The sequence below is a fragment of the Cricetulus griseus genome (assembly GCF_003668045.3).
Source record: "Cricetulus griseus strain 17A/GY chromosome 1 unlocalized genomic scaffold, alternate assembly CriGri-PICRH-1.0 chr1_1, whole genome shotgun sequence".
Lineage (NCBI taxonomy): Eukaryota > Metazoa > Chordata > Mammalia > Rodentia > Cricetidae > Cricetulus > Cricetulus griseus.
In genome coordinates, this window is record NW_023276807.1 from 215,187,606 (window position 1) to 215,248,774 (window position 61,169).

Here is a 61,169-nt window from a genome sequence, read left to right on the forward strand (position 1 = left end):
AGTGCTGATTGACAGCTCCCCTGGGCACCCAAGACTCAAGTGGTGACAGATAATGAGTCAGTATAGTTTTCATGCATGCAGTATAGTTTTCACAACATCCATTCTGTGGGTCACAGCTTAAGGAGTTATTTTGATTTCAAGTCTTTTAAAGAAATTTCTTTCCCAAGATTGAAGCTGCCATAAGCAATGATTCTTCGGATGAACCTGGACAAAGTCAATAGAAAGCCTGGGAAGGATTTACAATCTGGAAGCCACTGGAGTTCAAGACATTCTGTCTTTAATTTAGTTCACGAATTGTCAGTGTACCTAAACAGCAATGTATGTTCCTTCCCCAAGGAATCTTTGCTTGATGTGCATACTTTGCCATTCCAACACTTAAACAATGCCTGGCACAAAATAGGTGCTCAACAAATATCTGTTAACCAGTAGAAGGAACATGGGAAGGGTGTATTCATAAGAATGTATTGCTTTATGAGTGGCTGTCCATAAACATGGAAAGATGGTCAAAGTGACTAACCACCAGAGGAATACAAATTAAAGCCACAGCGAGGGTTAGAGAGATGGCTCAGTGGTAGAACACATACTTCTCTTCCAGAGAACATGGGTTCCTTCATTCCCAACATTCTTGTTGGGCAACTCACACAACCATCTGTAACTCCAACTCACAGCCACCTGCTAAGTCCAGCTCTTGGAGCTCTAGACGCCCTCTTCTGGCCTCCATGAGCACCTGCACTCACATGTGCATACACATGTACACACACAGTGAGATTCTCCTTCAAACCCTGACAGGAACAACATAGAGAGTGGAGTACTCATCCAATGCTAGTAAGAATGGAGAACGTGCTGCCTCTCCAGAAAGTCTGACAGTTCCTTAAGATATTAGAGTTAGTTACCACAAGATCCAGAATTCCTACTTCTTAGTACAAACTCTAAGACAACCAAAATCATTTGTTCACACAGACACTCCTGTCCTTGATTGTGCACAGTGACATTACCTATTATCACTGAAAAGAGGAAACTAGGTTTGCAGACTGATAGATGTGTCAGAGTCACACAACAAAATATTATTTAGCAAGGAAAGGAATGAAGTGCTGATACAGAATATCCTTGACATCGGTGTGCTAGTTGAAAGGATCCAGTCACATCTACATGGAATATTCAGAACAGGAAAATATAGAGAAGTGGAGAACAGGGAGGTGAAGGAGGTAGAACGATGGTGGTAGGATGGGGGGGGGAGACTAATGACGATGGAGTTTGAGTGGTCAGTAAACACAATAAAAAATTACCTGAACTGTAAACTTCAATCAGACTAATGTGAATTGTATCTCAAGATATTAAGAGTGGCACGATTAAAATTATAAATATTCAGTTCACTCTACTTGGTCCATTTTATTTTGTATCAATGTTGCCTACTTCATCTGTGTATTTCCCACAAACCACTAAAACTGAATTGGTGAGCCAACTTCCCAACCCCAGGATCTAGTACATAATCTATTATTAGTTTATCCTAAAACATGGAGGCCATGTTTTCCTTCCTGAATTCTAAACATCTCAAGCAAACTCACTCTATGCCTTGTATTACTCCTTTTAAATACCAAGAGTCACAAAATGAGTGTCAGACGCTCCTTGCAAAGCAGATACTTGTTGATTTCAGTGACTGCTCAGAACTGGATTTTTCTTCCCAGTTCATTAGTTTCTGTAACACTGGGTTTTCGAAATCCAGTTAAAACGTGTGATTTTTGGCCTGAGAGAAAGAGAGAAATAGTTTAGACTGCTATGACAATAACAGCTGTTATTTATTGCATTCTGGCCTTACCCAAGGCATATATTTACATACCTTACCTGTGTTAACTTAACCAAGTGTTCATTCTATAAGGTTATTACCTCTTTTTTTACTAAGGAGGCACAGGATGTTAAATAATTGGCCTAATGGCAACACTGCTCAGTGGTGGTGATGAGTTCCAATCCTAGCCACACATCTGAATGCCTGTGTGGAGGAAGGTGATTAATTACCAATTAAGAAATACTCATAAAATGAATCCCACGCTAAGTATTGGTGATACAAACCCAAACAAATAAAAATAAAATAGGACCTCTGGGACTACAGTCTAACAAGAGAAGTCAGTGTATCACCAAACAATAGAAACTACAAAATGGTGGCTGTGGTTTGAATGAGATATCACCATGGTCTCATCATGTGCTTGAATACTTGGCTCCCAATAGGTTGCAATGTCTGGGGAGGCTTAGGAAGTGTGGCCTTGTTGGAGAAAGTACATTACTAGAGGTAGGCTTTAAGCATGCACACCACTCCCAGCTCACTTTTGGCTGGATGCTTATGGTTCAAGGTCTGAGCTCTCAGCTTGCTGCTCCAGATACCATGTCCGCCTGCTGCCATGCCTTCCCGCCTTGGATAAGGATGGACTCATCCCTCTGGATCTGATAAGACCAAGTAAACCCCTCTCTGTAGCTTGCCTTGGCTACAGCAAGAAAAAAAAAAAAAAGTAACGAATGTGTTTATCACAGGTCTACCATCCGCCAGAAGAAGGTGGTTACATACTGTCTGCTGTAGGACCTGAGGAAGGATAAAGAAAGGAAGGCACCCAAAAGCTAATGTATATCTCAGATGAGATAAACCACCCCTGCTGTGAACTGTAACTGTCAAAGGACACAAGTTTTGAAAGGGTCTCTGAGTGAGAGGTCCAGAAGGAAGGTTTGGTAAAGGCAATAAAAGCCAGACTCTGAGAGTGCTTGGGTGTGACAAGCTATAGCATGGCATAGTGAGTAGCCATGAGTATGGGCTTCACATGATCATCCTTGAATTCTGAAGAGATAAACTGTACAGAACTCTGGGGGAACAGAGTTTTGGGCGATGATAGCAGGATTCCAGACTGGATGCTGTGTGAAAAGTTAATTTAAGAGTTTAGAAGACAAGGAGCGAATCAAACACCTGGAATCTCTTCCTCTTTGGAGGTGTAGAGTTACAATCATGACTAGCAGCATGGTTTGTAGAGATATAAGGCAAACTGCTTACCTAATTTTAGAAGTTCTACTAATTACTTTAAGGGTATGGCGATGTGGCTTGGCACTTGTCTAACATATATAAGGCCCTAGGTTGAGCAAAATACATTATACATGACATTAATATGAAAACTACATATTTGTAACAACAAATCTTTAAAATCCAATGTGAATTTTACATCTAAATGATCTCAGGTTTTCCTGGAAACTACTCGGTTTGCATTTTGATTTAAAATAAACTGATTCAGATGCAGATTCTAAGCCAGGCAATGGTGACACACACCTTTGATCCCAGCACTCTGGAGGCAGAGGTAGGCGGGTCTCTCTGTGAATTTGAGACCAGCCTGGACTACAGAGCAAGTTCCAAGACAATCAAGGCTACACAGAGAAACACTGTCTCAAAAAGTGCAGTAGGAGCAGAAGAAGAGAAAGAGAATGCAGATTCCCAAACCCAAGTTGTTCTAAAAACATTTGAATGTCTAATATTATAGATAAGTGTCGTTCTAAATGCATTTTAAAAACTTTTAAAAATGTCATTTTAAAGCTCCATTCCTAGTTGAAGTTCCCATGTTTCAAAGGTTCCCTAGCCTTATGTGGCCAGGAGCTACAATTTTAGACAGCACAAATTCCATACCTTTTCAACCTCAGAATCACTTACCAAGCTCTTGGTTAGCTTGCAACGGGTCCACTAATTATACTCATTGTTTTCTGAGAGGAGATTTATAAGTAGAGAATCACTAATTCTAGACCAGTACCAAAAACCAAAACCAAACACATGGGAACAGCTCGGCAGTTAAGAGCACTTAGGATTCTTGCAGAGGACCCAGGTGTCGTCTTAACTCCCATTCCAGGGATCTAGTGACCTCTTTTGGCATCCACCAGGGCCAGGCACATATATGATGCACCAAGACTGGTGACTATCAAAGCTTCTAGTGGCTCTCAGGGGACAAGCGAGCCCAGCCACTGTGGCAGTGTGCTGCACCCACAGCCCCTTAGTAAGTCCCCTTCTGTTTTCCTGGCAGGATTCTGGCTGAGTCCGTGACACCTATGGAAGGACATACCACAGCCCCACTTACAGCTGTGTGACTAGGTTCTGGTCAATGTGGTGTGCAACAGTGATGTAAGCCACTTTTACAAAGAAAGGAGGTGTGCTCTCCACTGTGCCTTTCTTCTGTGTGCTGGAGAGCATACTGACTCACTACTCAGAAGAAAGTACTCAGGGACTGGCAGGTCCTCCCTGAGTGTCCGGCTCCACCAAGCAGCCACACTCTGACTGCCTGAATGATCCCACCTTCCTTGGCCCACTACATTTGAGTCACTTTAACAAAGCAGCTTTCTGCTCCATTTGAGCCATGTGAGGAAAGAGCAGTAAACCCCCATAAACCAGGATGTTCAGCAAGCAATTTCTGTAATAGGTTAGAAGACACATTTGCCTTCCCAACTGAACTCTACCACATACTGCAGCAGTGCCATAGGCAACTTACAAATAAACAGACATGGCTGTACTCCAATAAAGCTTTATTTACAAAAACAGGCAGATGGATTTGATTCACATGCCATAGTTTTTCAACCTTTTAATACCATTGCCCCCTCTTTCCCACAAAGGTGTCTCATAAATAAATAAATAAATAAATAAATAAATAAATAAATAAATGGATAGGTAGGGAGGTAGGTAGATAGCTTGGCTCTTATAGCCTTGGCTTCTTAAAGGGAAAAATTAATCTATGTTCTGAGAATTCATTATTATGGCATGATTCTCAGAAGGAAGTGTGGGCCAAGGGGTGGCCCACACTCGTAGCACTCTGGATGCTAGAAGGACTACACCAAGTTTAAAGCCAGCCCGAGCTACATAGTGAGTTCTAGGTAAGCCAGGGTTATACACTGATTCAAAACTAAAAATCAATCAAACAAACATGCAAAAAAGAAGAGAAGGAAAAGGAGAGAAACCTCGGTATGAACTACTTATTTCTCAAGAAAACTCTCTAGGTGGGATTTATTTTATCAAGGTCCTGTTAGGATGTGCATTCAGGAGCTTCACAGAAACAAATGCAAATTGCCTCAAGGAATTTCCAAATGATAAATTCCTGTCAAAGACAAGCTTACAAATAATACAAAAGGGGGCAGATTAGTCACCACAAACCAATGTCAGCAAGATTCAAACACAATATGACCCTCAATTGTTTACTTTGACTTTTTTTGGGGGGGGGGTGGCTTCAAGATAGAGTTTCTCTGTGTAACCCCTGATGTCCTGGAACTTGCTGTGTAGACCAGGCTGGCCTTGAACTCGGAGATCTGACTGCCTCTGCCTCCCTAGTACTTTGATTTTTGAGATGGGGTATGGCTGTGTAGTCCTGGCTGGTCTAGAACTTGTGATACAGCCTCAAACTTCGGGAGATTCTCCTGCCTCTGCCTCCCAAATGCTGTGACTACAAGCATGCCCAGCCCCTCAATCACTTTAAATATTAAAATTATCAATGACAAATATAAATGTTTTGAGTACTCCTATCGAATGTGTTGAGTACTACTATCGAAAAGTGGCCAGACATGATTTTTTGAAGGACCAATTAGGACTTCTAGAAGTGGAAAAGGAAAATAAATTTAAATTACATGAATTTTGAATAATTGGTATAATGAAATTACAACTTCAAAGGGTACCCACAAACTGCAAAGACAATGAGAACAGGAAGCAAGCAAAGGAAGACATGACTAACTCAGGAGGTCATGAAAGCTAAATTTTAACCTTAAGCCATTTATATTTCTACCAGTGTAAAGATGGGTCTAAAAATGGTCATTTTTGAGTATTTTCTTTGTAGAAAACAGAGACCAAAACTTCAGCATGGAAGGGTAGGGACTCATGAAGTCACAGGTCTAGATGAGGAATTATTTGCAGCTAATGGCTGCTTGGAGCAGAGATTCATTTCTTCAAGGACAGTCTCTGAGAAGCCACCCATGCTACAATAGTACATGGTTCTACAACCATGAACCTTCTGGCAGCAATAACTACACTCCGAAGATAAAAAAAAAAAAGAAAGGGGGGAGGGAGAGAGAAAAGGAGAGGGAGAGAGGAGGGGATAAGGGGCTGGAGAGGTGGCTCAGTGGTTAAGAGCACTACCTGCTCTTCCAAAGGTCCTGAGTTCAATTCCCAGCAACCACCTTAATGAGATCTGGTGCTCTCTTCTGGCTGTAGGCAAAGATGCAGGCAAACACTGTATACATAATAAATAAATCTTTAAAAAAAGAGATAAAAGAGAATGGGGCCTTCTAGTCATGACAGGTCCACTGTACTCATTAACTCATAGCAGCTGTGGTGGCCTGAACAAAGTCAAGCCAGTCAACATTCTCTCATGGAGTGGGAAGGAGTACATGGTTCCCTGCCCCTAACTAAGGAGCAATGGGCAGGTTTCTGGGATTAGGAGAGTCAGTTTTCCTCAAGGGTTCAAACTTGATAGGTTTATGCAAACTCCTGGTAGGCTGACCATGTCCTACTGGATGGCCCCACACCTGTAGTAAGTATATGGGCAGTTACAAACTAGAGTCAGCCGATTATTATTTTTTTTTTGGAGGGGGGCATATTAAATTAAGGTAAGGTGGATCTGGGAGGAGTTAGGTGGAAAGGTGGAAAAGTAGAGGCCAAATGATCAAAATACCTTGATGAAACTCAATAAAGAAAATTTCAGAAGATGGCCATTTGTGTAGCATCTACAGAGATGGCAGGAAAATGAGTGACCTGGAAAGCATTAGATTAAACAAAGCAACCCAGACTCAAAGAGACAAAATTGCATGTTGTCTCATGTGTGGACCCTGACTTATTACATCTATATGTATATAGGTAAGTAGGAGAGGAGTGAGGACACAGCTATGAGACTACAAAGACCACAAACGTGGAGTTGAGCAGAGGAGGTCAGTCAGTAAGACAGATGTGACATGAAAGCATCAAGGAAGCTATGGGGTATGTGACAGTACATGAGGGGGTTGAAGGACCAGAGAAGCTGCAGAACCTGCGTGAGACCCAACTAGGCCCTCTGAATGTGGGTGACAGTTATGTGGCTTGATCTGTTGGGGGGGGGGCTAGCAGTGGGACCAGGACCTATCCTGTGTGCATGAACTGGCTTTTTGGAGCCCATTCCCTATGGTGGGAATATCTTGCTCAGACTTGGCGGGGGGGGGGGGGGGGGGGGCTTAGGCCTTTGTCCATTGGTATGCCAGACTTTATTGACTCCCACAAGGGACTCCTTACCCTCTCTGAGGAATGGATGGGGGAGGTGGGGGGGGAGGGGATAGAGGGGGAGCTGGGGTTGATATGTAAAATGGAAAAAAGTTAAATAATAAAAAAGACTTTATAAAGAAAAATCAAGCTTGGTAAAACCTTATCTTAAACAGCAAATGTCCTAGATGGTGAACATTAGTGATGTGTACCTATAATCTAGGCTTCAGGTGCAGAACCAGAAAGATGTAACTTTGAGCTACATAGCAAAATATAAACTTAAATTGAAAGGAAGGAAAAAAAAAAGAACATCTGGCAAGGCCCCACTCCTTCCAACGGACTACTACTACTGACAGCTCAACAGTTGTGAGGGAGGGGTGTCATTTTCTTCAGTGATGCAACCAGTACATTGCCCTTGTTCCAGTAAAGAACAGTCCACTCATGCTCAAGCAAAGAAAGTCTAAACTCAGTAAATCACACACAAAGGGAGAAATGACAGGAGTGGGGTTGGGGCTGGAGAAATGGCACTGGCTGCTCTTGCAGAGGGCCCAGGTCCAGTTGCCAGCACCACATGGCAGCTCATAACCACCTGTAACTCCAGTTCCAGGGGATCCAGTGCCCTTTTCTGGGCTTCAACAGCACCAGGTACACATGTGAAGTGTAGACACAGCATGAAGGCAAAACACCATAGACACAAAATAATAAAATAGGAGGGGGCTTGTTGGCTAAAAGGTTTTCCATAGGAAAGGAGGCAGATAACAAAGGAGAGTAGGATGAAAACAACTACAATTCACAAACAATGAAGCAGTGAAAATTAACATACAAATTGAAATGTCCTAGTACAGATGCCCCACACAAAAACAAAAGACAGGACTCTTTGTAAACTGTTTCTAGTAGATTGTTGTCTTAATACGACCACCAGTGCATATCAGTTTCATTTTCAGCTGAAAAGCTGAGGTCTAGGTTAGAAAAGATCATGCAGTATAAAGTCATAGTTCTGAAACCAGGTGACTCCAGACAGCTCACAGCAAAAAGCAAAAACAAAAGTTTTAGTACCCACTAACAGAGGTCCTATAGGGGCTACCAAGGAAAAACTGTCAAATGACCTGGTGCTTTAAAAAAAAAAAAAAAAAAAAAAAAAAAAAAAGACAAAGGTAAAACAAAACTAACAAAAAGGCAAAGTCTGTTGCATGCAATTACATGAATGCAAACGGCTAATATGTGTGGGCACACACATATTTAAAAGCTCAACTGATTTACACTGAGAATTAGGATTATAAATCTAAGGAAATGGATACTGCAACACACTGGTAGTAATGTAAAAAGCAATTGGGGGGCAATCAAATTTTAAAACACACTTTATATGCCATTTAGCAAATCCTTTTAAGAATCAATCACAAAGAAGCATTTAACATACGCACAACAGACAGGAAATCAAGGGAAGGAAACCTCAAGCTGAGAGCCAGAAGCAGTTTTACTGTATGCAGACAAGAGCCCAGCAGACATTTGGCTGAAAAGAGCTTTTCACCCCCCCCCCACATCCCCATCCTGTTCCCTTGGCCCCATCCACAGCAATCCAGAATGATATATATTTTGATTGGTTATAAGCAAGCTTGCTCAATTCCCCCACAGGCAGAATTTTTCACCCAAGCAGCAGCATCTACAAGCCATTTATAGTGCAGGAAGGAAGAGATACAGTGAGCTATCACAAGAATGTTAGCTTGTTGCTTCTCAAGGCCTTCTGCTACATTCCCCTGCTTTGATGATAGGATCCCTTTTTGGGTCACAGAACATCATCTTGGCTTATAGGCATTTATTTCCATAACATCATAAATGTCAGTTTTTTATCTCAACTGTGCTTTTTATGGGCATAGGGATGTTTTCCGCCAAGGGAATTAGAGAACAGAATCAAACAACCAAACAGCACCTGTGAGGCTTTTGAATTCCCCCAAGAGCCAAAACCATCTTCCAAATAAATCCCAGAGGTCCCAAAACCTTCAAAATTTGGACTGGGACACAAGAAAGCTGTGTCATTCCATCTGTGATGTTGTCTGCAGTCTTTGCTGTTCTGCTTAGGTTGAACTTTCCATTGAGGCAAGCAGAAAGTCTAAAATCAAGTGGTTTTGATAAATTGCACTACATATTTTGTCTCAAGAGCAGAGTTAAGTTGTATTACGGGACCTATCTCCTGTCATAGTGGCTGGACTGAGGTAGATGTTCCAAGGGCCAGTCACTGTCTTCCTGATCACCAATTTTTACAGCTGTGGGTATTGTTTTGTTTTGTCTTGTTTTTTTTTTTTTTTTTTTTTTTCTGAATATCCAGCCCTTGCATACCTATCCTCTGGCTGTGCCCTTTTCTAGAGGGGACAGGAAGGAAAAAGGCCATGTGAAAGCACCAGTACACAGGAGTCTGGCAAGTTGGTGGAGTTCCTGCTATTCTCCCAAAGAGCCAATGCACTCCACATCATTCCGTCCCTGTCAGAGGGAAGAATAGTTTGACAGTGGTTGGGAGTTTGGTTCATAGCAGCCCTTCAAGTGGTACCATTCTAAAACCTCTGGCCCAAACATGCTACGATTTCCACAGGTGAAGTGATACGCCTCTCCACTGGGCAATAGTTTTCCCAGTGAGTTAAGTTTTGAGGAGCCAGACCCCTGTCGTTAGGTAGGGTATATGATCTCATTGTAGGTCTCTAGAAGACTAAACAATCTAGCATCCCAGGGCCATTCATCTCCTTTGTCAACTCCCCCATATATGTAACAAGAACGGATGTTTAGAGACGATGACAGTCTCTGTCATAATTAAGAGTAGATGTGAGTGCAGCCTCATAGTAGAAAGAAGGCTGCAGGAGTGGAGGCTTACAGCAAGACACTAAAACCCTTCAACCTGCAGGAGAGTCCCAGGGTTCAAGTTGGCCATGAGTATGTCAAGACAGAGGACCTTTCTCAATTCTGGGCATGCTGGTTTGAAGTCAAAGAAGTCAGCAAAATATAAGCCCCTGGCTCAGAGCAGGATGTGGTTACACCCATCTGGAGGCAACCCAACTACCCAACTGAAGACATGCCATTACTATGTTGTCCTCAGTTTCTTTGGGGACCATGTGCCCCCAAGAATTGTATAGCTAGCTTGTCCTAGACCAGGAGAGATGAGGGCTGTTTACATGGGAATTATTTTGATTGTACTTCTGTCCTTGTTGGAGCCTGCCACATAACCTGTTATAATGGATCGAACATCCACATACATCAAAAAAGATTGTCTTTGGTGCTGAGGGATCAGAGGCTGTGTTTTTGTAATAAGGTTCTGTCCCATCTTTGAATTTCTAACGATTCACAAAAGGGGGCAGGTTCTGGGGGTTAAAACAGGTGCATTGGTCTTTATAGTCACAAGTTCTTAAGGTCTTTTCCTGGGATCCAAAATGAGTGTGACAGAACAGGGTCCAGGTTACCCCATGCAAGAATCACAATATGGTTTAGAGACCATGACAGAGCCAAGTTAACAGAAACAGATAATAGCCATGCATTCTGTGCAAAAAAGGTAAGAGATGGCTAACAGGAACCTCTGGCCACTAGTCTGCTGGGGCAGCCATCTGAATCCTGTAGCAAAGGTCCAAAGCAGGAGAATTAGAAGAGGGAAGAACAAGGCGTTGGCAATGAATTCACGAGCCAGTAAGAAGAGCAGCAGTTTGCTTGTCCCACCAATGGCTGACTCCTCAAGGTTCCGTCATGAGTAGGTTAGTCAGCTTTTTGGAGTGACTGAAGCAGTGCTGTTCTCCCATCTACTAGTGCTTCTTGATCTCTTCAATTCCCTTGGTGATGTGGCTGGATTCCTTCGGATGGTCAGCTTGCATGGTGTCGCTGGATCAAGAACACATTCCCAGTTATTGGAAGCTGAATTCTCTTTGCTGGGAGTTATCTTGGCCACCTTTACTGCAGTGGGAGTGGATAAAGTAACAATGAGTCGACCTTTCCATAAAGGCTTCAGGGCCTGGACATTCCATTCTTTTATGAAGACGGCATCTCCTGGTTTAGAGGAGTGTGTATTTGTAGTTAGGCATACAGGCAACTGCTCCCTGGCTTTCTGATGAATGGGGGCAAAGCTGAGCAGAGCCCCTGCAGCTGCTGTCTTAAAGTGATATTACCCAATCCTTTTAATTTCCCCTGTATGAATACTCTGACAAAGAGAGGATGCACACAAAGGATTTCATGAACAGAAAACTGTGTTTGGGAGTAGGTCTGATTCTTAACAAAGCAATTAGCAGCAACTGGTCCCAATGTTTTGTGAACATTTTGCTATAGTTTAACTTCACTGTTCACATATTCCACCTTCCAAGAGTTCTATGGATAATATGGTTTGTGTAGCTTCCAGGTGATTTTTTACCCTCTAGCTACCAATTGTACTATCCCTGCTGCAAATGCTGACCCATGTCTGACCCTACAGTAATAGGAATCACGAACCAGACATTATTCTTTTTGAAGCCATATTACTTCAAATACCCTTTCTGTAAGCACAGAAAAGGCTTCTCTCCAATCTGAGGAGGCACATACAAAGACAAACAAGTATTTGCGGCCCCTTGCTTGGGGGAGTCCTGTAAAGTCAACAACCTGTCTCAAATGGGGCTCCTCCAGCATTCTCCTTCCCTCAGCCCCTCACAGGTTATTCCAGGCACAAATGTTACACCGTTCACAAGTTAGTCAAGCTACATGGGGAAGCAGGAATGTAAGCATCAACTTAACATACTTTCCAGAGATGTCCAGATGACATGAAGTACCTGATGGTGCTGTTTAACAGGGTTAATGGCTTCAGTGATGGTTATCTTCACCACCCACTCCCCACCCACTGCTGGGGAGACGGTTCCCATTTCCAGTCTAAAGCCAAGCCATTTACCTAGCTGGTTTGGAGATAACAAGGCTGTAGCAACTGTCAGGCTTGCCCTTCCTTTGCAAGCTGGTAATTTTTTCACCTCTTGGCCCACTCTGCAGTTTCTCCTGGAAGTTGTGACATTTCCATTCTGGTGTCCCCAACGCTGCACAGCAGTCACTTGCTTAGGGGCTACAAATCCTCTAAGAGTTCTATGATCTCTTTGCCATACTTCATGTCTTTTCTCCCTGAGTTGATCGACCCTTTCTTTATACAGGGCTCTAAGCACATGCAACATGGTGCAAGCACACGAATCTGTAAACATGTTCACATTCATTCCACTGCCAGCTCCAGCTCTCTTGTGGAAGCTGAGTTCTACTTTTTGCGCTGGCCCCTTGGGCAGAGGCTTTGATGACCATCAGAGTACCGCTCTCCTTCTTTTATAAAACTACTGCCATCCATAGGACATGTTACATCAGGGACTTTAGTTATGTCTGTTAGATTGACCTGCCACAAAATACCTCATCATGACTTGAATGCAGTCATGACTTGGCTAGCCTGGCCCAACAGGCAATAATGTTGCAGGGTTTATACTTTGAACCACTTGTAGTTGTATACATAGGTTTTCATATAGCATTCCCTGTTATCTGGCCATCCTAGCATGTGTGAGCCAGTACTGGCTTTTCTATCCCACTGAAGTTATCACTTGTGTATGGAGCCAAGAGTTAAATCCTCACAATTTGTCAGTCTTACCAAGTGTTGTAGCATCAAGTATACAGAGGCAGGGTGGCCAGCACAAAGCCATAGAGCCCAGCTGTTTATGAAGATAAGTTTCATATCATATTCAGATGTTGGGGTAATGCCAAGACCTCAACATCTGACAGCATGTTCACACACATGTAAGGAAGGTTTATTAGGTCTGGGAGTCCAAAGCCTGTAAGTACCTGCCTCATTTCTTCAAGCACTTTTCTGTTGGCCTTTGTCTCCCTAGTGAGGCTTTCTCCCTGCTCTGCAGCTTTATAAGGCTAGTTTTTCCAGAACAAAGAAATCTGGTACCTAGATAGGCAACAGTCTCTCCAAGAAGCCCTCCGATTTGAGGGCTGCAGAACTGAACAAACAGCCTGCTTTCTCTAAGGACCAAGAGTTGCCCCTGTGACAAATGAAACTCAAGATACTTGATGGTGTAGGGGTTGTTGTTTTGAGACAGGGTTTCTCTATGTAGCTGTGGCTAGCCTGGAACAGTCGTCAGACTCAATTTGATCTGCCTGCCTCTCAAGTGCTGGGATTAAAGGTTAGAACACCTGGCCAGACGGGCTAGAGTTTATATTTAGTTTCCCATGGCAGGGTAGAGTGCTATGTCCCCTCCAGTCTTTTTTGGTGGCTCCAGCCATCAATAAATCATCTATACATTGGAGCAGTGTAGTTACACTGGTCAACTAGCACAGTGCCCAAAACGGGGAATTTTTAAATCTGGAACAATCTGGTCCAAGTTAATTGTCTTTTGTCAGTTTCAGGACTTTCCCATTGAAAGGAAAAAAACAGGAAGCCAGGATGGAGAGGGTGTGGATCTAGAAAGGACCAGACTCTGAAGGGTGTAAGGACTGGAGACAGCCGGATGCAATTACTGTCATTTACTGCCCCTAAGTCCTGTAGCAGACAGTAATCATCATTCACGCGTTTCTGGCCTGGCAGGAGAGGTGTATCCCAAGCTGTTTGTCAATTCTGTATTTTAAGAGTTTTTCTAGACATTTTAAAGCCCCAACTTGTGCTTCTTTGAGAGGGACATTGTCTCTAGAGAGTGGGCTATCCCCGGCCTTAACTGGAGGAATGTTTCAGGGGAGCCCTGTTGAGCTGACCTCAGGCCATAACCCAAGAACTGTGAGAGGGAGCTCAGGTCCCTGTTGTGGCTTCTCAGCCAGGCCAAATAATCATTCCTTTTCTCAGTGGACTGTAGGAGTCAGAATTTTTGTTTCAGGTCTTCCTGGTCCTGGAAATTAAAGGTAATTTGAACTTGCAGCATTCCCAGGTCCACCCAGCAGAGGCACTGTATAACCAGGATCATATACAAAGTCATGGGTAACTTCATGACTCCCAGACTCCAACAGCCAGAGATGAGAAGCTGCCTGTGGCTCCCAAAAATGGTAGTTTGGGGGGGGGGGTTAAGTCACAATCAAATAGGTGGTCCCAGTGTCCATATGAGATCAACTGGCCAGCTTCAGCAGTTATTTTGACTATGCTCTTGCAGGTCCAATGGAATGGTTCCTATTCTACTCTTCCTCGGTTTTCTATAGTAGCTAAGCCTACATTCTCATTTTCCTGGGGCCTCTAACTTCCACTGTCTAGGCTGCTATCATCCAGTCTCTCTCCTCACACGGGACCTGAGCAGGCGTTCTCTGCCGTCAGTGGGTATTCATTTTTCAAATGGGTCTTTCTATGGCAATATGCACACTGTGTTGAGCCAATTTCACCTCTAAGCAAGGTGGTCCACCGTATCAGCCTCCCCATTGGCCTCAGTGCCAATTTGGTAAGATACTGCCCCATGGGTGCCCTGAGCATTCTTTCATGGCAACAGCCAGCACATTTACTTTTCTTTTTAGCCTCACATTTGGCCTCCTAGTCTCAGGAACTAAGACACCTCTAGCAACTGGCTGGCATTCATTCAAAACCTCCACATGGTTTTTGCAGCTTGCTTCTGATGTTTCTGAGCCTTGTCAACAAAAGCTGAATTAACTATTTGTTGGTCCTTGGCTGCTTTGAAGTCAAATGGAATGTAGACTGCTTTAGAACCTCTCATAGAACAGATTGAGGCTCTCCACAGGTCCCCGAAGCACTTCTGAGATCCCCCCACCCCTGGGTTGCCTTTCTACCTCTTTTGTTTCCAATTAAAAGAATCTCTATAGTTTATCACCTGAGCCTCTTCAATCCTACACCCCACCATTACTGGGATCCCAATGGGACCTTGTCAGGAAGGAGGTCTTGGATGTCATCTGGCTCTGTGTGTGTGTGTGTGTGTGTTATTTTTTCCAATTTAAGAAGTCAGTGGCAGGAAAGGCTGGTAAATTGCCTCTAGGACCTGTCTTTATTGGTCAAAATACAGTGGCTTTCAAGCCACAGAACAGTAACTGCTGAGCATCTAGGACATCTATCATGTCCAATGAGCTGAGATTGGGCTTTCTTTGCTCTTTCCCACTGGGGTGTAGGGAGCTACATCCAGTGGTTCCAGGGGTCTTGGAAGGAATGGTTGTCCCCAAAGAGGGGACAGTTCCAAGCGATGGCTCTGCTGCTATGGGGGTTGGTGATGATGCTAGCACTTGCAAGGCTAGGAGTATCAGGGCTCTGTTCCTACCAGGTGCTAGTGGCGTAGGTGGTGGCAGTGAAGGGGCAGTGAACTATACATATGAAGACACTTCTGCTGACTCCTAAGCTAAAACAGGTTTCTTCAAAGACTTAGGCTCTGATCCATATTAAGACACCATTACCCTACCATCATGATTTTCTAAGCAGGTTTTCAGGAATCACATACTGAGAGGACAGTGTCCTGCCACCAATCAATGTAAGGAAACTGGTTGGGGTGCTCTTGATCTCCTCTAACTGTTTTAAACACCTCACTATCTATATATCCAGTGACCCTTCATGGGGCCATCCCAACCCCAAATACAGCCAACCTATTTCACAAAAAGCCCAGTGTTCTGGGAGAGTTTGATATTCACTGTCTACCCCAAATATCCCTTTTGGAAACTGTAATACAGTCTAAAGGTGTAGGCTTACTCTGTTGTCCATCCAGTAGAGGGCACTCAGTTACTTTTTCAGTTCTTCAAATATACAGGATTCCCCACCCCTACCCATGGTTACTCACTCCACTCTCATCCCTCACCCAATGCTCAGAAGTAACTGGAGAGCTGTTGTCCTTTGCTGTTTTAACCAGGTTATTCAGACAGCTCTAGGACTCTTGGACAACTGTTCTCTTCCATTCAATGGAGTGAGCTAGCTGGATTACCAAAACAATATGAACCCGGTTCTTACCAGTCTGATGAGTGAGGTCCCCTGACCTGGTTCATGGGCCTGGATTCAGCTGCACATTAGGGAGCTTTGTCCCAGTTCCCTGGAAGAGCCAATCTCCTACAGATTAAATGGCTCATTGGTGCCAGGCAAGTAGTCACTCTTGATGCTCTGGAAACACTACCAACACCACCAACACCCGGGAGGGGGAAGAATTGGGGAGGCAAAAAAGGTGAAACCACTTCCTGGTCAATGCTTCAGAACTGCAGGAAACCAAGGGAAGAAAACCCCAAGCTGAGAGCCACAAGCAGTTTTACTGTATGCAGACAACAGTCTAAAAGCTGAAGGCCATTCATCTGAATAGAGCCTTTTATACCCTGTTCCCTTGGCGCTATCTAGAGTGATATATATTCTGATTGGTTATACTGAGTTTGCTTAGTAGGGATTAGTCATCTGCCCCTTAAGCAAGCAGCAGAATTAACCATAAGTCATTTGTAGTGCAGGGGCAAGGAATCTGGCTATAGAGGAGATAGTAAGATACCACAAAGTGCTGACCAGCCTGTTGTAGGCATTTCCTGTAAACTTGTTGGGGCCTTCTACCACACCATGTGCAAGGAGTCACCACAACTACAGATTTGAACCCAACTGACCATCAACAGGGAACAGTTGAAGAGATCCCTGGACAGCCGCTGGGGTATGGAAAGGGAAAGAGAGTGCAATGGCAATCTCTATGAGCTGACATGGGAAGAGGGGGATGTACCTCAAAGCAGGGAGATCAAAGTCAACCTGCTTGTTTAAAGAGGAGCTAAGAGAAAACAATAAAATGAGAATACAAAAAAAAAAAAAAAAGCAAGAAAGAAAATGAAAAAGAAAAAGCAGAATGACCGCTCATATACACTGAAAGGACATTTTTAGAACAGTCTGGCAAGAGAGGCCCAAACAATTAAAGGGCACACTTGGCAGATAGGACTGAGGCTAAGCTTTTTAACCCAATGTCCACCTGTCTAGTTATGATGCTTAATGGTATTATTTTTAGAAGACAAAACCAAGTGACAAAGAACCTACTATCCTTCTTCCCCCTTTCCATTTATATATGTGGGGGGGGGGGGAGTATACTAAGGTTGAAATTGGGACTCGTTCTTGAGAGCTTTTCTACCTTATTCACTGAGGCAGGGTCTCTTGGTCAAACCCAGAGCTTGCTTTTGTGGCTAGTCTCCCTAGCCAGCTGGCTCTGCATCCAGAGTCTGCAATCAGGAGGGCAGTCATACCCACCTAGCCTTCACTTGCATTTCTGATCTTCACACTGGCATAACAAGCACTCTAACAACTGGGCCATCTGCCAGTCAGAATGTACTCCATTTCTTTAGGCTTTTATTAAAAACAAAAGAGAGCAAGACTATAACTTACTAGTGTAGGAAACACTAAATAAAAGTCAAACAAAGAGAATAAAGTAGCAAGGCCAGCTTGGTCTACATGAGCAAGTTCCAGGACAGCCACATTGGTTACACAATAAAACCCTGTCTCAAGAAACTTAAAACAAACAAACAAACAAACAAACAAACCAAGAGAGAATAAAGAAGCAATAACAAAATTATGTATGCACAACTGCTGAGACCTACAAAAATTCAAAGCAACTAACACAATTTTATTGTTTCCATAATAGGCTCTGGACAAGATGAAGACAAAGGAGACAAGGACAACACTATGACTCCTACCACAAATGAATGTTACAAGTCTCCAGTGGCTTAACATATGAAAATGTATATAAAGGGGAAAAAAGGGACCCAGAGAAATATAAATATTCAGACATTTGCAGCACAATACAATATCCTTAAAAAATAATGCAGTATTTTTGTAATGGTATATGTAACTGTTAGTAACTTAAAATGCCAAAGTACACCTTTTTTCCTCCCCCATAATCTAGACTGAGGATTGCAGAGTTGCAAAAATACACAAACAAAAACAAGTTTAGTGCTCAGAGACAAATAACTCTCCTTATTTTAATGCATCAAGATGCAAATATTGAATTCAGGAATGCCAATCAGTTATATGCAGATAAATAAAACAGACCAACAGTACTTTTATAATCAAACCCAACTAACATTATACTAAAAATATATATGTGTATATGTACTTATATACACCACACCTATTTTAGAAAAAAAGGTGCATGGTGAAAATGATTCTGAAAATATTCACTGACAAACATTATGTATGAAACCTTCTATGTAAAAAATTAAACTATTTTTGTGCAATTCCATGTTTTCATCCCACCTGAAAACTATTTGAAAGACATTTCACGATGACATGGTCCTAAGGCAATTCCCTCTACAGTGGTTCTCCACCCACTCAACACCAAGATGGCAGCACAGAGAGGTCACATGGATACAACCTGACATACCCTTGTGGCACTCACTGCCTGAAACTCCACTCACTCTTGAAACCAGGAAGTTTACAGTTGCTCCAAAGACTTACCATAAAATTCAGTTTCTCTAGTCCAAATTAAGCACTCAAGATATTAGTAGGCTGAGAAGCCACTACATTTGGTTTCTCAATAGCCCTATAAGAAGGAATTCTACATGGGAACTGCTAAGCAAGTTCTCACTGAATTAACATTGCATCCTTCACCTGCATAGATTCAATTTGGCTTAATAGCTCTTTGCCCCAGTGCATCAGTCTGGAGTTCACACTCTTAAAAGTCCATTTCATTTATGAAAAAAGATTCTAGAGTAGTACCATGAGAATATACAGGATAATAAAGGCTTCTAAAATCTGTTTGATGAACCTTGGCGCATTCCTCAGTAGGAGTAACTACTAAAGGTATAAATAAAAACAGAAGTAGAATGGATTAAATATTTATGTCAATAACCATGTCTAGTAAACAAACAAAATGACAAGATACCCCAAGCTACTCTTTCTAAAAGCACTGAGGGTCTGAAGCATAAAGTGAGTAACTGTATACACTAGAAAACGAGAAGAGTCTGAGGCAAGAGTTGTAGGTGTGTAAATATATATTTATGTGCACACACATTGTGCACATTACTCTCTATATAATTACATACATATCCACAAGATGCCCTGATGCACAGTTCAGTTCTAAAGGCCTTGTCAAGGGACAAACTACTTTTAGCATAGGCCCTAGAGTTCATAATATCTGCATAAGAAACCAATGTGCATGTATTCACAGCATAAACCTTAGCAACAAAAACATTGCTATTAATACTAGGATAAATCATAGGCTTTAGGTTGATGGATTTTTTTTTTTACCACTATAAATCGGTAATTTAATCACAATATTTCTTACATGGAGAATCAAAAATAATAGCAACAAAACTGCAACTGGATTTTGAATTCACAAGAAAGATGCTTGGTAAGGTAAACAAACAAAGTTCAATTTCCAGAGTAAGAATATCAAAACTTTATAAATCTCCCAAGATGCAGTCCAATTACTACATCATTAGAAAAATAGAATCATAGAATGAGCGGCGCCAGCTAAGCATTCCCAACGCATTGACCCGTATGTTTATCTCTTTCCTCTTTTGTTTCCAGCTGGAGGTCTCTTCAACTGCAGGAGTTGTCCTCCTGTTCCAAACCCCGCAGAGGCAGGATTGGACACCCCAAATGTCAAACCAGCTGATGCCGTGATGCCAGGATTGCTGAAGTTAAACCCAGACGTACTTGAGCTGCCAAAGCCTTATGTTCAGGGAAAAAAATATTCAAATGAGAAGTTAAATCACAAAAACAAATATAAAAAACAGGGATGAGTGGAAATCTATATCTGAGAATATACAACACAATCTATAAGATTAGGAAATGTCTACAGCCCTTGAATTTCTAACTGGAACATCACAGAAAAATAATTTAGCTAACAGCTAAAGGACATCTTGAGAGACAGAAATCAGGTGGTACAGACTAAGAAAGCAAGCTAGCACAGATAAATGAAATCTCCAGGAAAATTCAAGCCACCAGAAACTTCCTTGTCTGTATGCTAAAATGTTTTATGTGCCATGTGCATAAAATCACATTATATCAATACATACACATTATGTTAATGTCTTCCCCCTCAGACTCACCATAAACATTTTAAGAAAAGGCCTTCAAGTCATCTGGACCTGCCCTTAAATCCCAAGCCCCCAGGAAAGCCTCAACCCACTTCAATGTACAAGACAATGCCAATAATGTGCATTATAAGAGACTTTATAGTGAAGACTTTATAGTGTTCTGATTGCCTGGCTACCAGACATAGTAGATTCTAGTCCTGATACCCTGATTACAAATCTCCCTCCACTGGCACTGCTGACTTTAAACACTTATTATAAGTGGAACTGCCTAAATTTGAACACATTTTTTAGCAGTGTTACATCATTATTTTAGACATACTATTTATCCCTACATATTACACATCAAGATAAGTATTATTTACAAATATAAAGTGAATGGAAAGGTAAGGATAATTTTGAGTTTTATACTAGGAGTATATTAAAATTATTTTAAAATGAACAAAGAATCACGTTAGTCATTATTTATAAACTACACTACCCCTTAAAATCAGAGGTAGTATCAACCAAAGATGACCTGTTTGGACTGAGATGTGTCTCCTAGTTGGGCTGCCTGGTGGTACAGGCCTACAGTGTCAGCTACTCAGGAGGCTGAGGCAGGAGCATGAGTGCAAGGCCAGCCTGGGCAACTCAGTGATTCAAGGTGAAACGGAAAAAGCAGGCTGGAAAAATAGCTCAGTTGTATAGTCCTTCCCTAGCATGGATAAAACCCCAATGTCCACCCCCATCACACACAAAAAAAAAATTCTGTAGGATGGAAAAGCAAACTACCAATATAACTACCAATAGTTATTGGGTTACTGAAGGAAAAAAAAGCCTTCAACCATAAAGTCACTTCTAGGATTCAAATGAATCTCTAGTTGACTGTAAGTCTTATTACATACAGCCTCAAAATGTAAGGCTACACAATTTAGTCAGTCATACATGCTTCCTCAGAGTAGAAAGTGAATTAGAGATCTTCAGGAGTTACTGGGAATAAGAATGTGTGTAATCTTTAGTTAAATGATTTGTACTTTTTAACCTGCCTGGAATTCAGGCAGAAGCACACAAACCTGCACTAAGACTTCCTGAGGGTTTATCTGTTGTTCCAAATCCAAATGTGGAGGCCCCTGTGGTGCCGCTTCCGAAACCAGAGCTAGCTCCAAATCCTAGTGAAAGGTAATAGAGAAATACACAGTGCACATAAAACACAGATTACAGGCTACTCACAAGAAAACCAACCACCACCACAGGTCAAATAAACGCAGTGTTCACAAACATGACTTATCTAGGCAGTCTTTACTTACTCCATTTACCTAAGACATCTTGAGCAGATTAATTCTAAATAAAACACTATTTTGTAACTATTCAGACTAGTTCATGACCTAGCAAATAATTTTTTAAAATGAGGGTACTAAAGTCAAGATCATATTGGTATTCTGACCACTGAAACGATTATAGAAGACTGTTAACTATGTGCCTAGCTGAAGCATTATTTCAAATTGGAAAAATAAAAAGGCTGACTAAAAGTCATAAGCAAGCATGCCTTACACAACAGTATAAACACTACAATATTCCAAGGTAAGTGCTCTCTGCTCCTTACTAGCTACAGAACAGTTAACTACCTCCATCTATCTGTTATAGTAAACCATGTTACTCTCCATGTTAACAGTGACAAACTATCTGCCCTCTTAAAACATATTTTTATCATATAAAGCCCATGGAGAAATTCTAAGTACTAAACGATAGTTTACCAAGAATTCTCTATACAAACTCCAAATTATTAGTATTGTTATTATTATTATTATGATTTTGGAGGCAGGGTCTTATATCCCATGCAGCTGAGGATAACCCAAAACTTCTCATCCTCCTGCCTCTGCCTCTGCCTCCTAACTGCTGTGATTCCATGTATGTACAACCACTCTCTATTTGCTGTTAGGGATGGAACCAGTGCTTCATGTGTGCTGGATACGCATTCTACCAGCTAAGATGTACTTCCAGCAAAGTTCAAATTCCCTTTGCTCTTCTGTAATGACTTACTGAAATAAGTTGAATGCGATCTATCACTGCTTATAAAGAACACTATGGAAAGTGGACTGTAGTCAAGAGACGGATTATGCTACTTGTCATGGTTCTAAAATTCTCAATTAAAACAGTTTCTATGAAATAATTGTGGTAGCTTGTAGCCTCTCTATATTTTAGTGGAACCTTCATACAGAAACCTTCATTACACTATCATACTTTTGTCTAAATATAATAAATTTCCTATTATCCATAAGGAATTGAGTGCATTTATAATTAGCATGTTTTATAGACTTACCTTACTAATTTATGAAGCAATTAGAATAATCTGAATTGCTTATGTATGCATAGTCAAATACGACAAAAGAGTACAAAGAAATGACAAAAGTTGAACTGTTTAATTTACAATAAAGTGACCTATGTTTAAAGAGGTCACTCTCAGGAATATGTATATGATCTAGATGTAGATTGAATTTCAAAGTTATATTAGAATTAATTTTTAAAACTTCAATTGAAACTAAGTTGATTTAAACTAATTCTCAAGTTCACATTGGAGCACTATGATTGGAACACACAAAACTCCCTGCCACTTAGTTTTAGTGCTTTTTTATATCTACTTTCCAGAGGACAGAATGACTTTTTAAGCTCTAAGGCTAATGCTAGATAGCAATGATTATGTTTGAGAATCCTTTTTGCCAGATGGAACCTTAACTTCCCAAATAGCAGCAGATCCTCTTAGAAATGGGTTATAGGCTACCGTCAGTTCAAATGTAATCGCTCAATGAAATATGAGAAAAGGTAAAGTGTACCTCCAAGGTTTGAAGAACCTAAGCCACTTGATTGCAAGCCAGTGCCAATACCTGAGCCGAATGGCGTTCCAAAACTAACTCCCAGAGATGGCTGTGGCCCTGGTATGAAAAAAAAAACGGGGGGAAAACAAATTTGCCTTACTCTTTCAAGATTAAAGTTCCTATATGAGATTATTTTTAAACTGAACATTGATTATTTTTTAACAAATTCCATGTTAAAACTTAGATTTCAAGATGCCTTTCTGACCTTATCTATCCCAAATGTTTTATCTGAAAAAGAATTTTTAATCTGCTTATAGCTACACAGTTAAGAGGCTTACCATAATGAAAAATGTTCAAAAGTTTAATGTACTAATAGTTTGAAATATCTGATGCATCACAAATTATAGTTTTGTTATTTCTAGAATTGTTTTAGTTCTCACTACTTCTTTTCTGATGCAACTATTTGGTGTAATAAGTAAGGTTTTACTTTCCTTTTTAAAAAAACAAGTCCCAATGATCAAAAGACTGACACTAACATAGCAAACTATCATGTTACTTCATAAAGTACCCAAAAAATTAGGCATGACTTCTTATAGTATAGAAATGGTATATATAATAGATAAAAAACAAGACAATGTTTTATTTTATTTAATTTATTGTTCATTTTAAAAGCAAACCAATTACACAGTAACATGACAATTCCAACTTGTTCACAAAGTTATTATTGAGTTCTACCCTTCAGCTCTGCTACATTTCCCCACTTATCACCTGATTAATGAGATCAAGAATGAATATTCACAAAGCCACATGTGTGCCTTGACAGACCAATACATTCAAAACTTCAGAAGCTCCAACATTCAGGAAAATGCACTCAAAATCAGAGCCATGTGTCATCCTTTCCACACTGCCACTTCAGGGATTTTGGCTGAGTTTGTTTGGCAAAAACAGCATCAAACTTACTAGCCCCTTGTGGTAACTACTTTTTTTTTTTTTTAACTAAGCAGAATACAAAAATCTAAGACAACTGTCATTTGATATTGATTTATGGAAACTTCTCAGTAAGTCTCATAGTACAGTCTTAGCCCTGGCCTCTCTGGCCTTTGTATGTAGTGGTTAGTACATCTCAGAGCCGAGGGAATGCCAAAGACATATGCATCTTCAAATTTAACTTCAAAAAAGATCAAAGCCTTCACACTGTCCAATGAAGAATGAGGTTTGTATATTCAAAAGGTAGTGTAAAGTTATAAAGCACAAAACAACAACAAAATAAGGAAGTACATTTTGCTACCCTGGGACAGAAACTGGACTTTTCAAATAGCTTCTATCCAGAAAACAGAATAACTAAATAGCAGCCAGAGTTCTTATACTACTATTAAAAAAATAAATTAAAAAATATTTTTAAATTTACAACCAGTTTGAGATTAATTTAAGAATAAAGACCTGACTAGCAGCTCTTTTGTAAAATGTTACAACAGGAAAAAAGAAGCTTGCTTATTACTTTTTTATGTCTAACAAAAATAATAGGAAAAGTACATGTCCAGTTTCTTTAACATTGGGAGACTGTCACATTTTAGCAAGAGGCACTGCTGGTGAAGACGCTAAAGACCAATGCACACCACAGTCCTCAGCCTTACAAGTTGGGAGAATCACCCAAATGTATGGTTTTGTCATATGTGGGTCCATTTTTAAGAGCAAGAGAACAGTTTCTGCAATCATCATATTTAGGACATCAGAATGCATCTAACAGTGACAAGACTCCCATTGCACAATAGATGCGAGATAGTTTGAGTTTTCTACCTTCACACAAATTCTGAAGGCAACATCATTTATAAAACTAGTAGGCAAATGTATAACATTTTAAGTAGTAAAAGCTTACGATAATTTATCTCCCACGCCAAAGTGTTAACATATATGATACTCTGGCCACCATATATATTAGTTTCACTATCAGAAAACAGATTCTAAATCTTTCAGGTAGAAGCTATGTAAACAATTCAAGTCACTTTGAAATCTGAATAGTCATTCAATGAGAGGCTCTTAGTTCCACAAGTGAAATCAAATCAATAAATATAAACCAATGATTGCCTAGAGTGAAATTTCCATGTAAAGAAACATTTTACAAAAGTTTCCATGACAAATTCACAAAACAAAATCAGGTTTAGCACTGTAATTCATATTTTCTAGAATAAATATTACCTTATTTAATGTAAAACTGCATTGATAAGAAAAGGACTAAAGTGCTAGAATTTCTTATAATTTTCCATGATCACCAAAAATGTCTAATGTAATTATCACTATTACTTGTAAGTTATCTTTTAAAAAAACAAAAATGCCTTCCCCTGGTAAGTAAAACTTACTCTTGTTACTTCTAGTGGGGAATGTTCCTTTGGTTATTAAAACAACAAAATCACAAATGCATAAGAAACTAAGATGAAACACTTAACATTTATGATTTAACTCTACACCTTAAATGTCCAAACCTTCACCCAAAACTAGAAAGCAGGAATTCCTCACAAATGCCTCAGCTCCCCTTAATTAAAAACAGCAGCTAAGTCACATGAGAAAAGTCTAATGTAAACATCAACAACTTTTAAGTGTGAAAACACAACAACAAAACTCAACCTTAGTATACTGATTGAAGAAAATCTATCCTAAATCAAGATCACATTGAAAATCCCAAGATAAAATCTACTAAGGTTTTTGAGAGGACTGAGGAACATTTGTGAACAAGTATACATGAACTTATCCGTGCATTGATGCTTATTTTACGCATGAATAGCCTACTGGATTTTCATGAGCTCAGCCTTCACAACGAAACAGCCACAAATTGAACATGTCTAAACCCAAACATATATTTGTTTTTACTAAAAAAGAATGGAGGGCTGGGGAGGCAGTTCAGTAGTAGAGTGTGTGCTCATCAGCAAATACAAGGTCCTGGGTTCAATCCCAGTACCAAACACTACCACCAAAACAAAACAAAACAAAAAAAAAAAGAGTAAGTCATTTAAAATTAAGTCCATTCTTCCACCTCCAAGAAAAAAAGAAAGCTACCTTCAAAAGAAAAGCAACAATCTAAGAAAAGCTATCGTCCTTGTGTCCCTGTTTACATCAATTAAATCAAGAATCCATATATAATAAACTAAATACTTTAATAACTCACATTTATACAGCAACTGTTGTGTATAAAAACATTATACAAGTTCTTTCCAGTTTCTCTAGATGGTTTTATATTGGGACTTAGAAGGATGAAAAGTACCGCACGGGAGTACCTCCCTGGGTACAAAACAAAATATAACAGGGCTTTCCTAAACGGGATGCAATTCATTAACATCATTATCCATGTACCTAACACAACTCCTAAACATCACAATCCAGTGTCCTAACTAAGAACTAAACTAGCATTTGTATAGAGTGACTACAGAGCCTGAGAGAAGCTTTCAGGGAAACAAAATGGGAAAGGAACAGAATGCAAACTGTAACCACCATTATTTATCAATAGTTCAACAACTTGATAATAACTCAAAAGGTAACACTACCAAGGTTGATAAACTCCAATTCCTGCTACCTAATTAGAAAGTCTTATGTATACCCTAAAAGTACAAGAACACACTAAAAGCAGTTATTGCCCCTGGTGGGGAAATGTAGGGTGTGGTGAGGGGGAAGCCTAGTAAAAGTACAGGCAAAATTAAAGCACATGAGCAGAAGCTCCCAAGAATTCCTGCAAGGTTAAACAAATATTCTCTACACAACACAAAGCAAAGGCCTTTGCTGCATTGTCTACCTTTGCATTCCACAAACCTACCTGAAAGGAGACATCCATTTATAAAATAAGCATTTGTCTTCATTTCTGTGCCCTATAACTTCTCAAGATTACATAGTCTACACAATTAAAAAAAAAAAAAAAAAAAGCCAGGCATAGTGGCACATGTACTTTGTACACAGAGGCAGATGGATCTCTGGGTTCCAGGACAGGCAGGGATGCACAAAAAAAGAAAAAAGAAAAGAAAAAAGAAAAAAAAAGAAAAACACAGCATTTTGACAAGTGATTTTGCTTCATACGTAGTTATTTACCACAAAGAGATTAACTTACAGCCGGACAGTTTGGACAGCTCACTTTTCTCAAGCTTTATTTATTCTCTTGAAAATAAAGTATACTTTATTAACACTTATCCAAAACACATTTCTCTGACCTATCCTAGGACAAATTGTGACTGATTTGCTGTTAAGTAATGAAAACTAAAAAGTCATACTATTGGGATTGACACTCCATTACTCCAGAGCAAAGACTCTCCCTATAATCCGTCTACAGAAGTCTATACTCCAGCCAGCTAGAGAGCTTATGGAATCACCATTCACACAGATCCAGCCATGGATGGTGGAGGATTTGGCCTAAGTCCATCAACAACTCTTTACCGATGGCAGGTCAAGGCTGTCACTCAAATATGAAGACAGTGACTAGAGCATGCTTCTCTAGTATAGGTGGCCTAAATGCAACCCAAACATGTATTTTGTTTGGTTTTCACTTTTTAATATTGCAATTTACTACTGAATTATATGGAATTTGTCAGGAAGACATATACTACAGAATAAATAAGCCTCACTCAAAAATTTGTAAATGACCAAGGGGAAAAAAGGTTAAGACTGCACTTTCTATGTCAACCTGATTTAAAAAGAACAAAAACTAGCAGGTATAAGACAACTAATCAACTTCCAAAATTCCAAATGAATCACTGAAGAACCACACCACAGAAACACTACAAATGATGTTCAACCAAGGACTAAGGTCCTACATAATGTACAATCCATCTCAAACCTTCTTCCTGATCTTGCTACTGTTCAATTCATGCTGGAGTTAAGAAAACCCTAGCATGCATCTTCACATCTGGTTTAAACTCTTAGAGGACCTGTTATTTTGTTTGCAGTCAAAGTACATCCTAATGAAACTACTGACCTTCAACACACCAACAGTCAACAGAAACATAATGCATCCAGAATGCAAGTAATCTGTAATCATTATATATGAGAGTAAGAATGCACCATCTATTATTATCAGACCTAAAAAATGTAACATATGGATGGGATTACCTCTGAGTTTAAAACAATAAAGAATACAATCACAACTTGAGAATCCAATGTTTTTCTTAAATGTAATTCAGTAGTGAAACACTATGTTCTAAAGGGCATGTTTAGCAATACAGCAAATAACAGTAAATTCACAATATTCAACATCTGATGTATAATTATTGCTAGACTACCCTGCCTTTTGTTTCAGGTATGTTTATAATTTGTGTCTATCACAATTTTCAGATTTGTATTGGAACAACTATTGATAGAAATTTTGTCAGTGCTCACACAAAAGGAAGACTTATAAAAATGCACATAATGTTCTCTGCATTTGAACAGTAAGAAGCTATAACTTGAATGCATTCAGACCTGTAGCAGGCTGTTGCTGCTGTGTAAGTGTTGCAGCCATGGCAACGGCTGCTGCATTTGGCATGGTGCTGAAAGGAGTAGGTCCAGTGGTAACTCTGGGTGCATTCTGCCACTTCTTGGCTTCTGCTCTCCTGGCTTCAAACACATCCACAGCATCACCCAAAAACATTTTCCTGTAGCTGAGATACTGTTCTTTAAGCACCTAAAAAAAAAAAAGGAGGGAGGGAAAAAGAAACGAAGAAATTAAGTTCCATGTTGAGAACATGTAATCATATGAAATATGTTGGCAGAAATCAAAGACAGTTGGCCATGTTATACATTCCAGTTCCAGGTGAACTACAGATGAGACTCCTAATAACTGACACTGACAGGACAAGGGCTGGGCTTGAAAGCTCTATTACTACTGTGAATGTTTGTTACCATTGTCAAAAATCTTTAAAATACCCCACCTAAAATATTCTGGTTTCATCAGCTAAGATTACAGGCAGGCAGAATAATATTTAAATAGATATTACAGTTTACCAACTAACTTTTCCTTTATGCATCTAGTTTTCTTATAACCTTTAAATGAAAGAACTAAATATATACCAGTTAAATAAATATTTTTAAATGAGTGGGTACCATATAATAAAGGAAGATTTCACACTTTTAGCACAGAAAGACTGAATATTAAGAAATGTGGCATTAGTAGCAGGTGAGGGAAACAAATCTCATTACTGTTCTCAAATCCATTCTACCTTTCCCTGTGTTCCATACACATCCCACACATAGTGCAACTCCCAATAATGACAAGTAATGGCCTAAGACTTCACAAAAACATTTGGAGGGTGGGAGTAGCAGCAACCACATGCCTAACATCAGTCATGGTTTATATGATAAATTCTAAAACTTCCCACTTTGTTAATGTCTCTGGGGTATGCTGGATAAAGTAGTTTAAGTCTCTTTCAATTGGTTAATGAAAGCAAAGGAACAAAGACAATTCCTCATGAGATTCAAAGATGCACAAATCTAGAGCCTATATATTTAGCTTGCATACTACTTCAGATGAAGATAAATGGTAACACACTTTCCTGGATAGTTGTTAACTTGACATATGCTAGAGTCATTTGAAAGACAAAGGACTCTCAACTGAGAGCATGCCTCCATAAAAGGGGCTTATTGTCAAGTCTATCAAGTATTCTTAACTAGTTATTGATGTGAGAGGACTTAGACCACTGTGAGTGATGCCAACCCTGGTTAGGTGGTGTTTCTTGAGTTGTATAAGGAAGCAGACTGAGCAAGCAATAAGAAGCAAGCCAGTAAGAAAGACTCCTCTCTGGCTTCTGCTTCAGTTCTTGCCCTGACTTTGCTCAGTAATGAGTGCAACATGAGATTTATAAGAGGAAATAAATCCTTTCTCCCCAAGTTGCTTTTGGTCATGGTGTTTATCACAGCAATAGAAACCCTAACTTAGACACACAACAAATATGATCAAAGTCAAGTCTTTTTTTTTGGTTCTTGGAAATATGTCTAAATAAAGCAAAAACAACTAGGGCAGCTGAAACAGGAGCTCCAGGCCTCTTTAGGCTATATACCAAAACGCTGTCTCAAAGAGAAAACAGATTAGAGACAATAGACTATTCAAATATCTATTTATGGCAATCTCAGTCAGATTTCTGGCCTCATTACCAAAAATGCTATTTTTCAAACCAGAGGGGAGAAGTCCATTACAGACAATTTTGTGACAAGGCCTGGCATCATAGGTCTATAATTCCAGATACTCCAAAACTGACGGTTTGCCTAGAATGTAGAGTAAGCTCAAGGCTGACCTGTGCAACTTATTAGCTCACAACCATTTATAACCCCAGTTCCAGGGGGGACTGGTGGCCTCTTCTAGCCTCCACAAGCACTAGGCACACACACAGAACACAGATATACAGGAAGACAAATACTCATACACATAAAAATAAAATAACTTGGGGCTGGAGAAAGGACTCAATGGTTAAGGACTCAATGGCTGCTCTTCCTGAGGACCGGGGTTCAATTCCTATCAACCACATGACAGCTCACTACTGTCTGTAACTTACAAAGACATACATGCAAGCAAAAGATCAAGCCGGGCGGTAGTGGCACACACCTTTAGTCCCATCACTCTGGAGGCAGAGGCAGGAGGATCTCTGTGAGTCAAGGCAAGCCTGGTCTACAAGAGCTAATTCTAGGACAGCTAGGGCTACACAGAGAAACCCTGTCTCGAAACCCACTCCCCCACCAAAAAAAATCAGCAAGCAAAACATCAATGTACATAAAAAAGTAACTTTTAAATAAATTTTAAAATAATCAAAGGAACAAAAGCTCTGAGAATGGTATAATTATCAAACAATCAGGATTTGATGATGGCTGAGGTGAAGTAGAAGAACCTAGGCACCCATTATACAATATCCGATTTTGTTTTTTGGAAACATAATAAACTAATTTGAAAATTAGCACAAGACATACATCAACACAGAATCATCTTTACCAGTTTAAAATCTTTTTTTTTCAGTTTAAAATCTTAAAGCAACATTTATCATAGTGATAAGATTTTAAATCTTATAATCTTCCTTCAGAAATTTTCTTAAAAATGCTTTAGTTTCCAATCTGTTTGCATGTCCTAAAAATTTAAAACTGACCCAGTTTAAAACAGGTAACTTCTTAAAAACTCTATTACCACAAATCAAGCAGAAATGAACATACTCAATGAAATGTCTACATAATCTATTTAGATTCAAGTTTAGCCTCTTTGAATTTTCAAGGATTTTTTGGAGTGTAGATAACTAAGAACTTACATTTGTTTGATTAGCAGCAAAAAGAAAGTGTACTGTATTTTATACTTACACAGCATATAAAAAATTAAAACAAGCATTATTACATAAAGATCAAATACCCAATGACAAATTATTTCATTAACATTATTCAATATATATTACCTAAATAAACATTATATTATTTGGTAAAAAGGTTTCCTGTACTTAGAATGACTTGTTGTAACCAAGTTTCTTTAGCTTTATGATAAATGTTAATAAAACATATTAGACTGAGTCACATTATAAAGGATTTACCACTAGGGATGTTTGTTTTCTATAGTACTATTTATACTGGGAAAGAGATGGAAGCAATCTGAATGTCGGTTACACAAGCATTGCATAAATATACAATCACCTTCTGTAAATTACCAAGAATAGTGATGAGGGAAAATGAACATTGACATCAAAAGTTATTCCCAAGGTCCTATTTTAAAGCTTCAGGGTTTTTTTTGTTTTTTGTTTTTTTCTTTTTAGTTTCTAATCAATGAATGTGTCTGGGCCTGATTATGACTTGGCCTTTTCACTGAAACATTATTTGAGCTGTTTCTGAACAAGCATGGCAACATGTTACCAGATAAACAAATATTTGTATCTACGTAGACAGATGAAACTGCAATGAACACTTACCTTTACATTTTCATGAATAGATTGAAGTTGTGCAGCTAAAGCTACAAATGTTTGATAAATTTTCTGCATAGCCATTGATAAATCTATAAGAGAAAATTAAGAAACAAATATGTAACAATTAATATTATTCTACTACTCTGTCCCACTTTTGATAGTTACAGTGTAAAAGGAAAGACTATCAATTTACAACTACAGAAGACAGCAGGCTAAGAAGGATGAGAGAAGGCCATTTCCATAAGTGACCTGGAAAGGAAGGGGACTTCCAGACAGTCCCCTGTCACAACAGTAATGACTTACAATAAAGCATTCTACATTTCAGGGAAGCAAGACTTACCAAAGGCTTTCTAGGAAATTTGTTTAAAGCAGCTTAAGACAAACACTAGTAGTTGTTTGCATATCTATTATACAAGTTTAACCGCCTATCAATAACATAATGGTGCTATCACAAAACTGCCATAGTAGGGATGTTACCTTGAGGAGTTATATGTGAATTGTTTGCTTGAGTGGCAAGATGGTTTTCTAGTTCTTCGATCTGCTGCCTGTACTGCTGAAGCTGTACCTCAAATTGTTGAACCAAGACTCTGAAGTAGCTATAAAAAGTTACATCAAATATTTAAAACATTATTTTCTTTATACTTAAAAAATAATAAGTAATTGTCCTCTATTAAGTGGGGCATTCAATCCACAGGTATCAGTGAAGCAAACTCCCAAGCACTGAATATTACTGATGTACTATTATTCCAATCATGGAGGGCAAATTACACAAACCGACTTCATAGTCTTTAGAAATAACAAGGTCAGCCAGGCAGTGGTGGTGCACACCGCCTTTAGTCCCAGCACTCTGGAGGCAGAGGTAGATAGATCTCTGTGAGTTCAAGGCCAGCCTGGTCTACAGAGAAATAGCAAGGTCATGCAAAGCAAGTTACAACTAAACTATTACAGATGGGTAGAGATTAAGGAAAATTATAAATAAATACAATATAACCCCACAACAGGATCCTAGGAAGTGTAAAAAGCACATTAATGGGGAGGAGAGGAATCAATAAAATTCTAATGTTTTAGTTAAAAACATTTCATAGCCAGGCAGTGGTGGCACAACCTTTAGTCACAGCACTTGGGAGGCAGAGGCAGAGTATCTCTGAGTTCAATCTACAGATCGAGTGCTACACAGAGAAACCCTGTCTCAAAAAAGCAACATCAGATTTTATCAATGTTAGTTTCCTATTATTGATAATTATACTATAGCTCTACAATATGTAGTATTAGGGACAGTGAAGTAAGGAATTTATGCAAATTCTTTGTACTACATTTTTACAAGTTTAAAAAGTTAAATCAAAGTGCAGCTATCACTAAATTTTATGGGAGGGGAGGGGTGAAGGAGAGGAAAAAAGAGAGGGGAGGGGCTTTTGGCAACATGAATTGTGTTGTTGGTATGAAAAAGGCAAGGTGAAATCATGGAAACATGTCATGCCAATCTGAGTAAGATGAGTATTACAGTTATTTCCTGAACTTGGTTAACTGGAGTGTTATATAAGCAATTATCCTTATTTTTCAGTCATTTACACTTAAATATAAGAAGCCATTAGTTTTGTAAATAATGCAAGGTTTTGGGAGAGGGATGTACATAGACATACAGAATATAAAAACAAAACACACATGATAAATTTAGTAAGTAGGGAATTTGATAAAGAGTATACAGGAAATTTTTATTGTTGATATTTCTGCAATTCTAAAATAACTTCCTGAAAGAAAAGGAAAAAGAGGAAAACTACAGGAGCAAGAATCTCTCTCTCTCTCTCTCTCTCTCTCTCAGCGCGCGCGCGCGCGCGCGCACACACACACACACACACACACACACACACACACACACACACACACACACGAACATGAGTGCACACCCCTGTTTCTGTGACCTCCAAGGTCATGAAGACTTAGAAGTCACAGACTGATGGGGTAGCTAGCACTGGGCCAGAGTTGAGCACACTGCCAGCAGACAGTGAACACTCTGACTACCTCATGCTGCTATCCTATCAAAGATGGTTAGAAATTCCGATCTTAGCCTTTCAGTGAGGCAGGAATAAAATAGCCTCTTAAGATAATTAGGAGAAATCAATATAAAGATCCAAGTTTAGCTTTCCCATGTAACAAACAAAAAATTCTGTGTATGATTATCACTCTGCTGTCTTAAAATGAAAAACTTTTGTTTAAAAAAAAAATCCAATAACTTACTCAGCAGGAGCTGTATTTTCATGTTGAAGTCCAGGTGGTGTTTTCTGGGTTCTTAAAGCTATTTCAGCATTCTTTAACTCCTAATACATCAGAGATTTTACAAACACACATAGGAAACAAAACAAAAAAGCAAGGAAAGAGTTAGAATAGCATAAAAACTATTTCTGCACTGCGATGTCGAACAATTGGATGGAGGTGCTTTAAAAACAGGGAATAGAACAAACTGCTTTACCTGTTGCTGAAACCTCTTTCTAAAGACAAACTGAACTTTCAATAAATTTTATGATAAAATTATAATGAACTGATTTTTTTTTTGAAGAACTATGAATAAAATTCTGCAAATTTGTAAAATGAGTTCAACCACAGTACTGTTTTAGAACCTCCACGACACAAATGTGGAAAGCACTATTTTAGGAAAGGCAAGCAGACAGAACCAAGCAGAGGCCACAATCAACAGGGATTATTATCTGGGTAGCTTACTACTATACACTAACACTACTCATGGATTTATTCAGGCCATCCCCACCACACAATAAACCTACAACTTCTTACATGAGGAAGAGGGGCCACACAGACTTTACTTGCCTAACCCACTGCAAGGAAAGCCTTAGAGCGCAGAATATTGGTCTTCCACTCTCCCTCAATGTCAATACCTTATAAACAATAAGTATTTATGACTAATATTCTGTTAACACCTTATACCCCATATTCTTGTCATGCCATTGCTTTTTCCTTTTCTGTGTGTTTTTCCACACAACGGTTCTCTGTGTAATAAATAGCCCTGGCTGTCCTGGAACTCCTTCTATAGACCAGGTTGGCCCAGAACTCAGAACCCAAGTTCTGGGATTAAAGGTGTATGCCACCTGCCACCACTGCCTGGCTACCTCTATTTATTTTTTTAACTTATTTTTTAAAAGAAGTCCCTTAAATTTATGCTCCCAATAGTAATTATTTTCCGTTATTAAAACACCAACCTGTTAAATCTAACTGGCTCTCCCTACCACTTTACCTTTCATTTGTTTTTAAGATAATCCTCTATTGTGTAACCCAGAGCAGCTTCAACTCATAATTCCCATGCCTTAGCCTCCTAAATCACTACACTTCCTGCATCACTAAATATGGCAATGCCTTTTTACACTTGGGTTTCTACCACCCCAGCAACTCTCACCACCTACTTATGAGAGCGAGCATGATTCTTGACAGGCCTTCTGCAGTAATAAGCTGCTGGCAGGTCTTCACACACACCCATGTCATACTCCTGGACATCACCCCTTCTCTTTCCTACACACAAGCCATTGTTACACTTAAAAATCTTTGAGACTAAAAAATATCACATGTTAGACTCATGGTAGAATTGTCAATTTGAGCCCTTTGTGCCTGAAAAATACAGATTTTTAAAAGAGAGTTCACTAAATGCTATGATAACTAAACCCAACAACATAGTATCTAATAAGCCATCTGGTATCTACTCCAAACAAGGAATACAACCTACTTAAACTCTTGAGTTAGTCTGCCAAAAACAAAAATAAAGAATAATGTGTTTACGAGGCTTTGTATCCATCCGATTCTAGTCTGTCACCCTTCACTGAAGAGTCCCTTTATTTCCTGGGACAGCTTTCTTGGAAGGAAATTCTTGGAGTCAAGATTGGTAATGATTTCACAAGGATTCAGTGCACTACTTAAACTGATAGTTCAGACTTTGGGTCAGTGTTAGCACTTGACACAGACTGTAAGACTTTGTCAAGAAACCTCAGGTATTGATTCCTTAAAGATCTGTTGTCTGTCCTTATTACCTTTAGGCTCTACCTCCTAAGCCTTTTATTATTTCATTTAACCCCACTATCTTCTGTTTATCTCAAAGACTTACCAATTTTGCCACATACAAATACCATATATTTAAGGATAGAATCACCCAGTTTTAGAATTACAGTGAATCCAAGTATTGTGTTGGGTTCAATGATAGCTTTTCTTGGTTGTCAACTTGACTATATCAAAGATTAACTAAAACTCTCACATCTGTGAGGTATTTTTTTCTTAATGAAATCATCTGAAGTAGAAAGCCCACTTTCAATCCAGACCTCAGAGGTGGGAAGGCCCACTGTTAATCTGGGCCACACCTGCTGGCAGCCTATAGAAAGGACACGGAAGAAGAGAGCTTGCTCTCTCTACCTGCTTGATCTCACTCTTACTGGTTAAGTCCATTCCTTCGTGGGCATTAGAGCCTACTTTGGGATTCCAGCATATACTGAAGACCAGATGAGACATCTAGCCTCATGGACTTAACAACTACTAGATTCTTGGATCTCTGGTAGGTGGACGGCAATCACTGGACAAGTAGACCACAGCTTCTAAGCCATTCTAATAAGTCCCCTTTCTTTCTCTCTACATATATATATATATATATATTTACAAAATGAATATATATACATAACGTATATGTACACACACACACACACACACACACACACACGAATGTATAAGTTCTATGTATTTCCTCTAGAAAACCTTGACTACTACAGGTTCTCTTAGTTTGCCGCTTCCATTACTGGTTAATTGTAATTTTTCTTAAATACATGTATTTCACATACAAAATTCAGTCATATTATTTCAAGTTTAATCAAAGCTTAAATATTCACTTATCAAAAGCATAAATAGCATTTTGTTTTTCCTAAAACATACTTAATGATAAAGGAAAAGTGACTATAACAAAACATACAAAGGAGTGCTGCATCCATATTTGATGAAAAGACTAGGAAATGGGAATATGAGAACAGACAACAAAATTTCCCAATTCTTTTTAAACATCATAGTTTATTTATTTATTGATTTGTTTCGAGTCAAGAGTTTCTCTGTGTAGCCCTGGCTGTCTTTGAACTCACTCTGTAGACCAGGTTGGCCTAGAACTCAGAGATCTGCCTGCCTCTGCCTATTGAATGCTGGTATTAAAAGCATGTGCCACCACCACCCAGCAAGCATCATAGTTTAAAACAACTGTTTTAATACTATTTAAAAGATTACAAAGTATTCTTGAATAAATGACTTAACTTATTACATAACCACATTTGAAAGTTATACTGAAAATTCTATCGCTTCACTTCTGAAGAACACAGCACTTGATAAGCCTACAGTAAAAAGGGATCACACAAAACTTACCAATAACTCAGTCAAGACGATAGGAAAAGATGAATTTCTTATTACAATACATAAAACACAAGTAATTCATATGTTATCACTCTTCTTCCATGGTGTAGAGAAGAACCACCTAACAGTATTATGTGTATGATGTCACAGGGTTTAACTAAGGCTGATTTAACTAAGACCAGCAAATAACCAGTAATACTTAGTATTAACAAGGCATGCCATAGTTTTTAATCTGATAATAAACAAAGTAGAAAACATTTTCTGTCTAGGTATTTTTCTTCTTTATAAGTTTAGTAAGAATATCTTCTGAGAGCTCAGGGTTAAGGGCAGAACTAGCAGGGACTGCTCCCCAACTTCTTTAAGTTCTCTGTGGATCTAAATGCACAATAAGGATAACAGTACCTACCCCAAATGACTGTCATGAATACTAATCTAGGCTAAAAAAAAGTATAAACTACTAGATTATTGTTATACATACATATATATAACACATATAAAATTAAAGTAACGTGGCAATTTAAAATTTTATGAATGCTCTGGTTTTCTTATTAGTGTATACACATTAAACTTTTCAATTAAGTAAATTCCTATTTCTATTTCAGGGGAAAAAACCCTAACTAACCCCGCACAGAAATATGGCTGATGACTGGCATACCTGAGCTGTTTCTAACTTCAGTTTGTCAATATTGAGAGTGTTCCTCTGCAACCCACTGGCAGCCAACGACAGAAGCTGCTTCAGAGCCTTTATGTCTTCCTGGACTTTGAGCATCGCTTTGGAAGACATTCGACTAATTTCTTCTTGGACTTGTTTTTGTTCTTTGACAAATTTCCTGAAACAATAAAAGAACAGAACAAGTGGCAGGATTGGGGGTGGGGGCTAGAGAGGAAGAAAGGGAAGGAAATTATGTACATGCAAATGGCTCAGCAGGTAAGAGCAATATACTACTCTAGCAGAAGACCCAAGTTCAGTTCCCAACACTCACACAGTGGTTCACAATCAGCTCACAACCAATGGTAACTACAGTTCAAGGTCCTCTTCTAATCTGCACAAGAACCAGGCACACAGACAGTGCACTGACATACATACAGGCAAAACACTGATACACATAAAATAAAGCTTCAGAAAAAAAAATTTAAGTAAAACAAAAAAATTAAAAGAAACAAAGACTTAAAAAATAGGTTTAATAAGCTGGTCATAATCTAATGTTTAAGAACTATAATTCATACTTTTTAATAGAATGATGCTTAAAGAATCTTAATTCTTACTTTTTTGCTTAAATTTCTTTAACATTTGTTTGTGTGCCTGCTAATTTTTATCAACTTGACACAAACTAAAGACCTAATTGCCTCCATCACAGATTGTCTCATGGACAAGTCTGTTGGGCATTTTTTTTTTTTTTTGATTAATGTTAGAAAGCTCAGCCCATAAAATATTTAGCAGAAAATGCTTCCCCTAAAACAAACCCAAGAATTTTTCAAGTTTTATTTACCAATTTACACTTGGTACTTACTGGAGATTTTCAACATCCTGACAGATGACAGGAGGCAGGTTTTCATCTTTCAGAGCTTTACTATCCCTAAGAAAAAAGCCAACCTATATTAATGCCACCCACAAATTCAATAATACTATGCAGATTCTAAGAACTGAAAAATGAGTTGCATTTTCTTATGTTAAGAAAAGAGAATATAACAATGTTCTCTTACTTATTTTCTTTTATTTCAATGTCTTTATAAAGAAAATAATTTTCCTTACAAAAATAATTTTAGCAATTTATCTGACACCAACATTTCTTAAAAAGATTGGTGTCAGGCACAAATATTCTTAAAATCATTTAAGTAAATATCTGAAAAAAGATCAGAAAATACTAGACTGAATGAGATGTTGGACTATGTTTCTTCTAATTCAGATTCTCTGATTGACATTCAAAACAGTAAGGTATTAATTAAAAAAAGCCTATAGCATTTTTCATGAGATACTCAATATAGCTTAGTACTTTATAACCTTCACCCAAAAGGAAAAAATAAAGTCTACTGACATAATTACAAATAACACTGAGAATAATTAAAACTTGGCATGCTATAAAAGAATCATTTTACAGTGCTGGTTAGAACCCTCAATCCTCTCAGATGCTTCATTAAAGCTTTGAATTTGGGGTTAGAGTTGTTTAACTTGCTAATCTATATAAATACCCAAAATATGAAACACTTCTGATCTCATGGATACTCAACCTTAAGGGGTTAAAGCAATACATGTTTGTGAGGAGTCCTATGTCCTCACAAATGATTCACTTAACAGAACACAAACTAAGTGGGTAATTGGCAAGAAAAATGATCACAGTGACTGGCGAGTAAAAAGGTGATCATATTCCAAGCATGCATATAATGCATATGGAACCTATTACCTTGGATGAAGACACAGGGAGTAAAATGGTCCTGGAATAGTAATTGGTGTATGTAAAACTGATAGTGTAAGCACTGCAGGAATAACTCAGTAGTAGAGCTCACACTTAGCAAGCACAAAGCCCTGGGCTCAAAACTCAGCACAGAGAAGGCTAAAACTCAAGTATTTGTATTATTTGAGGAATGTCAACACCTTTTCCAAAAGAAATGGTTTTAAATTTTCTCATAACTAGTAATCAAAGATTGATATTTCAGAGGTTTTCCAGAACATGTATTTATCATTTTTGGCAAACACTAATTTTTGCCTTCTAAATGTATACCTGGTTATAATTTACTTCTATCTATACAATCTGCCAACAATTTAGTAAAGAAAATGTAATTACAATATTTAAAGTTAAATTTTAAACTTACTCTGGCCTTGTTCCTGTTTTATCACCTAGAAAATTCAAGATGATTCATGTAAAATAGGTCATTCAACAACACAGTAACACATACCAAGTTCTAAATGAACAGAAATTAAACAAAATACAAAGTATTTCGACATCATGCAATATGATTTTTCCCTATCATGAACTGCAGGAAGAACACAGCATAACGATGGAGATCTGACACCAAGCAAACACATTACAGAGTTCAGTTGCATCTACTTCCCTCAAGAAGAAACAACTTGGTCTTTTTGTATGAACAGTTTATGTCACTGTCTAACTCTAGATACCACCATCACCAGTACTGATGCCCTAACTTCTCTAACCTAACAATCCATAAAACATTCTGTCAATCATTTAAGACAACTGACTGTCTCCATGTACATTTTCATCTGCCACAGGCATAAAATGTATCTCACCCTCAACAAAGGACATCATACTTAAAATGCCAATCTACTATCATTCAAACTTTTCTTACAGCAGTAGTGAGGTAAAACATTTTCTTAAAATGTGCATTATGGCACTCGGGAGGCAGAGGCAGACGGATCTCTGTGAGTTCGAGACCAGCCTGGTCTACAAGAGCTAGTTCCAGGACAGCCTCCAGGTTTCCAGAGAAACCCTGTCTCAGAAAACCAAAAAAAAAAAAAAAAAATGTGCATTATGTAAAAAAATGTTTTCTACATTTTTAAACTGCTCACTCCTGTGATCGGTCCATTTTCCCTGAGGTACTGTTCATACTGTTAAGTTACTCAACATGAAACATATTACATTTCATTCATCTATTTCTAAAATTAAATCTAAGATTTGATGAGAAAGTAATAAAACCAAGGGTTTAATTTTTTTTAAGCCAAATAGCTCATTTTCTTAAAACTGATATACTATGGTGGTTTGAATGAGATGCCCTGATAATCTAGGGAATTTGAATACTTGGACCCCAGTTTATGGTGCTGTTTGGGTAGGATTAGGATGTGTAGTCTTGCTGAAGAAGTGTGTCACCAGGGGCTGACTCAGTTTTCAATAGCCACATTCCAATCCCAGTTTGTTCTCTACACTTCCTGCTTGCTGTTCCTGATACGGGCTCGCAAGTACTGCTCCAGAGGCCTGCCACCTACCATCTCTGCTATTATCGTGCACTATTACCCCTCTGGAACTGTAAGCCAAATAAACTCTTCTATATGCTGCCTTGGTCAGTGTTTTAACACAGCAATACAATAGTGATTAAGCCATGTAGTATTTCTTTGATACTTTACTTTTGAGCTACAATTCTCTATATACAATTTGTAAAATGGGCTACATTACCATGCACCCTATCAATCCACCCTCTGCCTCAGTAATAATATTCTTACAAACACTTCCTATGCTACTCTTGCATTCTTTGGCTTGCTGATTTCCACACAGCCATCTAAATGTTTTTCATCCTTTTACCCTCCATTTCCCCCTTTTGTTTTTCCATACACACATATCACTAAACTTGCTTTATTTGTTCACTACCCATCTTATCTAATGGTACCTTTCTTCCCCTCAAACATTTCCCACTCCTGCTTTCATGCCACACACATTTGATTATCTTTAGTTCCTGCTCCCCTATTTCTTTAGATTTCAGTCCTCTTTCTCACATCATAACCACCCCCAGCTTCCCCCCTCCACACACACCACAAGAGAGGAGGAGGAGGAGAGAAACAAGTAATGCCTGGGTTATCTGCTTATCATAATCTCCAGGACCATCTATTTTTCTTCAAGTATCATCATTTCATCTTATGCAACTGAACCCAATTGTACTGTGAATATGCCATCTTTTCCTTTCATCCATTCATCCCACTGGTGAACTAGCTAAGCTGGTTCTATCTCTTGGCTATAATGAACAGTAATAAATGTTCTTAAATCTTAAAACAAATCTCATCAAAACCCTCCAGTTTAATTACAAAACAATGTGGTATAAAAAGCCCTTCATAACTCTGGAAGGAAGCTGTGTCTATCTGACCTCTTCAGAAGGGCAAAGCCTTAATCCATATTGCCTCTTCTTTATTATCTATTACTCTCCTTCCATCTGGCTAAATCTCATAGATATAGGGCCAGAGCTAACTGCTATAGCTACTTGATAAAAAGTGACATTCTGGGGCTGGAGATATGGATCAGTGGTGTCTTAGTTAGGCTTCTATTGTTATGATAAAACACCCCTATCGATGGGGGGGAATAGTTACTTTATATAACCCAGGACCACCAGCTCAGTGGCGGTACTGCTGGGCCCTCCCACTCCCATATCAGTCACCAATCAAGAAAATGACCACAGACAGCTCTTACGCCGGATTCCAGTTAGGTTACTAGCACCTGTGGCAGTGGTTCACAGCCGCTGTTCAAATCTAGCTCCAGAGAATCTAAATATGATCCTTTTTCTGAACTCTGAGCACTTTCATCCTCCAACACACACACACACACACACACACACTAGAGAACGTGGAAAAACATCTGTGATTTAACAGAAGAATCCTGACAATCACCAATTAAGGGAAACAGAAGGTGGTACATGGTACTTATTCTCACATAATCTTTGCTCTACTCTAGCTCAGACACAGTATAAGAGTAGGGCTGTGGAGGAACAGGAAAGAAGAGAAATAAAGTTGTGCTTTTCTCTTATTCCTCTCTTTATAATTAAAAAATATCAACTAATTACTGACATAAACAAGAATGTCCAATGTTAGTCAAGTAAGAGTAGATTACAAACATACAGATCATGATTCTGATTTAAAAATAAGCATTAATATAAACATTAATAAAGCTATGTAAGACATATACACACACAAATTTAAGGTATTTAAAAAAGCCAATATATTATGCTCAAATTTGTGAATATTAATGATAGACAATACAAACAAATTTAAAGGTCCTAATAAATACATAGCTAGTGATCTTTCAAGCAGGAATTTTGAGTAACCTATAAGCTTCTTCCTAATGCCATTACCACATGAAATTGAGATAACTTCACTTACTCTTTTTATCTGAGGATGTACTAAAATCTATACCACCAAGGCCTTCATTGCATGCAGTTGAAGCAGGTGCTGTTGTTCCCAAAGACAAGCTTAAAGCATTTTGTCCGAGACCTGTAAATAAGCCAAATACCATTTATCAACTTTCCTAATTTTAAAAGAATTCCCCTTTACTGGCAACGCACTCAATACTTTGAAGACCACAGATTTTCCTACTACCTGTTTTAGGACATTAACATGAAACAAATCTGTAATAAATAATTTGGGTAAATATTGATAATATCTCATTGGATTCAATGATATATTTAGTTTGGAAGTTGGAATCTCTCACTATAAAAGGGCTCAACTATATCTAATTTGATATAGGTAAACATTGAATTTTTATTTATTTTTAAATTTTTTTCTACAAAATTTATTTCACATGATATATTTTCAGGTGAATACATCTTGCTGTTTAATATTTTGGAACTGCACAATTTTAAAATAATCTAGTGTGAATTCATAAGATGTGAGTGTGATATACCTTAAATGTTAAATACTAAATACACATCCCCAAAAGGATATTAAAATAAAAAAAAGTTTACTTAAAAAGTAAATAGCCTTTATTTTCTTATTTAAATCTCACCTCACTGGCAAAAAAAGGCAGTAATCATAGTAATTATACTTAGAAGGCAACCAGATTTTGTGTTGACAAACCTATTTTCCTACAAACCAATGCATTCCTAAACTAGTATGCCTGGTAGTTAGACAAGATGTTACCTGTTTTAAAAGCAGAGAAAATGTGATGTGATAACTGAAAACTAGATTTAAATTGTGGCAATGACTAAAAGAATAGTTAAATAAAAATTATGCTAAGTAACCCCAACCTACAATCTGAATGTACCAATATATAAAACTCTGGCTCCAAGCATTTCATGGAAGTGATACTCTACCTGTTTCTTTTTCAAGTCAATGGCACCTTTAGGTTAGCACAGGCATAAAGTAAGCATTGAGTATTATGTCAAGAGTCTAAGAAGTGGTGCAGATTTGCTGAGAATGCTCTGCTTCCTGATCCTGTGCAGATGTGAACAAGCCAGGAAGATGCAAGCTCTTACCACCACAGGCAGCACTGCCCACCTGCCATGCCTTAACCTCTGCTATATGCCCTGCATAGAAGAAGCTCAAGCTGCCTTCATAATGTATTTGGTTACAGCAATAAGAAAAGCAAACCCAAAGCACTGGGAAGTTATAAAATGATCTCCTGATTCTCCTTTGTACTGTATTTTCATTTTGGTATTACAGGAATCTGTGAGACATGTTTACACGCTTATCCTACAAGTAAGCATGATGCAGTCATTTGTATCTAGTCACTGGAAGGTACTCCGTGAACACTACAGATTTCTACAGGTCCCCGTGACCCAACTCTTTCTTCCTTTACAATCACCTGAATATTTTCCATTCATTTAATACCTCAATAGAAGACAAAAAAATTACTAGTTTCTTTGGTAGAAGGCATCAGCCATGCTTTTTCACCTATTTCAGCCAAAGGAAAAAAGCTACTATAAATCAGCCTCAGAATACTGTGGTTTTTTACAATTTAAATACACATAAACTCTCCTAGTTGGCCAACCGTTAACCAGAAACTCCTGAAATTACACTCTTATGTGAAATAATTACACAGTGTCTTCAAATAATTCTCAGAACACCCTCTCCTATCTTCCAGAATGAAAACCATACTGGGAAGCCAGATTTACCTGGCTATAATACGTATTTGGATGTAAAGCTCCCTTGTAACTCCAACTAAGCAAATTTTATCACCAAGCTACATCCTCTGCCAAGACAACTTAACTGACATTTATTTAAAAGACAAATTTTGGTGGAAGCTTTCTGAATCTTTCCTTAAATAGGCCCATTGAGGAAAAATGACAACATATTCTGAAGTATGGCTAAAATGTCCACTTACAAAGGAAAATTATTATTTTGGTTTTCATACTGAAAGAAAAATATTGTCTAAAAACGTGTCCTTTTTAACAAGTTAAATTAAAGTAAATTTAAATGCAAGCATTTACTATTCTGGAAAAAAAAAATATTATCAATTACCCGATGCTGCTGTGTTTGCACTCTGGAAAAGTGAACCTCCCAAGCCAGCTAAGGCCCCCCCTAAAGAAAGCCCGGTTGATGCTGTTGTTGTTGTGGCTGGTGTTGTTCCCAAATTATTTAAAGTAAATCCTGTGGATGCTGAGAGTGAAAGAAAGAGAGAGATGAATAAGCCTTCATATAGCACTTAACACTACAGGAAAATAGGACATTCTCAAAAATAGAATCCCATTGACACATCTAAACCTTTGGGGAAACCACTTGCTCAAGAAAACTTTGAAAATACTCAGAATAAAGCAGAACGGCAACTTCAAGACAGTAACTGGGGTTCCTCCCCTTTGTCCCTTCATTCAACAAAATAGCTTTGGGCACTATTCCAATGGCACCCAATAACTGATTCTAGACAATATAGTTTGTATCCCAGACAATATTTCTGCCTTTAAAAGCAAATGAATCCTGAGCCAGGTGAATTTACAAATGTCTTTATACATCCTGCCATAAAGTCTCTTGACAACAAATAAGATAAAAAACATCTGTGTATTTCACCACTCTGATCCTCTTTATTCTGAACAGAGGCCATATTTCAAGATGGCCAAACTGCTTTAATGGCCAATGCTATCTTTTTCCCAAATAAAGTCTTGTTACATAGCCAAGCCTTGCCTTGAACTCAAGATCTTCCTGAGGCATCCTCCCAAATCATAGGTGTGAACTACTAAGCCAATAGTTCAAAAAGACAAAATTGCCAACTAATTCAAATAAAAAAATTCCCAAAGTATAGTTGAGTTTTAGAGTTTTTTATTCTTGTACAACAAATCCTTATAATAACAATAGCAAATGCTTTACCCACTGCACCATCTCCCAGCCTGGTATTCTATTTAATATAAATGGCCACTGATGTTCTCTAACTGGATAAAATTTCAATGTAAGCATCACATTCAATTTTCTTCCCATTCTGTCTCACCTGCTGGCGTGGATGTCAGAGCAGACGACAGAGTGAGACCACTAGCTGAGGTAGACGTGCCAGGCAGGGCAAATGGTGTAGCAGAGGCTGCAGGTTTACTGAATCCTAAACTGAAGCCTGTTGTAGATGCAGATGTAGTAGCTGGTGTTCCTGTTTAAAAAAAAAAAAAAATCATTTTATCTTAATCATACAGATATTATGCTGGTTTTAATTAGTATCCTTATGTCTATAATCCTTTATCATAAATGGGATAAAAGGATTTGTAGAAGTGAAAGAAAATACTTAAGTTGGGACTAAATCATGGTAAAAATATAAAAAAGATGATCCTTTGGGTTAAGAAAAAGAAATGCAAGATGGGTGTGGTGGCACTCGCCTTTGATCCCAGCCCTCCGGAGGCATAGGTAGGCAGATCTCTGTGAGTTCTAGACCAGCCTGGTCTATATAGTGATTTCCAGGACAGCCTGAGAGACATAGTGAGACTCTATATAAAAACAAAAACAAAAACAAACAAACAAAAAAAAAACCCAAAGAAAAAGAATACAAACACAATGGCAATTGCAATTCCATCCCCAGACTTACCTGTAATAGCACTTATTCCCCAAAACTCTCTTTGCTCTCAACAGAAAAGTAGTCCCTCCTGTCACAAACTACCCAAGTATCATTTGGTACTCCTGAAAATCCTCTTCTTCCCGGACCCCCGTTTCTGTCAGCACCAAGCTCTCTTCTCACTCCTCCTTTCCTGCCTGTAGATCTCTTCCTCCGTTCAGGCCAGTTCTGTTGCTGCTTCCTCCACTGGTCTCTCCATTTTTATCATTTCAACCACAGGTATATGAATCTAACCCTAACTACCACCAGCTTCTTTGTTTCAAAAAATATTGCTGGATTACTGGCACCCTCAAAAACTTCAGTTTAGGCCACCTCTAAAGCAACCTCTTAATCTGTCAGTCTCTGCAATCTCTCATCTACTCTCAGTATTAGCTCAGTTACTTTAGCAGCATCTTGGTATTGGCATAAACTTTTCTTTAGGAGACATGAACTAGTGTTTATTCACCCCAGATAAAAAAAAGTCAAAAGGAATCACTGGTCAACAATGAGTTTAGTTGTGGAGACCAAAAGAAGTCTGAGTGAGGGCTTGGGCAACTACACCACTGAAAAAAGTTTCTCTCTCCACAGCAATTACAAACTGCTTGTATACTTTCAGGGAAGGGTAGCACTTGAGGACCTGAGGCCTGCCTTTGTGAGCAGCCCAGTGCATGCGAGTCTTCCCTCCCCAAGAGGGAATGTTAGTGGGTCCAATCCTGTGAGCCCCAGGTAGGTGACCACAGTTAACCTCATTTTACAACAGCAAGAGCTGAGAGGACAGTACTTCAATAATTCTGTCCACCTTAAGGATCCTATGAACGCTTAAGTATGTTAAACAGTCTAAAGGCCTGGCAAAATACTGCTCATTCTTATATGGTCTCAACCAGTTTTTTAAATATCAATTCTTCCTCCTATTTCCACTCTGAATCATAAGCTCCAAGAACAGTATTTTATATTCCCTTAGATCCTTTTATGATTACAACTTTATATTTTCAACTGCTTCATGTAAAATATTTCCCAACTCCAGATAAGCCTACTCTCCTGTCTTCCACACTGTCATTCCTGCATTAGCACAGTATCAGACACAAGAACATGTTCATACACTTGCCTGTCCCTCCATGTCAGAGCTCATGAATACCTTGCCCCTGTACTTAACGGTTTTGACATAATCATATTCTTAGTACCATGTCACCACTGCAAATTCAAGTTAATGCTGAATGTCCAAGGCATGATGTATAAGCAGACTACACAGTTCAGAAGCACTAACTACTCAAATAATATTAAATGAAGAAATGCAACCCTTATTTGGGCTTCTCCTGGAGTTACTGCAAAAGTCGGAAACCATGCTTCTGGATTGCCCTGAGGACAACTGGGAGTTCATCACCAAGCACAGTGTTTTAAAATTATGTGTGGGTGAGTTGTAAGAGAACAAGAAAGGTCTATGTTCACCCTCATAAGCAATCTTGTCAAATTGTTAGTTAACAAAGTAAGCAGCATCTTAGTAGTCTGCCAATGATGACCTTAACCCCACACAAAAGGCTTTTAACACTCACATACCTCTCTTGAGACAGTCTTGCTAGCTATCCCCAGGCTGGCCCACTGAGTAGCCCAGACTGGTCCTCAACCTTTGATCTTCCTGAGTGTTGAGGACTACAGACATGCTCCACCACACTGGGCTTTACCATCCCTTCATTCCTTCTATTTTATGGCCACCCATTATTTACTGCTGTTCAGACTGAAGAAAGGCTGACACTCTAGTTGTTTGTATTCCCTTAATCTTACCACTAAGAAACTATTGTGTCCTCAAGGTAGAAGAGAATCCAAAACTTTCATTAGAGTGTATGTGTATATGTATACATACATACATACATACACACACACACACACACACACACACACACACACACACACTTACTTACTTTTATTTGGCAGCAGCAAGGATTAAACCTCAAACACACAGGAGGACAAGTGCTCTTCCACTGAGCTATGCCCCCAGCCCCATAATTCTGTAATGTTATAGATAACTAAAAGCTTTGCTTCAAGGTATGATAGGACAGTTAACATCTCACAACCTTTCAGAGATACAACCAGGGCTAATTCTAAGACTGTCACATAGTTTGGTGCTTTCTCATATAAAGTCAAACACCTGGAAATGTAATATGACATAAACTTCCACATCAAAAGTCATCTATGTTTAAAATAAATCTGTAACTTACAAAGGCATGATACAGAAACATTCAGTTTTTTATATACCCAAATACTGAAAGGTTATTGAAAAACAATTATGTGGGATCCAGACAAAATTCTTTGTAATTAATTTTCTTCCTCCCTACTCTGAAATATTAGATGAGAGGAGAAAAGCTACTCAATTCATTAGAAAACCAGAGTTTGATCTCTTCTCAAAAATTCTTACCCAGAATTCTATGGTTGTAGTTATTCCCAGAGACAAATACGCAAATAAAATTGAATCATCAATGAGGATGGCTTCATTCTAGACTCCACTTTCAGAGACTAACACACTTCTAATAGGACCAAATATGTATTCTAGCAACAAACACAAGCATTTTTTCTAGGGCACTGGTTTTGATAAAACAGGATTTAAAAGTGGGTAAAGGCAAACAAGCATTACTTATAACAAAGTTAAGCCCAGGTGTGGAGGGTATGGGTAGGGGATGTTATTCTAAATGGAGCCCTAGAACTGAGAAATAGCTCAGCAAGTTTACTGTTTTATGTAGGGAGTCACCCTAGCCCCGCCCAATAGTCCTGGGGCAGGTACCAGGTGGACCCGGGGACTCGCCCAGAAGGGCGGGGTGAAGGAAAGCCGGAATGACGTAAGGGGGCTTCTTAAGGAGCTGCACGTGGGGATGCGACCCCTCTCTTTGTTCTGGCCGCGCTGGCTGGGTTCTTAACCTAGCTCTGGCCTGTGTTTCACCCGGCTGTGCTTTGAAATAAAGAGACCTTAATCCAATAGTTTTATACCTCTGCTATTATTTCACGGGCACACCTGTAAAATGTGCTACAAACACTGAACAGCCAATGAAAGGCAGCAACTGAGACCAAGAGGTTCTGGAGGTAGAGAATAAAAGCTAAGTAAGGAAACAGATATTTGAAACATCTAGTACTAAAGGTACAAAGTACTAGAAACAAAAGTTATCACTCAAATGTGTACCAGAAATTTTCAAGAACTATACTTTCTTTCTGCTAAAACAACTGTTTTAATATCAAAATTTAAAACAAATGGGTAAAAGTGCCTTAAGCAATCTTTACTTAAAAAAAAAAAAAAAAAACTGCATTACTGAATCTACAAAAATCACTGTAATTCATGTTTACGACTTTCAAGTGCTTGTCTAGAGCTGCTTCTTATTTTTTTTGGGGGGGGGGGGCAAGTTTCTCTGTGGCTTTGGAGGCTGTCCTGGAACTAGCTCTTGTAGACCAGGCTGGTCTCGAACTCACAGAGATCTGCCTGCCTCTGCCTCCCGAGTGCTGGGATTAAAGGCGTGAGCCACCAACGTCCAGCTAGAGCTGCTTCTTTACCCACACAGTTCAAGTCTTCCCTCCTTCTTAAAGCTCTACAATCAGCAATGGCCCCTTAAAGGTAGAGATGAAACCAGGAAAGATCTATCACATTTACCCCTGAGAACAAGAGCACCCTCCTTACCTGAACTTGCTCCTCCTAAAGTGAAACTAGTGGGAGGCTTAGCTCCAAAGAGTCCTGATCCAAAACCACTGGCAGAAGCAGATGTAGATGCTGGGGTGGCAGAGCTTCCAAGAGTTCCAAAGTTGAGCCCCACAGAAGGTGTGCTTGTTTATAAAAAAAAACAAAACAAAAATAAAAAGCCTATTAATGCTAGTATTTACTTTGGAAAAATACAAAAAAAAAAGCCTATTTAGGACTGTTTTCTGTCATAACATCTAAGATTAAAAGATAGTAAAAGGAATACTCCTAACAAATTCAAATACCTCCCTTTTCTCCTTAAAAACAAGTCAAATGTAAAGTTAATCTTAAATAATACAACAATACTGAATTGGGAGGCTAAGCCAAAGGAACCACAACTTCATGGCTGAACCACAAAGTGAGTTCAAGTCCACTCTGGGCAACATAAATGAGACTACATCTCAAAATTTACAAAGCAAACATGAGATACAGTGCAGCAGTAATCATGTGCACCCTTCTGACCTCACTACAAAAGAAACAGGGACACACAAGGCTGGGAAGGAAGTCTGCAAGCAATTAGGGTTGGATCGCAAGAAAGTCATCAGCAGGGTCACAAACAAGCTGCTATCAAGTTTTTATTTTGGATTTGCTGTATCTAATATGCCCTGGAAAAAAAGAGCTTTCTTGGGATATTAAATCTGTAGCCATTTAGTCTACCACATTATTAAGCTTCAGGAGATACCTTGTCTCTCGAGTACACAGTTCCTGATTTTATGAACTCTTTCACAAAGACCGAGTTCTAACGATTAACTCCTTCACCGAAATGGCTTTCTGAAATCCCTAGCTATACATTTGTCACTACCTAAATATAATACATAAACTTATGAATACACTGCTTAAGCTTGTAGTGAAAAGGTATAATGTGTATGGTTATAATACAAAATTTAGGATATTATGCATACGGTACAAAATTATTACTGATAAACGCTATAAAAGCTTAAAAAGGCAGACCGGGTACTTGAGAATCTCGTGAAACAAAAATAATCACAAATTCAATGCACCGTAACGTTTAAAATCGTAAATACTGTGATGAAATCTGAACTGTCAAGGGAAAACTTCTAATTATTCTCCTCCTATTTTTCTATTCCTAAAAGACAGGGGCAAGCGGTCTTTCATTCCACGCCCATTCTATCCCTGAGACGGAGGTGTCGCGAAGGCGTAGGCGCGATGCCAGGCCGCTTCCCGCGGCCCGGCCTCCGCGCGTCTGGGGGCTGCAGAGCCCTGGCAGCAGGGGTCCCCCACCCAACCGTCGCCCTCCTGCTGCGGGGCTCGCACGGCAGCCTTGCAACCTGAAGGCAGACCTCGACAAGCCGAGCCTCGCGGGGAAGCACCAGGCCATCGAAGCCTTGTAAACACGGTTACCTCGACGTGCCGGTCCCGAAAGAGAACCCGCCGCCTGTGCCGGTCCCTCCGGGAGCCACGGTAGTGGAGCCCAGCGTCCCGGACCCAAAGGAGAACCCGGTGGACATGGCGGCCGTGGGCGCGACGCCGTCAGCAAGGATGGAGCGACCTGGGACGCTTCTGTCCCCTCAGTGCCGAGGTAGAACGTGCAACATCGCAGTGGCCCAGAAGAGACAGGGCGGGAAGTTCAACCCCAGCAGCAAGCAGCGCGGCGAGGATGGAGGAGGCGGGGCCGCACGTCAACGCACGCGCGACGCTGCGCGCGCGCCGAACGCACCGGAAGCAAGCGCACCCGACGCGCAGGGGCCCCTGGGATCGGAGTGGAGGCGGTGCTAGCGCCCCGCCTACTCTCTTAAAGAGATAGGCACCTGGCGGGACAACTACCAAAGAGGTTCTCGCGGTAGTTTGTACTTCAATTCCTGAATGAAGCCCCTACCCCCCAAGTGTAGCTTCCGTCCGGCTTCCTGCCAAAAACCACGCGGGAAGCCCCAGGGTTGGGACGAACGTTGGTAGTCACCTCTTAAACATCCAAGGGGGCATCTGGTTTTCGTTGGGTGTCACTGCACCCGAGATAAAAAGAGGGTGTCTACTTTTTGATGGTCCGGAAGTCCTCACACACACTTCCGGCCTGAGCCCCTCCTGATGCTCCCTGTCTCCGCTGCCACCCAGCCAGAGGATAAGATAACTCTGCTCTCTCCTAGTGAGCAGAGGGTGTGGCGCGCGCCATTCCTGGGGACCGATGGCTGCTTCGTGGTCGTGTGGCTTTCACACAGTTTGGGCTGTTTACTAGAGGAACTACGAAGTGGAAAGTATAATGACAGTACGATCTAGGAGAGAGAATGTACGGGGACCTGGAGCAACATGAGCACCAAGGAAAGCTTCCTAGCGGTGGTCTGTAGGCGCTGCCGTCATGACGTGGCTCTTTAGTTGTCCCTGCTGGTGCTTTGCCTACCTGCAGGGTCACGTTCAATGAAGTTGGTGCCTCACAGTCATGCTTTGAACAGAAGCTACCCAATGGCCTCTAAATCTAGCATCGGTGACTTCTATATGGCAAATCCTTGGACCTTCGTTTCTCACAACTCATCCATCATTTAGCGCGCCTCTGTTGGGTTAACCTTGGGCATTGCGACCTACAGTTGACTAAATTAGGGCACTCTCCAAATCCATAGTATAGGCCTAACCCCTCCCCAAATACTTATTGTAAGGGTATCATTATCGACTCAGGGCATGTCAAAACCAAGTTCTCAGCACAAAGGAAACGTATTTGTCCCAGAGGGACACAAAACAGGAAATAAGAGACAAAGACAGAAGATAGAGGACCGGAGAGAAGGGAAAAGGCATAAGGGAGAGGGAGCAGGGATATTTGTCCCTGGGAGAGAGGAGACAGATATGGCCCAAAAGAAAATGGTGGTTTATAAAGGTACTAGGGGAAACACCGTGTTAGAATGAGGTGTTTAATTTTAATTATGTTAATTGGTTGAGCCAAACGGGGCTTTTGATTGCTGCACTTAAGTACTTTGCTAGCTGGACCTTGGTGGTTGGTGGTCATCCTCAGGAGGAGAAAGTGGCCAAATAAGGAACTAGACCTTTATGTCTAGCTTTAAGAATGTAATATAAGGGTTTTTAGCAAGGAAGAGAGGATGGTAGAGAAGGGCAAGGCCTGCCAGAGCCACATGCTCCACTGGAACTAGTGTCCCTTCACTTAACAATGTTGAGCTTCTGTTCCTCGTTATCCCCCCTGCCCCCCTCTTTTTTTTTTTTAAGATTTATTTATTATGTATACATCGTTCCTCCACATGTATTCCTTCAGGCCAGAAGAGGATGGTTGTGAGCCACCATGTGGGTGCTGGGAATTGAACTCAGGACCTCTGGAAGAGCATCCAGTGCTCCTAACCTCTGAGCCATCTCTCCAGCCTGTCATTTCCCTTTCTGAAAGGCAGGAATAAGACCATTTGCAGGAACTCAGTCTGCAGGCACCTTGGTCTTGGTGTCTCAAACTCCAAAGCAGTGAGAAGTAAATATTTTACCACTGTGGTGTATTGCATATAGCCACAGTAACCCAAGCAAACAAACATAACATCTATGTGTTGATAGAGAGGCCCCATAGACTGCCAAAACAAAAAGGGCTATTGCCATTTTCTATTGGTCATCACCAGAACTAGTGATAAGACCCTATTGTAGAAGATCTCATACACACACTTAGATCACAGGCTATGAAGGAATGAAGCAGGCACTGACCAGAAAAACTTCTCCCTGCTGGCTATCATACATAGGGCGAGAAGGGGCTTTACAGGCTGCTGAGTGAGAAAAACCATCAACAGTTACTCAGCCATGAACCATGCAAGGCTACAATAAAAACTAACCTGACAAAATACAGCTATTGGTGCAGTAGTAGTGTGAATGATATAGGGCTAACCAGCTCCCTTCTGCTTTGGGTTTAAGGTGTAATCTACAGGAAGGAACTCATGCCTGATACTGTAAACCTGGCCAAGGACCCATGGTTGGTGAGGTCATAGACCTTAGGGCATAATCTGATACTATTTTACTAACCAGGTATAGTATCAAACTGCCCTCTAACACCTAGTTCTATATTCATGGATTAATGCAGCACTCAACGCTCATCAGAGAAGCTTGATTTTGCAGCAGATGGAAATTAGACCTGCATAGACCTGCATCTAGCAGAGTGCAGAAAACGGGGTGATGTTGGAGTGCACACCCCTAAATAAGATATTTATATCATACCCCACACACATACGTAGCTCAGGGAACATCTTGAAGGGGGAGACAGGAAGATAAATGATGGGCTTAGGAAGGTTGACTTCTGGACGGGTAAGAGCCATGACACTTGGTGGATATATTAGCCACACAAGACCTACACAAGAACAATCAGTCAAAATGCCAGTGCAGGTGAGAGAAGGGATCATGAAGTTCTGCTCCTAGCTAGGTAGCTTTGGAAGTTGATACTTTCTGGGGTAGGAGAGTCAGCTTTCTTCAGAGAAGTTCCCAGTGCCTGCCTTCTTAGGATGCCCATGCTCCAGGAGATGGTCTACACATGCGCATAAAGAGAGCACTTATTGGACTCACTGGGCTATGAAAAGATGCTGTAAAGATGAGAAGAGGACACAGAAGGAGTTCTAAGTGGAATGGGGAGAGGGATTAATATGACCTAAGCACATTGTAGACATGTATGAAATTATCAAATAATGAATAAGAATTTACATTAGAAGAAAAATAAATAGCACTTTAAACAAAAGTGATAATGGAAATGATTTTTTAAAAAGAAAGGGGACATAAACTTGTACAGGGGAAAAATTATAGCTGCTGAAAAGAAGAAAAACAATTGGTTACTATGTGTTTAAAATCTAGAGAAGACCATGGCTATAGGGTAGTGGGGCAGCTGTCCTACAATGAAGAATATTTCCTCTTGACCAAAAAAGAAACTTTACAGATGAGTCCAGATTTTTATGGAAAGATAAGTCTTTTATTCCTCCAATGTATTCTTTCCAAAACTTGAAGATACCAACATAAAATTAGCAAGAGAGACATGTCTGGCACTTAGGAAACATGAAGTCAGTAGGAAGGGATGATTGTTTTAAAAATACAGTAGAGACTAATAAATTTATGAACAGAAAAACTGGCTGTGGGCGTATTGGAACACTCAGTTGTTGTAGAATATTGGTTTAAGATGTATTACATTCATTTACTGTGGAATAATTAATGATGCAAAAATGTGTTGCATCCTTTTATGTTGCATTTGTTTAACTCTGCAAAATTGTGTTACTTCGACTGTCTAATATACCCGATTGGTCTAATAAAGAGCTGAATGGCCAATATCTAGGCAGGAGAAAGGATAGGTGTGGCTGGCTGACAATATAAATGAGAAAAGAAATCTAGGAAAAGGAGAGGGAAGAGCAAGAAAAGGAGAAGGAGAGGACACCAGGGACCAGCCACTCAGCCACACAACCAGTCTCTGAGTAAAAGGGAAAGAAAGGCAAAATAGAATAACGACTAAAGAATAAAGAAAGGCAAAAATCCCATAGGCAAAATGTAGTTAAAGAGAAATGGTGTAATTTGAGTTAGAAAAGCTGGCTAAGCCAGGCATTCATAAGTAAGGATAAGTCTCCATGTATCTCTTTGGTAGGTGGATGGCAGGCGCCTAAAGATTAAAAAAATAACAGCTACACTCAGTAATCTGTAAATCTATAACTTTAAAATTCAAAGTTCACTGAAAAATTTCAAGCTGACTCTAACAAAAGCTTGTGTAGAAGAAGAGGAATAAGAAGAAAAGAAGGAAGGAAAAGAAGAAAGAGAGAGTAGAAGAAGAAAAACTGCTTTCAGAGGAATCCTTCAAGTTAACAAGAAAATTACCCTTTCAACTTAATAAAATTTTCATATGTTGTTTGATATATGGCAAAGTTTAGTTATTCTACAGTGATAAATGACCACACATTCCACAGAGACACAGTGCATAGACAAAAACAACCTGGAATGATTGATCAATGACATTACCTATTGCATGCTACTAGGAACACCAAGTTTAAGACTACATCTTAAAAAGTCCTTTCCCTCTGTTGGCACTTCCCAATTGTAGTTCTGCCTCAGCAGCATGTAGTGTTAGGAGGTGCTGGAGTGTGTGTAAAGCACATGGGAAGTTAACTGAAGAGGGGACTCCATATATACACTGTGGAGAAGTCACCACCCATTCTGTGTGCAGCTGTTTTGTACTCATTACTGCCTCCCCAACCCATTCTTGTAAGTAAACCAGTGAATTTGTTGGTTGACCCAAACTAGACTTGGGTATGATGTGTCCTTTGTGCTCTATCTAAAATGAGTAGACATTTGTTCACAACTACCTAGGAGAAGATCACACAAAACCTAGTCTAGTGTAAGCAACAAGGCCTTCTCCTAAATACTGCAAATATTTTTATTGGCTTTTGTTTCCTTACACATATCTAGCATATTTTTTTAGTAAGCTAAGCCTGACCATTATATAATCTCTTATTGTTATCATGTTGTTCCTACTTCAAGATCGTTTCCTTGTGTGCTACTTTAATATGATTTTAATTTAATTTTCCTTGGAAGATTAATTATAAGAATTATTTGGGGTTAAGAAATTTGTGTTAAGGATTTGTGTTTGCTACAATAAAGTCTTGAGCCACAATTAACTCTGGCCCATTTAAACTCCACTTACCTCTTTATAGCTTGATTTTCAGTCCTTGGATAACTGAAAATGAATCCAGGATATAAATCTGTCTAGTGACATTGTCATGTTGTAATGTCTCCAAGCCAGGCATTCCCTGTTTTCTGTTCTCAATGTCAAGGTGGATTTCCTTCTTTGGGGAACTGGATTGTTTGAGTTTCTCCCTGGCTATGACTTTCTGTGGATGGGTCTTACATTAGATTCCCACCTAAATTGGACCTTGCACTTGGGCTTTTAGCTGGCTATCCTGGGAGGGTATCAAAGAAGATAGTCAACTGAGCTGATTGAAATGGTCTTCCTGCAGTATCAGCATCAATGTCCTGCTCACCTCTATGGACACATACATTCCTTCAGATTTCTATATATAAGTCACTATCTTAGCAGTTATTGAATACTTCACAGAATTTGATTTTATATTTTCCATTACTTGAGGTTTTGTTTTAAGCAGAGTGGTTTTCTAACCTCTCATATTACAGATAAATGGAACCTTAATATGGATTTTGAAAAGCAAGTCAATATAGAATGGCTAATTAGAACACAGACTCTGGAGTCAGCCTGTCTGGCTTTATGCCATGACTCTTGACTTTATCTACTCTGTAATATCAGAAAACTTACTTCATTTATTTTATTTTGCATCTTTTAAATAAGGAAAGTAAGAGTACTTTCCCCATAACACTGAAAGGATGCTTAGTGTCCTTTCTGTCACCTGATAATCACAGCAGACATTAGCTAACATCAGGATTACTGTTTGAAAATTTGGAAGAGAAAAAATGATAACTGTCACAAAACAAGAGGGGGAGAGTGAAAAACAGTTTGAATCAAAATGACATAAAAAGTTTTATTGTGAGAGTCTTGCTATGTGTTATAGAGTGTAATTTGCCTTTATGTAATCTCATTTCCATTCTTTTTCAGAGCAGTGTGTGTGTGTGTGTGTGTGTGTGTGTGTGTGTGTGTGTGTGTGTGTGTGTGTGTGTACGTGTACATATACAAAGGCCAGAGGCAGGCATCAGGTGACCACCTCATCGCTCTTATCTCATTCCTTTGAGGCAAAATTTCTCATTGAACTTGAAGCAAATGTTTTTCAGTGAGGCTAGTGGTCAGCAAAACCTAGGTAATCTTGTCTTCATCTGCCCTCAGCCCTGGGTTTACCAACATGCACAGGACCACATCTGGCTTTGATGTGGGTGCTGGGATCTGAGTTCTGCCTCTAAAGCTTAGACAGAAAGTGCTTCTAACTACTAAGCCATCACTTCTCCAGCCCCAAAATGGTTCGTTTTAATGGTTGTCTACACTAACATCAAATGAACGCACTACAGTTACAAAACCCTGAGGAAATGGAGAATTTGTTTCAAATAACTGTATTTCTTTGGAATAAATCCTAGTGGGTAGTGAAATTGCTTCTCGAACTAAAATGCAAGTGTTTCTAACCAACCAGCTGGGTTCTTTTTTTTGTTTTGTTTTGTTTTGTTTTTCGAGACAGGATTTCTGTCCTGGAACTAGCTCTTGTAGACCAGGCTGGTCTCAAACTCACAGAGATCCACCTGCCTCTGCCTCCTGAGTGCTGGGATTAAAGGTGTGCGCCACCAACGCCTGGCCCAGCTGGGTTCTTTAACTCTACCTGTGCAGAAATCCTGGATCGTGCAGGGAGAAGCCGGTCTTTTGACAGTCTGCGTAGCCCTCAGTGTCTGATAGTGGAGGGCAGCCTGGTGAGAGGCCAGCGGGCAGGACCTGCTGGTGTCTGCTCTAGTGCAAGCTTCAGATACTGGCATTGGAAGCTGTATAATTGTTGCAGTTCTGGGATGAGCCTAGAAGTAGGCCCCCTTAGCTCTTGGTAGCAGATGGAATTGCAGCATCCAAGCTGACCTCACTTCAGGGATTCCTCAGCACTTGAGGCAGCCAGCGTTACAGCTTTTCTCATGTAGGCAGGTCACGTCTATGACAGTCTTTCAGTGACCGGGACTTGCCTTGTCTCTCTCCTACTTCTGTTCACCCATCTGTCCATCTTTAGCCTCAGTTCTCTGTTCTGTCTACTTCCACCTTTCTTTTTATTTCCGTGCTGGCTACTTTCTGGGGCTGTCTGCTGGGTTTTTTGTTGTTGTTTTGTGCTACTTCTATAGCTTGACCTGCCAACTTCCCAGGTCACTGCTACTGTCACTCTGTTGTAACAATTGTTTCTTCCTTTGCATTATCAGGTCAACCTGCATTACTAAAAGTAGGAGAGGGAAAAAAAAGATAGAAACTTGTAAGCTAGGTGTAGTAGTGCATGCCTTTAATCCTAGCACTAGGAGGGAGGCAGAAGCAAGCAGACCTCTACGAGGCCAGCCTGGTCTACATTGTACGTTCCAAGTCAATCAGAGCTATACAGTGAGACCCTTTCTTGAACAAGACCCCAGCCCCCCTCCCCCCAAAAAAAGAAAGAAACTTTTTCTTGGGCCTAATATTACAAAAGGAAAGAGCTGGTGTCTCCTAGCTGACTGACTGAGTGAGCCTGAGCAGCCCCGTTTATATAGCAGGAGAAGGGGTATAGATCTGACACAGATGTGTACACAGATGTGCAAAGATCCCACATCTGTGCTTGCACTAGTCACAGGATCTTCTCTTTGGGACCAGTAATGGCACACACATACACACACACACCCACTAGGCTACCCACAAGTGCTTCCTCCTCCTGTCTAAATGGAAATTTCTGCAGTGTCATCTAGAGGTCGCCCAGGTTTGTGAGGGCAAAACGTCTGGCATAAACTAAAACAATCCTGGCTGAGGCTACACCACCGAGCCAACACAGTCAGCTATGATCATTGTGTAGTTTTCTCAACCATTAAGAGACATTTGAAACTTGGTGGTACTGGTTTGAAAAGCCAAGACGCAGATCCCAAAGCATGTTAGAACAGTGTTTCAATGTGTTAACCATGCTGCTGTTGACATGTGGTCTAATTTACTATTTATTTTTTTAAACAAGTTTTAGTAACAGACAATGTTTTGGGAGTGTCAACTAGTATTTATAGGGGTCTGAAAAAGAAAATACGAACAATGAAAAATATCACACATTGGTCCATGTTAAATAAATTTTCTATGTTTGTTTTGGTTATTTGTTAAATCCTGAACATATGATATTTATTCTCACAATTAAAAGCTTAATAATCTTGACAGAATTTTGTTGTTTGTTTTCTTTTGTTTTTCCAGATAGGGTTTCTTTGTGCAACTGGCTGTCCTGGAACTAAGTTTGTTTTTGTTTTTGTTTTGTTTTGTTTTGGTTTTGGTTTTTTGAGACAGGGTTTCTCTGTATTGGTTTGAAGGTTGTTCTGGAACTCGCTCTGTAGACCAGGCTGGCCTGGAACTCACAGAGATCCACCTGCCTCTGCCTCCCGAGTGCTGGGATTAAAGGTGTGTGCCATCACCGCCCAGTCTCTTGATAGAAATTTTAGTGGCAGGATATAATATAATTGTCTTTTGAAATGGAACATTGGTGTTGAGGAGATGGCCCATCAGCTAAAAGCACTTTTTGCTCTTGTACAGAACTCAAGTTGCCAGCATCCATGGTGAGTGGATTACACCCACCTATACCTCCAGTTCTAGAGGTATCTGATACCCTTGGTGCCTGTATGTGCATGTGTGTACACACACACACACACACACACACACACACACACACTTAAAATAGTAGAGTAAATCTTAAAATTCTAATGTTTTTCACTTAATCTTTAGGCAAAACAGGAAATCAAATATGATATTTGTAGTTATTACTGTCTTCACTGCTGATTTTTTTGGTATATCTGTGGAATATGTAGGAAAATTTTCATGTTCATAACAAATTGTTCTTTTATTATGAATTTTTCTGGTCACAGTGTTTTGTTTTTGTTTTTGTTTTTGTTTTGTTTTGTTTTACAGCGCTCAAGCTCTGTACCTGTTTGCTACACTTGCTTTTCTTGGCATCTTTCAAAGTCAGGCAAAGTGCATTTTACTAAACATAAATTCTTAATCTATGGAACTGTTCATATTAATAGATTTAATTAAAGGAAGCATAGCAAAAGTGGAGCATAGAACAAATCTTGAGGACGCAATCTGACTGCACAGTTTTTCTGTTATCTCTCGGGGCCATAAATGCTCTTTGACAAGGTTTGCCCCTTTGTTCTGTTGGGTAAGTTTTTATACCCACTTTATGTACAAATTTCAACTATATAACTTAGGTTTAAATTAATTTTTAAAATTTGTTATATATTTATGAATATGGGTGTTTTGCCTGCATG

At 39.5% G+C, this 61,169-nt stretch overlaps 1 protein-coding gene across 2 annotated transcripts; it reads right to left on the bottom strand.

Moving 5' to 3' along the window:
• Positions 1-17,696: 17,696 nt before the first annotated feature.
• Positions 17,697-51,965, bottom strand: Nup58 (nucleoporin 58). Of its 2 annotated transcripts, XM_027390415.2 has the most exons (15): positions 51,684-51,965; positions 50,265-50,407; positions 46,025-46,174; positions 45,067-45,204; positions 42,991-43,101; positions 39,990-40,014; positions 38,690-38,755; positions 37,834-38,008; positions 34,038-34,117; positions 32,280-32,398; positions 31,809-31,891; positions 28,360-28,561; positions 22,945-23,043; positions 21,187-21,282; positions 17,697-19,769 (listed from the first exon to the last, which is right to left on the bottom strand). In XM_027390415.2, the coding sequence occupies exons 1-15, from the start codon at positions 51,788-51,790 to the stop codon at positions 19,600-19,602; spliced, it is 1,764 nt and encodes a 587-aa protein (XP_027246216.1). In that variant the 5' UTR covers positions 51,791-51,965; the 3' UTR covers positions 17,697-19,599. The 2 variants fall into 2 exon arrangements, with proteins under 2 accessions (XP_027246216.1, XP_027246217.1); XM_027390416.2 differs by lacking the exon at positions 45,067-45,204.
• Positions 51,966-61,169: the final 9,204 nt, after the last annotated feature.

Excerpts from the sequence above, each read along its gene's own strand:
- Nup58 (XM_027390415.2), bottom strand. The coding sequence starts at position 51,790 with ATGTCCACCGGGTTCTCCTTTGGGTCCGGGACGCTGGGCTCCACTACC. Across the intron at positions 45,205-46,024 it reads TCTGACATCCACGCCAGCAG|CATCCACAGGATTTACTTTA; the intron begins GTGAGACAGAAT and ends TTTCACTCTCAG. Across the intron at positions 38,756-39,989 it reads AAAACAGGAACAAGGCCAGA|GGATAGTAAAGCTCTGAAAG; the intron begins GTAAGTTTAAAA and ends CTTTTTTCTTAG.